The sequence below is a fragment of the Telopea speciosissima genome, chromosome 5 (genome assembly GCF_018873765.1).
Source record: "Telopea speciosissima isolate NSW1024214 ecotype Mountain lineage chromosome 5, Tspe_v1, whole genome shotgun sequence".
Taxonomy (NCBI): Eukaryota; Viridiplantae; Streptophyta; class Magnoliopsida; order Proteales; family Proteaceae; genus Telopea; species Telopea speciosissima.
Window position 1 is genome coordinate 44202274 of NC_057920.1, and position 72089 is coordinate 44274362.

The 72089-nt window shown below is 42.8% G+C and overlaps 1 protein-coding gene across 2 annotated transcripts; it reads left to right on the plus strand.

The window, feature by feature from the left end:
- Positions 1-20211: 20211 nt before the first annotated feature.
- Positions 20212-57100, plus strand: LOC122662230 (KH domain-containing protein HEN4). Of its 2 annotated transcripts, none has more exons than XM_043857807.1 (8): positions 20212-21000; positions 29797-30228; positions 30706-30957; positions 42110-42496; positions 42615-42691; positions 56091-56202; positions 56301-56478; positions 57005-57100. In XM_043857807.1, the coding sequence occupies exons 1-7, from the start codon at positions 20227-20229 to the stop codon at positions 56442-56444; spliced, it is 2178 nt and encodes a 725-aa protein (XP_043713742.1). In that variant the 5' UTR covers positions 20212-20226; the 3' UTR covers positions 56445-56478; positions 57005-57100. The 2 variants fall into 2 exon arrangements, with proteins under 2 accessions (XP_043713742.1, XP_043713741.1); XM_043857806.1 differs by lacking the exon at positions 57005-57100 and adding an exon at positions 56662-56963.
- Positions 57101-72089: the final 14989 nt, after the last annotated feature.

Consider the following 72089-nt stretch of genomic DNA (forward strand, 5'->3'; position numbering starts at 1 on the left):
GGTGATAATAAAATAATCATAACTGCTTTAGTTGAAATATGTTGGTTTTTTTTTGGTAATAGTTCATATTGATATATGTTGGTTATAACCTGTGGAAAAAAATTAAGATATACAGAAATTTTAAAAACAATTATATTACGTTTTATTTATTATCATTCCAAGTGTTACCAGTCAAAACAAGATTTCATAGTATAACTCAAAAAAAATTAAAAATTAAAAATTAAAATATACATAAAATTTTAAAACAATGTTACAATTCGAAATTTATTTATTTGAACTACCAGTATATAGTGTTTCAAATATCTTCTTTTTGGATATCTCTCTTTTTCCTTATCTCTCTTGGTAACTCTCTCTCTCTCTCTCCCACGATATTGGAAGAATGGGAAAGTCTTTTTTTTTTTTTTCTTAACTTATTAAATAATTTAAATATACTTACCTAAAAACAAGGGAAAAGTCTTCTATTTTCTCAATTTATGAACCCTATTTTTTTGGGAGAGCGAGATGTACAACGTAGCAATGTGCATAGACTCGTTTCATTTTTTTTTTTTTTTTGAAGAATGGAAAAATCTTAGGAAATGAAGATAAGATTGGTACAAAGCATGTCAATTTACATACATCCATTTCTATTTTTTTTTTATAATTTGAATATACTTACCTAAAAACAAGGGAAAAGCCTTTTATTTTCTCACTTAATGAACCCTATTTTTTTGGGAGTCGGTTCTTTCTTTCTTTTTTATTTTTTTTGAAGAATGAAAAAACTTAGGAAATGAAGATAGGATCGGTACAAAGCATTGCAATTTACATACCAAAAAACAAGGGAAAAGTATTTTATTTTCTCAATTTATGAACCCTATTTTTTTGGGAGTCGTTTCTTTTTTTTTTTTTTTTTTTGTTTTTTTTTTAAGAATGAAAAAATCTGAGGAAATGAAGATAAGATTGGTACAAAGTATGGCAATTTACATACACGCGTTTCTATTTTTTTTTATAATTTAAATATACTTACCTAAAAACAAAGGAAAAGTCTTTTATTTTCTCAATTTATGAACCCTATTTTTTAGGAAGTCGTTTCTTTTTTTTTTTTTAAGAATGGAAAAATCTTAGGAAATGAAGATAAGTTTGGTACAAAGCATGGCAATTTACCCCTATTTTTTTGGGAGTCGTTTCTTCTTCTTTTTCTTTTTTTTTTTAAGAATGGAAAAATCTTAGGAAATGAAGATAAGATTGGTACAAAGCATGGCAATTTACATACCTAAAAACAAGGGAAAAGTCTTTTATTTTCTCAATTTATGAACCCTAGTCGTTTCTTTCTTCTTCTTCTTTTTTTTTTTTTTTTTTGAAGAATGGAAAATTTTGAGGTAATGAAGATAAGATTGGTACAAAGCATGGCAATTTATATACACGCGTTTCTATATTTTTTTTTATTTTTTTTTTAACAATGGGAAAGTTTTTTTTGAAGATAAGATTGATACAAAGTATGACAATTTACATACATGCATTTCTATTTGTTTTTTATAATTTAAATATACTTACCTAAAAACAAGGGAAAAGTCTTTTATTTTCTCAATTTATGAACCTTATTTTTTTGGGAGTCGTTTCTTTCTTCTTCTTTTTTATTTTTTTAAGAATGGAAAAATCTTAGGAAATGAAGATAAGATTGGTACAAAGCATGGTAATTTACATATCTAAAAACAAGGGAAAAGTTTTTTATTTTCTCAATTTATGAACCTTATTTTTTTGGGAGTCGTTTCTTGTTTTTTTTTTTTTTTTTTTTTTTAAGAATGGAAAAGTCTGAGGAAATGAAGATAAGATTGGTATAAAGCATGGCAGTTTAAATACATGCATTTTTTTTGTTTTTTTTTTAACAATGGGAAAGTTTTTTTTGAAGATAAGATTGGTACAAAGTATGGCAATTTATGTACATGCGTTTCTATTTTTTTTTATAATTTAAATATACTTACCTGAAAACAAGGGAAAATGTTTTTATTTTCTCAATTTATGAACCCTATTTTTTTGGGAGTCGTTTCTTTTTTTCTTTTTTTTTTGAAGAATGGAAAAATCTTAGGAAATGAAGATAAGATTGGTACAAAGCATGGCAATTTACCCCTATTTTTTTGGGAGTCGTTTCTTTCTTTCTTTCTTTCTTTTTTTTTTTTGTAAGAATGGAAAAATCTTAGGAAATGAAGATAAGATTGGTACAAAGCATGGCAATTTACATACCTAAAACCAAAGGAAAAGTCTTTTATTTTCTCAATTTATGAACACTATTTTATGGGAGTCGTTTTTTTTTTTTTTTTTCTTAAAGAATGGAAAAATATTAGGAAATGAAGATAAGATTGGTACAAAGCATGGCAATTTACATACACGCGTTTCTATTTTTTTTCTTTTTTTTGAAGAATGGAAAAGTCTTAGGAAATGAAGATTGATACAGAGCATGGCAATGTACATACACACGTTTCTATGTTTTTTGTTTTGGAAGAATGGGAAAGTCTTTTTTTTTTTTTTTTTAACTTCTTAAATAATTTAAATATACTTACCTAAAAACAAGGGAAATTTTATTGTAAATTACTCAAGATTAATGAATGCTATTTTTTGGGAGAGAATGAGGGACAATTTTTTTGGGTTTATTGATATTGTTGAAGGGTATTTGTGGTATGAAAAGATTTGCCATGACTTTCGAGTTCCTACTTTTATAATATAGTGTAATATAGTATAATATATATATCATATAATATGCGTGCATCCATTATGAACATGCTGCATCCTTGCATATGAACTATATTGGTTACGAATGGATGTGATATGGATGTGTTTACCTTAGATTATTGTATCGGGTTACGGTGCCGGGCATGCCGGTGCCGGAACCCCAGAAATGATTATGAGAATTATTAATTGTCATCCTACCCTGTATGTGTCATGCCGTGCTGGTACCCAGATACTAGATGGAACGGGATGTTGATGCACCAGGAATACCTCTCGGGATGATAGGACTTGCATGCAGTATATTTGTGGCTAATATTCACTTCCCCATGCTACAACCCTTACCAATAGGGGTTTAGGTGTTGGGTGATTGGGGCTCCTTGTTTTCTATCAGGCCAGGTCAGGGATGACCACTGATCATCGAGATCCGTCATTGGGTGGCCTTGGAGGCTTCGACCGGCGTAGGCTCCTTGGTGATAATAAAAGTTTCATTGTGGCAATAAGTTAAGTGACCTACAGTGTCTCTCGAGTTACCATAGTAGCATATACCCCCGACTTAGACTGTTTGTTAGGTGAAAAATCTATTTAACATTTCATTCATCATGGACTATGTGTGATTGTGTGTTTGTGTATTTTCCTTCCCCTCATTGGCCCAATGGAGCTAATCCCCTGTGTACACACTCTTTTAGATTTTGATGCAGAAGGTGGATACTTGGCTGGCCTTGAGGCCCAGCCAGCGGACTACGATGGTATTGGCATAGCGGAACCTGAGCTGTGTCGGAGGAACATGGCGATGGATGCCCCTGTCATGATTGTGCCTACGGGCTGTGATGTTGTTGGGGATAATCCCCTCTTTTGATTCTTTTGGGGTTTTTGTGCCCATTATGAACATTTGTCTGTAATACTTATTATTCTTTTGAGTAGTTATGTCCTAGTCAGTCGGCGAACAATGTTAAACTGTTATTATATCATCTAGCCAATTGAACATATAGTAACTGCTATTTATGTCACTTCCGCTTATATTTACTCTATTTTGAATAGAATATTCTTTCTTCTTCTATAAATTGTAATCATTATGCTTGTCCTTGACTGTTGACTATGGACTGGGAAACTATGTCATTGATCATGTAAGAAAGAGGATGATGCGTGTCATCCTAGTCACCCATTGACTGTGTTTTATTCCTTGAGTGGAGTGGGGGTGTGACAGAATGGTATCAGAGCGCAATGTTCTGCACTAGACATAGTCTAGTAAAGACCTTTGATTTACTCTACACAATACGGTCTAAATTAAGAACTTTCAATGAAAATAATTGCAATGTGTGTAACACATAGAACGAAGACTAGCTAGGGTGGAATCCATGAACCATAGCAAGTTAATAGGGACAACAGTAGAATTAAAGAGCTGTATATATATATATGTTCAACCTACATCCAACTGTTCTTGTTTACTCAACCTCCCTTCGAGGTGAGCACACTACTTATAACCTAAAAACAAAAGAACTCCAAAATTTCAACTGGGTACCATAACTTCTTACAAAAAAAAAGGGGGGAAGAAAGAAAAGCTAAATTAAAATTATTGTTCTGAAGCAACCACTTAAGACAACACAAAAGAAAAGAAAATGCATACTAGCTCCTGCAGTCCTGGGGCCTAGTCCCCCATCTCCTCATCACTGTCTTCATCCTCTTCATCGTTGCCTTCATAGTTGTTGTACCAAGAAATCGCCTAGCGGTCCCTTCGACTGTTGTAACCTACAAAAGGACCTGGGTGACAAAGAAGAACCGGTGTGGTTCCGGCCTAGGACTCTCCGATGCCAAAGTTAGATCTCTCTGAGCAAACAGATGAATAGTTATATTTTCTTTAAAGTTTCTGAACATGAAACCATTTTAGATTTCAGATGTTATTGATGTTTAGCTTAATTAAAATGTCAGCTCATGCTCCCTAAATCTGAATCTCATAGATTAGACCCAAACCCCCATGCATGCAAACCCAAACCCCTCTTTGATTGCTTTCTTTAAATTTGCAGAAGTTAAACTTATCATGTATGCTAAGTTACAACCATGAAAATGTCTAATTAAACATGTAATTAATGAGTTTAAACCATGGGTTTGTAAAATAGAACTAATTCCTATGCATGCATGTTCAATCTTTTCATTTGAATATGTAAATTGTCATAGATGATAAACTAGGAGCATGGATCTCTACATGTGTCATGCCCCCATCCCGATAAATGATATTTTACAAGAAAAGTGGTGAATGGGACAACAAGTGTCATCCCAATACTACCAGGATCACAGATACAGTGTCACAAGCCACAATCTACCCAATTATCAATGCATGATAATGTCAGAGGATGTATCCAAATGGAATAAATCGTTCCAATTTCAGAGTTAGCGGAAGCGTAAATCATTTAATCATATAAATATAGAGGTTATCTAATGATAACACATAATATAGTTACAATACCTCGTATCCATCCAGTACATTCTGTACATTATATATAAAGTTTATACATGAATGAAGATGAATACAGAAATAAATATTTAAATCACGTCACTAGGGCACCATTCTTGGGTGTACATCGACATCCAAGTCCGAGCCACCTGCTCCACTTGATTCGCATCTATAGATGTTCATTAAGAGATTACCTGCATATCAACTAAAAGAGGTTGTGCAACAAGGTTAGCTCCACAAGCTAGTAAGAGAGCAAAGGAGAATACACATACACACAAACATACAATTTAGAACAATTCATTATGTATGTAAATGTTAGATTCATTTTCCACCTAGCACACAAATTCTAAGTCAAGTGTATGCTACTGTGATAACTCGGGAGACACTGTGGGTCAATTAACTTATCGCCACAATAAAACCTCAGTTATCACGAGGGAGCCTATGCTGGTAGAAACCATCAGACCACCTAGTGGCGGACCCCGATAACCATCACTATCCCTGACCTGGCCTCTCTCCCCCATAGGCAATAGGTGCTCAAACTATCCAACACATAAACCCCTATTGGTAAGGGTTGTAGCATAAGGGAGCAAGAATCCTAACCACAAATATACTACATGCAAGTCCTATCGTCCCGAGAGGTATTCTGAGTGCATCAACGTCCCATTCCATCTAGTACTCAGGTACTAGCACGGCATGGTACATATAGATCAGGATGATAATTAACAAGTTTCATAATTAATTTTGGGGTTCCGATATCGGTATACCTAACACGGTAACCCTATACAATAGTGAGAACATTATCACATCACATTCATAGCAATTCACAATTAAGATAAATAATGCAATGCACAAGATGCTTATAATTCATATAATAGCATGATAATGATTGTTTCATAGGTATTCAAGCCCAAACAAATCACCTCAAACCCACTCACAGAACTCGGGTATCACCTGGCGTGGTTGGTATGAATCTCACCGGTGCACCTTCTATCCATCGAGTTGGGTAGCCTAAGAATGTAAGAGCAAACGTCAAAAGATGTATAGAGGGGTCCCATGTTATGCTCCTAAAACTAAAATTGAGTTTCAACCACGACAACACGGACAGATTCATGGACAGAAGCAACAGGGTTCCGTCCCTGACTCCGTTCAAGCCAAAAGGTCAAAACATGAGGGACGGATCATTTGCCCACTTAATAACATTTTTTATCACAAACATTGGGTCTGCCTTGGCAGCCTGCATAGTCACATTGTTTCTTACATACCATATAAAATAACATGTAATAATAAAAATAGAAAAAAAACCAAATGAGGGATTGCTTTTCGATATCCAATGATGCAAGAAGGGAAGTGCACAGATTGATGAAGGAAGAGCCAGAGAGATGCTCAATTCTTAGTTTAAGCGGACCAAAAGCCCTAACACGTTTAGACCAAGCACATGAAAGGAATAAGTGCCAAATTAATTCATCACTATTGCCACAAAGAACACATGAAGGGTTGATTGTGAGCCATTTTGAAATGGTAGCCCTAATAGGGAGTCCTTGGAATAAAACACCATCGGTGAGCTTTGCAGCCAAGAGAGAACCAACCCAAACAATAGAAAGGATTAGCATAAAAAAACACACCAAGATAAACAAAAATCAGCGTAAGCAAGGAGGAAATCACTTACCTGGACTGAGCCTGACGCAGTAGTGGTGTTAGCAGGGAGATCTGAGTAATGTGGCCCATGAACATGAAAAATCCCTGTACCCTCGGAGGAAGGAGGGGAGAGCTCATCAAGTCAATCACGAAGTAGTCGAATTAGGGCTCTTGGATCGGAAGAGGAGAGCAAGGACTGAGACAACGAATCCTTAATATTTGAGAAATCTGACAGGATGGAATGATTCCAGGTGGGGAGGGAGAGCTTCCTTTTCTTCGACGTAGGGAGATAACTAGAGCTGCCAATGAAATCCATAGAGCAGAAAGTGCCAGTTGCAAAAGACTGAGAGATCATACCAATACCAAGTCCAGGTGCACCCTGGGAACCAGAGAAGTGGACACCAACCGGGTCAGCGGGCTGAGAGGAACCAAAATTCAAATCCGAGGTCGTACCAATCATCAATTAAGGGGAGGAATCATTGAAAGGCAAAGTGGATCTAAAAACAAATTCCTAAGAGAGAGGGGCTGCAGGGAGTGACTAGTTCAGTTCATCGGCGATCGAGAAGAGAGAAGGGGTCACGCTACTGTAATTGCCTCCAAAAGGAGAGAGCACAACAGAGTCAAAAGTAGAAGGACTGTCGATACATGCAGCAGGCTTAGGTAGCGGCCCAGAGGTATGCGGTGTAGGCAGAGGAGGTGGCTGATCAGTCACCGGGGCTGCAGTAGAGAAGGATATATCCATGTCCGAGGAAGAATGCGACACCAAGGTGGATGGAGCTGTAGGTCGGATGAGACCCGCCGTGGCATTGGGTAGGAGTGGTTGTGCCACAGTGTTATTGAAATACACAAGAGGAGGCAGGTGAGGGACCAAACGTCCTCTGATGTACAGACAACGGGACATGTTGTGATAAATTCGGCCACAGCAGGAGCATAAGAGGTGTAACTCATAAGTAACAGGCGCCAAGACCGTGCTGCCATCAGCCAACTTGAAAGAAGCAGAGATAATAATGGGCTTCCGTTTGTCGAACACAATTCGAACTCTAGATGTGAAAGGTGGGAGTCCCAGCCCCCAGGTCACCATAGTTGAGCATAAAATCAAGTGGCTTTCCAATTTTCGAAACCACCAGTCATACCCCATGTAGGTTGAACCATTCACCCGGAACATTAGAAATCTGAATCCAAATAGGAATCAGGTCCCGCTCAAAAGTATAGTGGGGATTGATACATCCAAGATTCATCGAACCAGTCAGTGGCTACCACGTGTCACAAAGCGACCCGCTCCAGAACCAAGGAGAACCAATCGGGGGTCCCACCCGGGCGCGGCCTGCACCCAGGTGCGGCCTCACCAAGGCGTGGCCTGCACCCAGGTGCGGCCTCACCAAGGCGTGGCCTGTACCTAGGCGCGGCCTCACCCAGGCGCAGCCTCACCCAGATGCGGCCTCACCCAGGCGCGGCCTCTCACCCTGGCGTGGTCTCACACCCAAGTGCGGCATCATGGATGTAGACGTGATGTACACAGACACCGAGGCGGCTCGTCTATGACCCAAACGTGTCACTGCAGACTTATGCCACCACCAGGACTCTGGGCCACTGCTTAGAAGTCACGTCACCCAGACGGATTCAAGCACCAATGACGTTATCACCACACGCGAGTATCTATTCGCCAAGGATCTTGATACCACCACGACACTCCCTCCCGCAGGGAGATGGCCAATCAGGATAGAGCCCTACTACCCAGGACCTCTATCCACTCAATGGCACACTCGCCATCAAACTGGGACTCTCCACTTTGCCACAGACCACTATAAAAGAAGAGGTATCTCACACCCTCAATCTATCTTGAGTAATCACTATTCATCTATTTGCTCAGGAGATCTGACTTTGGCATCGGAGAGCCCTAGGCCGGAACCACATCGGTTCTCTCTGGTGACTTCTTGGTCCTCTTGTAGGTTGCGACACTCGCAGGACCGATTGACGATTTCTTAATGCAACAGATTGGCGCCGTCTCTGGGAACGATGCTAGCCATTACATCTAATAGCTCCCTTCCATATTCATTCCATGGCATGAAGGAAGACTACCACCATCAACAACGTAGCGAGGAATGGATCACCACCCTCCAGAGTACTCTCGCCGCAGAGCCAATGACCAGGACCATGTCCCTCTGGAGGAAGAGATCCCCCTTAATGACCAGTTTATGGTCGATGAGCCCAACAATGACGAAGCAGATGATGTGGTGGTGGAGGTGATACCTGACCCCAATGCACCAGCAACTGTGGGTCAGATCAACGACCTGCATCGATAGATCCTTGAAGAACGGCAACTCTTTCGTGACTACTTGACACAGCATGCGATGTCTCACCCCCGAAGGACGTCGCCGTCAGCAAGGGCAGAGTCCGTACCTCGACAAGAGCCAAACCCTAGGATATCATCTCCCAGGGGCATGGGATCAGAGAGACTTGTGCGATGGGAAACCCCCACTCCACAGCGGGGAGAGTCTTCCCAGCGACCCAGGAGAACAAGAGATCTCCCTCCACGGTCAGAGCGTGGGAGGACACCAACACCCAGGGCGAGGGTGCCTAGCCCAGAGAGATCGGTCCAGAGGTCTGTGTTCGACGGACGACTTGAGGAAGGTCACACACCACGACGAAGTCGGACCTACAGAGAGGAAAGCCCCTCACCTTCGCGACAGGGTTCATCACGGCGTGACCATTCACCATCCCGCCAACACTCAAGGAAGGAGGGGACCTCCAGGAGAAAGCGTGAATGAGGTCGCAGTGAACGTCCTGCCAGGCGTGAGGGATGGACACGGGATGAGGAGCTCGATCGAAGACTCTGCGACCTGGATGAGAAGCTGGAAGGGTTGAAGAAGCAGACCAAAGGCGAGACACAGTCCATACTTGGACAACACCCATTCTGGACAGAGATCATGTCAGCCACACTCCCTTCCAGGTTCTGACTGCCTACCTTGAACTCTATAGTGGTACCACGGACCCTAATGGCCACATCAACTACTTCAATGGCATGATGACACTGTATGGTGGGTCGGACGTGGTCTCCTATCGGGCATTCCCGGCATCCCTCAAGGGAGCAGCTACATCATGGTTCTCCAGGCTACGATCGAGATCTATAGGCTCGTTCGCGGAGCTATGCGAATAGTTCGTCACCCACTTCCTTAGCAATGTCAAGCAGAAGAAGACCACCGTCAACCTACTGAACGTGGTACATAACCCTGGGGAATCTCTCAGGGAGTATGTTAGCAGGTTCACCAAGGAGTCCCTGGAGGTTCGAGACTTGGATGACCAGACCCAGCATGTAGCCTTGGCAGGAGGTATCAGAGACCTGGACCTGATCAAGGACCTGGCACGTCATGAGACCAGGACTATGAAAGAGCTCCTGGAGCAGTGCAACGAGTTTGTAAATATGACCGAGGTACTACAAGCTAGAATGAAGATAATTGAGGCCAAGCTGTAGGATAACAAGAGGTCAGCACCTGATGACCGCAAAGAAAGTAAGATGTCGAGGACAGAGCGTCGACAAGAAAAGGGCGACCACCCATCTGGGAGGACTGACCATCACCCAGAAAGAAGTGAGAAGGAAAGCAGCCATGAGTTCACCCCACTGAACACCACTAGGTCCTAGATCCTCATGCAGATCCAAGACCGTGGCCTACTCCATTGGCCACGACCTATGCTAGCAGGACCAGAGAAGCGAAACCCTAACAAGTACTATCCCTTCCACAAAGAGAATGGGCATGACACAGAGGAGTTCTATCAATTGAAGAAAGAGATAGAACAACTTGTAAGAACAGGAAGCTTGAACAAGTATGTGAAGGGGAGACGTGACAACTGCTCAGGCCAATGAGAGAGAGGTTGTGACAGAGACAGAATAGAACCGAGAAGGGAAGAAAGAAGAACAGATTGAGAGAGAGACCGCCCAGAAGAGTGGAGAGATGCAACAGAACCTAGTGGCACTAAGGGACCTCCTATCTTCACCATACTTGGAGGACCGGGGCAAGAGTCTACGAGATAGGCTAAAGCCCATGCCAGGTTCATGGGAGTGGCAGAGAAGCCAAGTAAGATAGCCAAGACCGAGACGGTGATCTCCTTCTCGGATGAAGACCTGGAAGGACTAAGCTTCCCACATGAGGATGCCCTGGTAGTAAAGGTGGAGGTAGCTAACCGACCTGTACACAGGGTACTGATAGACACAGGGGCATCTGTAGACGTACTCTCCTTGGATTCCTATCGACAGTTCGGGTTCGGGGACGATCAGCTCAAACCAGAGCCCACTTACCTCCATGGATTCTCAGGTGCCACCGCCTCCATCATAGGTACCATAGAACTACCCGTCACCTTTGGGGTACACCCTCGACAAGTGACTATCATGGTGAATTTCATGGTTGTCAAGTCCGTGGTGTCCTTCAACGGCCTCCTAGGGCGACCATCTCTGATAGCCCATAGAGGAGTCATATCGCCACTCCACCTGAAGATGAAGTTCCCCACCGAAAATGGGGTAGGCGAAGTCCAAGGAGATCAGAAGAAAGTAAGGGAGTGCTACGCCACCTTCATGAAGAAGAATAATGGTAACACCCGCGGAATGGCACTGTGCCTAGAGAACATGGTCAGTGACTAGAGAGATGAACTGACAGAGAGAAGAGGAAGACCAGTGGAAGACCTCATCCCATGGCCCCTCAGCAGGGACGACCCCTCCAAGGTCGTACAGGTTGGCTCGCTACTAAGCAAGGAACAGAAAGAAGGACTTGGACACCTCCTCCAAGCGAACATGGATGTCTTTGCTTGGTCGACCTCTAGCATGCCTAGAATACCATGTTCCATAGCAGAGCACCGACTACATGTCAACCCAACCAGGAAGCCCATCCAACAGAAGCGGCGTAACTTCACCCTCAACCGATAAGCAGCAATCAAGGAAGAGGTCGAGAAGTTGAGCCAGTCAGGGTTCATCAGAAAGGAGAAGTTTCCAACCTGGCTCGCAAACGTGGTCATGGCACCAAAACCCAATGGGAAGTGGAGGATGTGTGTCGACTACACCGACCTGAACAAGGCATGTCCAAAAGATGAGTACCCACTGCCCAGGATCGACCTACTGATCGATGCCACCGCTGGCCATTAGATGCTGAGTTTCATGGATGCCTACTCCGGGTACAACCAGATCCTCATGCATGAGGGTGATGAGTCCTACACCGCATTTCGGACAAACAAGGAGAACTACTGCTACCATGTCATGCCGTTCGGGTTGAAGAATGCAGGGGCCACCTATCAGAGGATGGTCAACAAGATGTTCGAGAAACAGATCGGGCGCAACATGGAGGTATATGTGGATGACATGCTCATGAAAAGCATCCACGATAGCCAACACCTGACCGACCTAGAGGAAGCATTCACAGTACTGAGGAGGAACCAGATGAAGATAAACCCTGCAAAGTGCACCTTCGGTGTAACGTCAGGAAAATTCCTGGGGTTCATGGTTTCAGTACGTGGAATAGAAGCCAACCCATCCAAGATCAAGGCCATCCAAGAGATGGCACCTCCTCGAACGGTCAGGAAGTACAGAGGTTGAATGGAAGGGTCGCCGCCCTTTCAAGGTTCGTGTCACGGGCAAGTAATAAGTGCCTACCATTCTTCAAAACATTAAAGAACCTCTGAAGCCCTAAAGACTTCACATGGATAGAAGAGTGCCAGAAGGCGTTTGAAGAATTGAAGGAGTACCTAGAGAGCCCACCACTGCTTAGGCGACCAGAACCTAACGAAGAATTGCAGCTCTACCTAGCCGCCACCCCTGTTGCGGTCAGCGCAGTACTGCTGAAGGAAGAGGATAAAGTCCAGAGGCCCATCTACTATGTCTGTTATGTTCTGATCGATGTAGAGACCAGGTACATCAGGATCGAGAAGGTAGCCTCTGCATTGGTAATCGCGGCTAGGAAGCTATGACCATACTTCCAAGCCCATACCATCACAGTCCTCACCGACCTACCTCTGAAGAAGGTACTCCACAAGCCAGACATCTCTGGACGATTGATAGCATCGGCAGTGGAGTTAAGTGAGCATGATATCAGGTTCCAACCTAGGACAGCCATCAAAGGTCAAGCCCTGGCTGATTTCATTGCAGAGTGTACCCTATCTGAGATCGAGCCAGAGATAGGGGAACCAGAGGAGAAGGATCGCGGATCGTGGGACATATTCGTGGATGGGTCGAGTAACGCGGCAAGAAGCGGCGCTGGCTTCATATTAACCAGCCCCGAAGGATTTCGGATCCAATATGCTCTCGGATTCACCTTCTAGGCATCCAACAATGAAGCAGAATACGAAGCACTACTAACTGGACTCCGGGTGGCCAAGGCCATCCAAGTCACACACCTATCCACCCGGAGTGACTCCCAGCTTGTGGTGAACCAAGTGAATGGAGAGTACGAAGTGAAAGGTGATAGGATGGCATCATATCTAGCACGTGCTCAAGCATTGATCGAGAGTTTCATGAAGTTCGAGATGGTTCGAGTTCCCAGGGATGAGAACGCCGCCACCGACACCTTATCCAGGCTAGCCAATGATAAACTCTAAAATTTAGCTAGTGCAGTCTATGTTGAGATCCTACATAAACCAACATATAAGGAAAAGCAGGTTAACGAAATCGAGGAGGGACCTAGCTGGATGCATCCCATACTCAACTACCTCCTAAACGACATCTTATCAGAAGACAAGGCCGAGGCAAGGAAGATCAGGATGAGAGCTGCAAAGTACACCGTCCTAGACGGGGTACTGTATAAGCGGGGGGCAACAACACCACTACTCCGGTGCGTAGGACCCAAGGGGGCAGAGTACGTCCTAGCAGAAGTACATGAGGGGATATATGGAAGCCACATGGGGGGACGAGCCCTAGCCTACAAAATCCTTCGCCAGGGACTGTACTGGCCACGAATGCAAGAGGAGACCATACAATATGCCAAGAAATGCGAGCAATGTCAGTTGTTCACCCCAGTACCCCATCTACCTGCCACCAAGCTGACATCAATCCTCAACCCCATACCCTTTGCCATGTGGGGGATGGACATCTTAGGAAACTTCACCGCAGACCGGGAAACAGAAAGTACTTGGTCGTCGCGATTGATTACTTCACCAAGTGGGTCGAAGCTAAACCCTTGGCCAAGATAACAGAGCCAGAGATGGAGAAGTTCGTCCGTGATGACGTCATCTATAGGTTTGGGGTACCATAGATCCTAGTCTCAGACAACGGTAAAAAATTCAACAACCCCAAATTCCAAGCATTCTGTCAAAGCTACAACATCGACTATCGGCCTGTATCGGTAGCATACCCACAGGCCAATGGTCAGGTGGAGGTCACCAACAGAACACTATTGGAAGGAGTCAAGAAAAGGCTAGAGGGAGCCAAAGGAAAATGGGTCGAAGAGTTACCAAGCGTTCTGTGGGGGTACCGAACTATAGTACGGACACCCATAGGAGAGAGCCCATTCCGCCTAGCATATGGCACTGAAGCATTGGTACCAGTAGAGGTCTGCGCCATGTCCCATAGGGTTCTGCACTTCAATGAACGTACCTATATCGACGGACTACGGGTGAACCTAGACTTTATAGATGAGGTCCGTGAGAGAGCACTCCTAAGGAACGTCGCCTACCAACAACGTACTGCCAGGTATTATAACGCCAGGGTTAAGGAAAGGCTATTCCACCAAGGAGATCTAGTACTAAGGAGGGCAAGTGCATCACAGCCATAGAAGGTAGGGAAGTTGTTAGCCAACTGGGAAGGGCCTTACATAGTCTCCAAGCAGATACGTCCAGCGACCTACCACTTGAAGACTCCGGGGGGCAAGAAGGTAGACCGCACCTGGAACTCAGAACACCTGAAGAAATACTATCAGTAAGGGTAGTAGTAGCAGTGGAAGCATTGAAACAACACTGCCAGTAAAAGTGATAGTAGTAGTAGCAGTAACAGAGTTGGCTGTCAGCCATGATATACAGAAGGTTTCCAATTTTCAAGGATAATTCGAAAGATTTTCATCTGAAGTAAATAGCTGATTTCGGATACTTGTCTACTTCTCCTACTCGATCGGGTCACCTCTACTACACCAAGGTCCGATGACCACCAAGGCGCAATGCCACCAAGGTCCGATGACCACCAAGGCGCAATGCTACCAAGGTTCGATGACCACCAAGGCGCAATGTCACCAAGGTCTAATGACCACCAAGGCGCAACGCCACCAAGGTCCGATGACCACCAAGGCGCAATGCCACCAAGGTTCGATGACCATTAAGGCGCAATGCCACCAAGGTCCGATGACCACCAAGGTGCAATGCCACCAAGGTCCGATGACCACTAAGGATCAATGCCACCAAGGTCCGATGACCACCAAGGCGCAATGCTACTAAGGTCCGATGACCACCAAGGCGCAATGCCACCAAGGTCCGATGAGGCGCACGCCACCAAGGTCGATCAAGGCGCAATGCCACCAAGGTCCGATGACCACGCCAACCAAGGTCCGCCACCAGGTCGATGACCACCAAGGCGCAATGCCACCAAGGTCCGATGACCACCAAGGCACAATGCCACCAAGGTCCGATGACCACCAAGGCGCAACGCCACCAAGGTCCGATGACCATGAAGGTGCAATGCCACCAAGGTCCGATGACCACCAAGGCACAATGCCACCAAGGTTCGATGACCACCAAAGAGCAACGCCACCAAGGTCCGATGACCACTAAGGCGCAATGCCACCAAGGTCCGATGACCACCAAGGCACAATGCCACCAAGGTCCGATGACCACCCAGGTGCAAGGCCACTAAGGTTCGACGACCACCAAGGCGCAATGCCACCAAGGTCCGATGACCACCAAGGCACAATGCCACCAAGGTCCGATGACCACCAAGGCGCAATGCCACCAAGGTCCAATGACCACCAAGGTGCAATGCCACCAAGGTCCGATGACCACCAAGGCGCAATGCCACCATGACCTGATGACCACCAAGGTGCAATGCCACCAAGGTCCGATGACCACCCAGGCGTAAGGCCACCAAGGTCTAACGACCACCAAGGTGCATTACCACCAAGGTCCGATGACCCCTAGGGCGCAACGCCACTACCAAAGTCCCATGAATATTAAGGTTCATAGGGCAAGTGACAGTGCAATCAAAGAAAAGCAACAACGATCACATAAAGAAGTCATAATAGTTACAACTCAAGTTCAAAAAGAAAAGGTTCAAGACGTCTATAAGTTCAATACGGCCATAGGGTCAAGGGACCATAGAGGGGTGGGTCACCTCCGACCCAGTAGGAGACATTAGGTCTACCTCGAGAAGGCACGCAACAGTACCCCCCTCAGGCAGGATAGTCTCCACCTTTGGCACTAGAATGCTCGCCACCACCGCAACACCAGGATGCACCATAGCAGACTCAGAAAACCCCAGGATGGAGAAGTCATAACTGGGGGTCACCTCCAGGACACAAGCGGCTAAGTCCCGGATCCCTCCCTCATACGCCGGCTGAAGCTGCGCTTACAACGCCGAGAATGTCGGGAACACTTGGAACTCAGCCACAGCTCGCTCGCCTGTAGATGCCAGCTCCGCCTCATGATTCCCCCTCAACGCATAAAGCTCCTCCTCCAAGGCAAGAACCCTGGCAGAACTCTCAGCTGCACCGGCAGAGATCACTCGAAGCTCCTCAGATGCCTCCAGGAGCTTCTCGGACGCCACCGCAGGCTCCTCCGCCGCTCTCTGCGCGTGGGCCTCGGCCCTCTCACAGGCATCGATATGTCCTTGGAGCTCCCTCTCCACATCACATAGGGTGTGCTGTATCTGCACCTCGCGAGAGGCGTGACCCTCTAGTTGAAGCACCACCTTAGCAAAACGGTGATGGACCTACAATCAGCATGACAAGCGGTAAACACTCTAAGTATAAGAGGAGCAGCGAATGTGACAAAACCAAAAGGAATAACTCACCGAAGCCATAACATGGTAGAGAGTCTAGGCCAAACATGCGTTACTAAGCCTCTGCAAGGCTACTCTTGCGGTAGGAAGCCTCCCCTTGTCCACCCATTCCCGTGACACGCCAGACTCAACCAAGGTCAAACCCTCCAGCATGCCCAAGGTGATCACCAGGGACTCATCCATAGCAGGAAGATCAGTGGCAGTACCACTGGAGGAACTCACCCCTTTCCCCTTGGAGAGGGACAATGCAGAAGACCCGAAGGGGGCGACAGTAGGAGGCGGAGGCACAGAGCCCGAAACACCATCATTATCAGGAGAAGTACGGGGAAGGAGGACACACACACCATAGCTCATCACATGTGCATGTCCTGGACCACCCTTCCGCTTTACCCCAACGGCCACAGGCGCTGAAGAACCACCAACATCTGTTACTCCAGCAGATGAACCACCTTGAGAAGCGGCCTTCTTCCGTAGATTACCACGGAGCAAACTAAAATCCGGATGCATATCCACTGCATGACAACATCAAGCCAAGACCGCCCAACTAGTCAGATGACATACATATTAAAATACAAGCATGCCAATCAAATACAAAAGACAGTGCTCTTACCAGGACTCAGCTTCCAAAGGGACAGGAAGGCCTCCGAGTCCAACTCCTGGACGTGGAATGGATCACAACCCAGGCACTGCTTGAGGGAGTCACCCTCAAAATCACTCAGCCCAAGCCCCCGATTGACCCTCTTGAGGTCAATGACTTCCCTAACAGTCCGTAGTGGACAAAGGGGGACCATGGCAAAGAAGTGATCCCTCCAATACTTCATGTTGCTAGTGATCCCTGTGAGAAGCTCCAAAGAGGCATAGGGCCCCTTGAGCACGCGGCGAGCAAAGTGATAACAACCATGATTCCCCTTCTTCAGGAGATAAAAGTAGGAGAACAGGGGAACAGTGGCAGCACGCCCCATGCAGGCGAAAAATACATAGAAACCCAGGATCACCCTCCAAGAATTGGGCAACACCTGCCCAGGGGTGAGGTACCAATGCTCTAGCACCAACTCGACAAAGCGAGGGATAGGAAGGCGAAGGCCTTGGAGGAAAAAGGTACGGTAGAGACAGATCTCGTCTGCACAGTGAGAGAAGGCATACTCACCAAGTCCGGGAATACGTAACATGACCTCAATGGGAATGTGAAACTCCTCACGAAGGGAGACCAAGTTGGAAGGGGACAAGATACTAGCAACATGACCCAACATATCAGCAGGACCGGTGACTGACGACGTCGCCCCAGAAGGCCTACGATCCCTACTAGGACCAGAGACACTAGAAGGTCCCACACCCCCATCACTAGCACTGGGGGAAGGTACAGAGGATGGAGTACACACAGAAGAAGGCGATCCTAGGGAACGCTCCTCTGAAGATCCAACCCTGACCGAAGCAGGGCCAGGGTCATTAGGAGACGACATGAATGACAAGAGAAGAATAGACTACTTACTCGAGAAAACGATCTCCCTCAAAGACAAGAAGCTAACAAGAAAAATGAAATAAAGACCACCTGCAAAGTATAAATAGCAGATCCATCACAGACAAGAAGAAGGAAAGTGGAGAAGCATGAGGGTCCATCGCACCCACGAGCGCGACCTCACACCCATAGGCGGGCCTCACGCCCGCAAGCGTGACCACCCCAGGAGAGGCCTTCAGGGCGCAACCACCCTAGGCGCGGCCACACCCGCGGGCGCCGCGTCACCTAGGTGCGGCCCTGCACAAAAAAAAAAAAAAAAGGGGTTGAACTTACCTTAGGGGGAGGGCGATCAAACGGGGAAGTAGACACACAACGACGCGACCACACCACGGGCACGATCAAGTGACAGAGACCACCAAATGCAAGGCACTCAAGCCAAGCACCACTCAAGCCCTCCAAGTAAGCAAGGCACTAAGTGAGCACAAGGCATGCACAGGGACCCAAAACCAAAGGAAGGAAAACCAAAAAGTTGACACTAGTCTAGGTGACCCAAGGACAAGGACAAGCACATGGTGGACACCAAAAAGATGGCAAAAGACAAAAATGCAATGCAAAGGAGAAATTCAAAAAAAAAAAAAGAAGCCAAAAGTGGAAGACAAAAAGTAAGAAAGAGAAATGATGAGGAAAAATGAGAAGTGAAAAACGAGAAAGTGAAGAAGAGGGACATATATCTACAAAAAACAAAGCAAAAAAGAAGAAGGAAAAGTGTAGGAGGAGAGGTTTGAACCTCCAACCTCTCCTGCCTCACTAACAGATTTACAGGCAAGCCCCACAAAAGAAGTTTATTTGCAGCGGACCCCTCACTATATAAAGGCATCTACTCTCTTGGACATCCTATCTCAAGAGAGTGGGGGGCAAATGATACATCCAAGATTCACCGAACCAGTCAGCGGCTGCCACGTGTCACAAAGTGACCAGCTCCTGAATCAAGGAGAACCAATCGGGGGTCCCACCCGGGTGCGGCCTACACCCAGGCGGGGCCTCACCCAGGCGCGGCCTCACCCAGGCGGGGCCTTACCCAGGCGTGGTCTCACACCCAGGCGCGGCATCATGGACGCGGACGTGATGTACACGGACACCGATGCCGCTCGTCTATGACCCAATCGTGTCACTGCAGACTTATGCCACCACCAGGACTTTGGGCCACCGCTTAGAAGTCACGTCACCCAGACGGATTCAAGCACTAATGACGTTATCACCACACACGAGTATCTATTCGCCAAGGATCTTGATACCACCAGGACACTCCCTCCCGCGGGGAGATGGCCAATCAGGATAGAGCCCTACTACCTAGGACCTCTATCCACTCAACGGCACACTCGTCATCAAACTTGGACTCTCCTCTTTGCCATAGACCACTATAAAAGAAGAGATATCTCACACTCTCAACCTATCTTGAATAATCACTATTCATCTTTTTACTCAGGAGATCTGACTTTGGCATCGGAGAGTCCTAGGCCGGAACCACACTGGTTCTCTCTGGTGACTTCTAGGTCCTCTTGCAGGTGATGGCACTCGTAGGACCGCCCGACGATTTTTTGACACAACAGAGATCATCGAAAGAATGCTTAACAAGGTGGAGGAGACATTTATTGAACCACCACGGAGAGGAGTCCATAATAGTCTGTTTGTGGGAGGGGAGAGCACATAATAGAAAAACTTCCTTTGTCAAAACATTTAACAGACAACGCTCCAAAGGAATCCCAAAGTTTGCCTAAAAATGAACAGAACTCCTTAATAGGTTTTGAAAACCCAATAACGTATCCATGAAAGGTATGGTCCCAAATAAGATCAGGGGACATGTGCTTGGTAAGGGCATGCTTAGAACGAGATTGCGAGAGAGAAGAGTGGGGACATGTGCTTGGTAACCCAATAACCCTTTTTTTTTGGGTCATACAGAAAAGCGGTAAAAAGGATGAAAGAACGAAAAATTTGTGAGAGGGAAAATAAGTTGGGGCTGCCGCTGCCATCATGGAGGGCTCACTCGTCCCCAAACGCCACTTCGATGCTTGCACCGTCGATCGATTGGAACCCAATGGCGGCGGCGTTGCCTCTTCCACCAAGCGTCGCCACCCGTCTTCATCCTCTACCGCCTCATCTATCTCCTTCAAGCCACCCCCTCCACCTCTCAAGCTCTCGGCCGGCGAAACCCTCTTCCGGATCCTCTGCCCTGCAGTGAAGACCGGTGGAGTCATTGGCAAGGGTGGCGCAATCATTCGCCAGTTCCGTGAACAAACTGGCGCCAAGATTCGCATCGACGAGTCCGTCCTTGGATGTGATGAGCGCGTCATTCTCATCGTTGCCGAAACCATGAAAAAGAAGAAAGAGAACAACAATGTCGATGGCAATAGCAATAACAATGGTGGTGGAGAGAGCGATGGCGAGGAATTGGGGAATTCAAATAATTCAAATTTGGGCGAAGAAGATGCGTCGCCCGCCCAGTTGGCACTGGTTAGGGTTTTTGAGAGGATGATGAAAGTGGATGAGGAAAGGTTGGGAGTTTTAGGGGAGAGCGAAGATGGAGAGGAGAAGGAGAAGGAGAAGGAAGAGAAGACAGCGAATGCAGGGCCCACTCAGAGCTCAGTGGTGTGTCGGTTGTTAGCGCCAAGTAATCAGGTAGGATGTGTGCTTGGAAGAGGGGGAAAGATTGTGGAGAAGATCAGACAGAACAGTGGAGCTCAAGTTAGAATCCTTCCTAAAGATCATATCCCAGCTTGTGCTTCTCCTGGAGATGAGTTGATCCAGGCAAAAGCCTCGGCCTTTTAATTATTTCAAACTATCCTTATCACTGCATTACTTTTTATTGTTATTATTCTGATTGAGATTGGAAAACCAAACATTGAGCTTATGATAATGGACAGAAGAATTTTTCATATAATTCCCTTTCCATCTAGTGTTTGAAATTGGTTCTTTTCCTATATGGGCAATGCAGGATGTTAGTAAAAGGTAGTTTAATCTGAGTTCATCTCTGTGTAAGACTTGGGCTGATTTTCCACTCATAACACCATGGCTTTTGATTGTAGTTTCTATACTTTTTGTCCTTGGAACTTTGAACTGTCACTTTGTATTTTTTATTTCTTTTATATATATATATATATTAACTATATGAGTTAGATTCACTATTATTTCTGTTGTCCTACTAAGTGTGCTACGTTGGTTGGAGTGGAAGGGTAATTTTTGCAAATTCAGTTTAAAGGAATCATGTGGAGATAAGATGTCAGCAGAGGTAAAATAGGAAAAAACAAAACTATTGCAGAACCTCGAGAAAAGTGACAAGTAAAGACGCAACAGTCTTTAATCTTTATTGGGAAAGAAGACTGAACCTGCAGAGGCATGAAGAGGAAATGGTTTGCAGCCTTCTTCTCATTGGTGGCAAAAATGTGGAAATAAGTAATTTGGTTTGGATTGCAGCCTTGCAGGGTCATTCAATCCAAAAGTTCATAACCCCTTTCAATCTTTCTCGCTTGCAAAGCAGTTCATAACCCCTTTCAAACGACCCCGAATTGCCTCATCTTCCCAAAACCCTGATCATGAACCCGTACAATTCATAGCTCGGTTTGTACCCAGGTTGTTTTAAAGCCTAAGAGAAGAACCTGTACCTGAGGTTCCCAGCATCCCCGCCACAGTTCTAAAACTCGTCTCGACCTGGCGAGATCTCTGCGAGTTTCTCGATTTTTTGAGAAACCAAGACGAGATGGCATACGGTACATAAAAGTGCAATGTCTCGCCGAGGTCACGGGTTGAGATCTCGGGTTGACCCATGGAAATGACCCTTCTACTATGTATTTACTTACCTAACTCGACAGAGCTCGGCATATCTGGTCGAGATCTCGGGTTGACCCATGGAAATGACCCATCTACTATGTATTTACTTACCTAACTCGACAGAACTCTTATATTCTTGCTGTGGAGCACTATATGCAACATTACAACAACACTATGTCATGGGAAGACTATGTGATACTAGCGGGGATTGAATACTTGATTCAAAGTCATTTTATGTGATGATAGTTGTAACACTGTTAAACAGTTTGATGTATCACTTTAACATTTCTAATTCTTATTTAAGTTGTTTAGCTATTAATTGAATGTTTTGCTTGCTTTCTATTACTAAATTATGTGTAGAATAGGGTATTTTAGTACGTCATCGCCTACCAACCTATGGTCCGAATTGAAACTTATATTTGGATTTTGATTTTGCAAAATCAGATAGTGCCATTGTGTTTAAATGACCTAAAATAGGTTGAATATCAAGTTTCAGACCTAAACTAGGTCTAAAACCCACCGAGTTGAGGCTTCGAGTTGGAAAAAAACATGCACCAACTCGGCGAGATCTCGACTCGACTCGGTTTTTCCAAGGGCCGAGTTGGTACCGAGACCCGAGTTTTAGTACCTTGATCCCCGCATCGGTTCGACATGTGTTCGCCTAACCCCGACCCTACGATATCACCAAATTCTTCAAGTGCAAGTTCTTACTTTGAAATCCTAAAATGAAACTTCCGCAGAATTATGTAAACTTTTTTGAAAAATTTTGCCATTGGGGTAGGAGGAGTATTTGGATAGCAAAGACCAACCAGGGGCTCTGAAGGAGAGGGTTTTTTGGGAGTTTGGTTCTTTGATATGGGTTTCTAGATGGCAACAAAAACAGGAGTGAGAGGAGCGGATACGGGAGCAAACAACGACTTGTTTCGAGGCAGAATTCAGCCTTCGAGAATTCCAAATGGAACCGATAATCATGAGGGAAGACGAAGCAGGGGCATTGATGACTTAAGGAGTCGAGACAGAACTGAGCGAGATCTAGTTTCACTGTGGTGGTGACATCTATAGGATTTGCCGAGGGGGGAGACAGATGTGAAAGGGGGAGGATGAGTTTTTCGGGGTTGCCGTGAAGGGCGTGGAAATGGAGATGACCGGCGAAGGGGATGAAGAAATAGTAGGGTTAGGAAGAATACCCGACCCAGACCTAGCAAAGGAGGGAAAAGTGAAATGGGTAATACCAAAAGGACCCGTCAACGGAAGAGGGGGTTCCACAAGAGGATTGGAAGAAACAGGAAGGGTGCTAGCATGTAAAGTGGAGGGGCCTATTGAGACAACGTCAGCAGGCTCGAGAGGCGAAGCAGGCATAAAGGTCCCTTTGGCAGCAGAGGCCAAAACCGAGATCGAGTCGCAGGCACTAGAGGCCAAAGGGAGATTACCAAAAGTAAGGGTCTCTATCATGGGGTAGGAAGGCTCGACGACTCTTCCAGAGCTTGGAATGGAAGGAACAGCTGATGCAGCTTGTGTCATCCTTGACCTACTCCGAGGAATAACCTAAAAAAGAGGCTTTTCAGGGCAAGAGATCTCCAAATCGTCACAGTTCTCCAGCAAACTGAATCGGTTCTGACTGTTTTGTACAGACTGGGGTTCGACAGTGACGGGGCCTTGGAGCTCTGATTGGGAGGATTCTTAATGTGAAGAAAGTTCCGGCGCCGTGCCTGGTTCTCGGCCTGCCGCGAGAGAGAGATCTATGCCCAGGAAGATGATGAACAGTCTCCGCGGCGACATCTTCAGTAGCAGGGTCAGCACCATCGTGGGCGATTAGAACATTCGAAGGTTTTCTTACAGCAGCGCCCTCTTCAGCATCCACTCCAGGACCTGGGATTTCAGTGGCGGAGGGAACAACAACAGCGCAATCCTTTCCTGCCGGAGTACAGTGAAGGGAGTCGTGGCCGAATACATTGCAGACTAAGCACTGGGGGGCTTCCATTTGTAATGAATTTCTTGTTCAAAAGAGTAGTCGTCTCCTTCATGAACAGTGATGAAGGCAGGGAGGGGCTCATGCGCAGAGACTTCAACATAGATTCTCGCATAAGCCAATCGATCCTTGCATTTGGTTCTCACATCGAAAAACAAAGGTTTGCCAAGAACGGATCCAACATGGTTGAGCCCATTGGTACACCAGAAATGGAGTGGCAAGCCTGGTAACGAAATCCACAGAGGAATAGTGGACAGGTCCAATCTCCTAAGCTACAACTGTCGATGCCTTTGATGAAGGAAGATCGACTTCTTCCCTAGAAGCCAGGGACCTCCTTCAAGGGCGCGGGTCTTGTCCAAAGGAGAGGAGAATTTGAAAATGAAAAAACTGTTGTCAAGTAGGAAGGTGTCCAAGGTCCCCTGTGGACGCCATTGCTTGGAGAGGGAGGATTTGACAAGAAGGAAGGGAGGACGAGATCCCAAGAAGTTTCCAACCGGGCAATTCTCCCAGAGCAGAGCCTCATTAACAAGCAAGTCAGTAGGGCACAAAGCCACTTTCGAGGCTCACCGAAGCAGGGGCCACAATACGCAGGGGGAGAACATCGGAGCCAGCAGAGGAGGTATTGGAAAACAGGGAGGACCAGGGGCTGGCTAGGAAGCAGACAGAGAAGCAGGTGATGGAGAATGAGAAAGGGGAGGGGGGAGAAAAAGGTGGGGAAACAGCAAGGGAAGGAGCCTGCATGCTTCAAGGGAAGGAGGGACAAACCAGGGGGAATGGGGTTAGGCCTGCCGGGAGCTCCGGCAGGGAGAAAGGGAGGGAAGCATCCGGCAGGGAGAGAGACGATTCATGATTGTTTCGAGAATTGTCATGTTTATAACCACTAATTTCTACTTCACAGAGTTCCTTGTTAGGATCAATAAAATTGATGATCCTCACCGAGACCCGAGTTTTAGTACCTTGCATGCAGTAAGAACAACATCAGCCCAAAAAATCTGTGGTACCTTCCGTTAAAAAAGAATGGAACAAGTAACTTTTCTATTCTTCCGTTCAACCACCCCATTTTGTTATGGAGTGTCTGAACAGGAAGATTGGTGAATCATACCATGGCTAACCATAAAAGAATTGAAGGGTGCTGAAAAATACTCTTTTGCATTGTCACTGTGTAAAATACCAATGCTCTTATTAAATTGAGTTTGTATTTCAATAACAAATGCACAAAAATTAGAAAACAATTCTAAATGATTTTTTCATTAGATAAAGCCAAGTGACCCTGGAATGGTCATCAACAAAAGTAACAAAATACTGAAATCCTAACTTAGACGCAACAGGACAAGGACCCCACATATCGGAGTGATCTAAATAAAAAGGTGCGCAGACCGTTTATTGACTCTAGGGGAATAACTCACACGGTGGAGCTTTCCAAACTGACACGACTCACCATCTAGACTGAAAACTAGAATCAAGCTTCTTCAAGCTCTGTAACGATTGATGTCCCAACCGGCAATGAACTTCACGAGGAGATAAAATACTGGAGCATACAACTGGTGGAGAGTCCTCAAGAAAATACAACCCCCTTTTTTCACGCTCCCTACCAATCGTCTTCTTCAACTTAAGATCCTAAAAAACACAAGATGCATGGTAGAAAGTTATGGAACAATTATAAGTATTTGTTAACTTACTCACAAACAATAAATTGAAAGGGAAACCAGGTAAGTAAAGAACATCTAAAAGGGACAAATTCGTACTAGGATGAACAATTCCAGTGCCATTAACCTTGGTTAATGAACCATTGGCTAATGTAACACTAGACTCAGAAGGACAAAGAGATGAAAAATTACCTGAAAATCCAGACATATGATCAGATGCACTTGAATCAATAATCCAGGGACGAGAAGAAGAGAGACACGCAGTGGCATTACCTGTCTTGACAAAAGTAGCAGTGGAGGAAGAAGTAGGCTGAGAAATCTGAAATTGAGTGAAACTTGCATAATTCTCAGCAGACATAGTCACCACCTTTTCCTCAGTGCAGTAGAAGACTCTGTATTAGCTGCAGAGTTGGCAAACTGTTGTAGTGAAGGTTTGCAATACAAGCACTGAATATGACCCGGTTTGCCACAGTGGTGATACATCCCAGGACCACCATCAACAGGAACAAAACCAGGAGCTTTCCCTGGAACATTAGCGCTCCCACGACCAAGTCCTACTCCATTCCCACGGCCAGAAGCTGCCAGGGCTGAACTGTCACCTGTAACTGATGTGGGATCATGAGACTTCTCACGAGAAACACGAAGAACCCGGGAGAAGGTATCAGCAAGAGAGGGCATCTTATCACCACCTAAAATATTGGAGCGAATTGAATCATACTCCTTTCCAAGACTGCCAAATAACTTATAATTGCGAGTTGCTCCCGCTGGGTCTGCATCTGATTTACATCAGAACTGATAGGGAGTATCACATTCAACTCCTCATACATCTTGTAATCAGCACAATATTGGGTCAATTGACGACCCTTCTGATCAGCACGATAAAAATCCTGTGACAGTTCATAAATACGGGACAAATTATACACACATGAATATAAAACATTCAGGTACTCCCACAGTTCCTTCACAGTACGGATATGGGTGACCAAATCAACTTTGTTGATCCATACAATTCAAAAGCTGTACTAAAATACGTGCATCCATGACATCCACGCTGCATCAACAGCCGGCTTTGTTTCTGTTAAGTGCTTCAGCTGATCACGACCAGTCAATACCAACATAACTATGTGCTTCCAGTGTTGAAAGTTGCTAGCACCTTCTAATTTCTTTTCCATAATACGATGTGAAGAAGACATCACTTCTGTCACCACATTCTAATTATTATCCATCGAAAGAGATTAAAAAAATAATCACCACAAAATCGATCCAAAAATCTGTCCAGAAATCGTGAATTATTCTGCCCAGAAAATTGATCCAAAAATCTATCCAAAAATCTGTCCAGAAATCGTGAACTATTCTGCCCAGAAAATCGATACTAGTCTGATCCAGAAAATCGATCAAAGGTTGATTGATATGAAGCAAACACTCTATCCAGAAAATCGATCCAAAGCTGATCGATATAAATCTCCAAACAACTAACAATTCATACCTGACATGAAGTCGCAATTATCAGTCCTATACCGATCACCAATCACCACAAGAAAGACTAGTTCTCAATAAGAAACATGAACTAGTCTCTTGAAAATCCCATAAAGCAGCATAGGGTGCTGCACCCCCTTCAAACGAATAGGAAAGGAAACCGCAAACCAATCAAAGATCAATCACCCAAGAATAAAGTGAAGAAAGATGAAAAGAGAACAAGAACAAAATATTAGAGCGATGTAGCAGCCCTAAGGATCTAGCTCTGATGCCATGTAAAATAATAAAGAGAAAAGAGAAGAAGTAACGAGAGAAGAAAGAATAACGTAGGCTGTAACCTTTGGGAGTTCAACCGATAGGTTAGAACTCCCTATTCCACTTAATTAAATAGCATCACAAGAGTAACCCACAAGAAATAAGCAAAAGACAAAAGGGCCCCCAGAAGGATCCATCTCGAGATCCTCTGGGATCCCGATAATTCTAACAGGCCTCTTTGTCTTCATGTTTTGTCCTACATTAACTCTCCCTCTCTTAAAAAAATGTTGACCTTGAATTTTGAAGAGGGTAGGACTGATCTCTTGTTGTGCACGTCTGTCTTCAAATCATAATACTACTTAGACAGCTCGTGGATGTTAGGAATGTAGTCTTCAAGGTCTGGAACTTTCTCTTCAAAGAACTCTGGTAGCATGACGAACTCTATGTGCTTGACTTCGAAATCAGCAATCATTTCCATGTGGTCTTCTACAATTGTGTCTTCAACATTCTCTGCTTCAAACTCTTCAATGTACGCTTCGATATTCGACACATCAGGGACTGACTCTTCCATGACGATAGAAATTGCTGGAACTTCAACATTAACCTCATAGATATCATTGTTATCATTCAAGGTGTCTTCACACTCTTCCCCTTCAAGGGCAACATTAACAGCCCAATCATCATCAAACTGTGTTTCACACACCAACATCTCCAGAATGGATTCAATGGCTGTGATAATTGAGTCTGCCTTCTCTTGTTGCTCTTCTATCTTCGAAACTTCAACGACTTCCATGGTGGCATTTGTTGGAGGTGAAGGGCGATGGGAACCAAACTTGGCTATAAATGTTTGTTTCACACTCTCTTCAAGTGTAAGTGTCTTTTGGTGGTAATCTTGTCGAAGGGAGAGCTTTCTTCGCATATGTTCCGGTAGGTGCTTGTTGAAGCTTCCACTCCTCTATTAGGCTGTACCAATCAAAATATTCCTCTAGAGAATCCAACCAATCAAAGAAGAAGACTAGATCCCTCTGCCCAGCAAAGGAAGGAACTTCTGACTTCATCTTCCTTGTATTAACATCAACCCTAAAGGTGTTAGGCTTTGTTACCAAATAATGTAGAAGGGGTTCAAGTATGAACTACTCTACAGTAGGATCAATGATAGGTTGCAGCAGAACATCAAAATAGCAACAAAATCAGAATTAGTAACTTGGAGAAATAAAACCAAATCAGCCAGCAGTTTTGTTCCAGATTTGGATCGAGTCGAGGATATGAGGAGAGAGCCTTGTGCTCCAAATTTCAACCTATTATGATGGCTGGTTGCTGAGATATGAACTGGAATCAAAATTAGAAAGTTTGTTGAAATCTTGCAAACCAGCAGCAACTTGGACTCCAAACGGGGATCGAGTGTAGTTCTCCTTGACAGGGTTCAGCCCTCCAAAGCCCTACTGAAACAAGGCTTAGGTTACAAAGAAGTGTAGGCTTGAAGTTGTTGAAGAATTTTGGGCAGACAACTGATCTGCAGAGGTGACACGATCCTTTTGTGGTTGTGATCAGCAGCAACAGCAGTTTCTAGTTGAATATGGGGATGTATTCTGGTCCGTCACTTATGCAGCAGCACCACTCGATTGTGGTCTCAAACAACAGAGAATGTGGAGTTCGAGTAGGGGAAGAAGAGAAGGGGGTAGGGTTATGGCTCTCTCAGCTTGGGGCTCTCACCCACAGCTATCCCAGCTGTTGAAACAAAGAGGTTCTCCCATAATTCGATGGCAAGCTTGGCCAGCAATTTTCTATTCTCAAAATTCTGTTCCTTCAGTACAATAGGGGGTGGGGGGCTATTAATAGCTTATGCAAGCTTACAATTAAAAGAGAAACTAACTGAAAATAGAAAGTAGGGAAATAGAAACTACTAAAACCTAACTAAAATAGAAGGTTACTAAAATTAGAAACTACTTGGCTTTGTAGTTCAGCCACATGCAAGAATAACTAAAATAGAAACTAATAGATTTAGTGACCAAGTACTACTAAGAGAATAATAACAAAATAAAATCAGATCTTCACGTCTTCTTGCAGCCGATCCTCTTTCTTGTCAATACTTGGATTCTCATGTGATCCCCATCAAGGATCTGCTAATAATATTCTCACCAAGGGAAAATAAGGGGCTGTGACACTGTTCACGTGAACAGTGTTTTGGCCTCTTTGTTTTTATGATTTGTCTTTCATCACATCCATCTCAACAACCTCAGCTCCGCTACAGAGTTTATCTATACGATGCTTCTTAACTGCTCAACATTCTGCACCATACATCATAACCAGTCGTATGACTCTCCTATAAAGTTGTTTAACTTCAAATTGTTTATATATTTAGTTTTTTGTTCATTCAGCAATATTTTATGTGTGTAAAGTTTTATTGATTCTGGTGTTTCTGCTCATCAGATAACAGGGATCTTTTCAGCTGTAAAAAAAGCACTATTATCAGTTTCAAGCTGTCTCCAGGACAACCCTAGGACAGATGCTGCCAACACTAATTCTGCTAAACCATTAGGGGCAGTGTTGCGAGGAACCAGCATGTCTACTCAGGTAGACCAATTCTCTCAGAGGGGTTATGTATCTGGACTCCATGCTGTGGATTATCATTCCAGGGGTTCTTCAGTTCCAGGACCAGAAAACATTGTTGCCGGCCACAGGAAGGTACTGGAGGAGGAAATCATGTTTCGGTTGTTATGCCAAATTGACAAAGTTGGCAGTTTGATAGGTAAAGGTGGCTGTATTATACGGGCTTTACAAGGTGAAACCGGGGCATCAATCAAAATAGCTGATGCTGCACCTGATTCCGATGAGCGGGTTGTTGTCATATCTGCACGAGAGGCATGTGTACTCCTTTTCAATTATAGTTCCTTTATTTGTATAGGTACACTTTTCAGTTATAAATTGTGGTTGGTCTACCAATTGCGGTACTTTAATCACCACATAGTGGGTCTCATAGGGAATCTCATTTTTCTGATTGTTCATCAACTTGGATAATATACCTGTCAATGCTAATGACTTGGTTAGTAGTGTACGTGGATTTGCCTTTTTTTTTCTTGTATCTCTGGCTAAGGAATTGCAGTAGATTGATCTGCTGTGTTATGATCATCCAATTGGATTACCTTTGAAACTAATGCCTCTCTGAACGGTACCAACAGGATTTGAGATCCTATTGTGCTCTTTTGCCACATGTTTTCAATTGTGTCATGGAAAAGTCTGTAAGATAATTCACTAGGTTGAATTTCATTGGAAGTATGGAACCATTTTTGTTATCATTTGATTTCCTCCCCCCTGTTTTTGTGGTTTTTTATTTTGCAGTCTCCGGAACAAAAGCATTCTCCTGCACAGGATGCTGTACTTCGTGTCCATTCTAGAATTGCTGAGATTGGATTTGAGCCAGGTGCGGCAGTTGTTGCTAGGCTTCTTGTACAGTCCCAGCAGGTTGGTTGTTTATTAGGCAAAGGAGGGACCATTGTGGTCGAAATGAGAAGAGCAACTGGTGCTAGCATACGTGTTTTTGGAAAGGAACAAGGTCCAAAATGTGGCGGACAAACTGATGATGTCGTGCAGGTATATTATTAAATGCTTTTTCTATTCTTGTTAACATGTTGTGCACGCTTATTCATAAAACCTCTCTACTTTAAATGATGTTGCTTGTCTGAATTGAGTGAACCTATGTATAGTATGTGGAAGGGAGGAACTCTTTGTTTCCCAGTCAAATCAGTAATGAATCTCTTATCCTGTTTACTGCCTGCATGCTTTTCTTCCCTGGGACCTAAGAGCGAGTTTGAGGGGGGAAGTATTGGTAGTTGAAATCAAAGTTAGCACGCCATTCTACTATACATTAAATTTTTTTTTTCATCTTCCTGAAGAACACCAGAAGAATTTTTTGGTTTTGGGAATGGATGCCCATCAAAATATGCATATTTTGATTTAATATTTATAAAAATTTATATTTATAAATATAAAAAATATATTTATATAATATATAATAAATAATATATATATATATATATATATAACCTTAATGCACTGTCACAAAACCCTAGAACACCTTCCTCTCTCTCCTCTCGTTTTTTTGCGCCGTCAACCACTACCAGCCTTCCGTCGTCACCCTAGCTCTCTCTCTCGGTCTCGCCTCTAGGGTCGCTAGACACCACCGCCGCCATCACTGCCTTCTCTTTCTCTTGGTCGTGACTCCACCTTACGCCTCTACCTCCTCTTCTTCACCCTTGGTGGTGAGTTACCTACCAGCAAGGGTCTTTATCATTGCCTTGTTTTAAATCCCTCTTCTATTAGAATTTCTTGATGTTCTTTGTTGGATCCATTGCACAATATTTATGTTTTGTTGAGTTCTTGAGATATTCCTAGAACAACAACAATGACCGACTCTGAGATCTCCACCGCATCTACTAGACGCGAAGGAGCTTATCAACGTGACTTTCTTCCGTTCCCTGCTAGCTGCATTAAATTGAATGGGAGCAATTATTTGATGTGGTTGTGGTCTTGTATTCTTGCCATTGGTTCTCGTAGTCTTTCTGGTTACAGTATAGGGACAACTGTTAAGTAGATTGATGCTGGTCCTCCTCAAGATAAATGAGTGACATCCAACTTTCTTGTGACGTCATCATAGTTGTCATGGCGTCATATCATTGGAATAGTGGGCATATCGACCAACGATATGGGATATGTAAGATATCGACCGATATGGCCTCCATGGTGCCGACATGGATGCCATACCACGATATATGGCCATATCGGCTGATATTCATGTTCAAGTGTATAAAACTTAAGTTTTAAATAATTATTAATTTTTGTAACCTTTTAAAAGATAATGCTTTTATCTTAATCAAGGTTTAAAGTATCGGTATCGGGTATCGTATCGGTCGGGTGATTTTAAGAGACGTATCGTATCGTATCGTATCGTTTTGGAGATACGTATCGAACAATACAAATACGCATAGAAATGTTCTAGATACACATGGAAATACACTTTTGGAACAAAAAACAATATAAATAAGCAATATATAATAAGTGTCATGCATAAAACCTAAAATGGTGAATAATGTATAACCAAACAAGTGCATTAAATTGAAATTGTTATAAAAGATAAAGTTTCTCACATGTTGTAATCGTCTATAGCCATGAAGAGTATTGGATAATGCAAAGGATGATGTTGTAGCACTCCTTGATTCGTTTTTTAATTTAAAAGTGTGAAAAACCAAGATTAAATTCAAGATTTTAGACTCGTAGTTGAGAGTTTTCCTTCATTTTTTCGTTAGATTAGGAATTGTATAGAGTCTGTGAGTGAAAATGGCTTTTTTATAGAATGTATCGGTATGTATCGGTGCGTATCGGTATGTATCGGTACGTATCGGTGATGTATCGAGCCGTATCGGCCGATACGTATTAAACCACCCACTAAACCCTTTACTGGACGTATCGATGGTATCGATACGTATCGGTCGTAGCGTATCGTATCGGCCCGTATCAGTCGATACATATCGATACAATTCGAGACAATTCATTTTTTTTAAAAAAGGAGACGTATCGGTATGTATCGTATCGGTATCGACCGATACCGATACGTATTGGTCCGTATTGTATCGTATCGGTCGATACTTTAAACCTTTTTAAGTTACACTTGCAATACGCATTAACATAAAAAAAGTTAAAAAACTTAAAACAATAAACTATGCCCTAACTCTCGTCTCTTGGGAGAAATAGAAATTGAAAAAGAGAACAGAGGAGAGAGTCGTGAGATAGAGAGACGCAGTTCTTTTTCACTTCTTCGAATGGCTGTCGGCCAACCTCTTCAAGCAGGTAAGTAATTGCTGTAATTGATTATTTTTTTTATTTGGTGGTTCTTCTTCTTCTTCTTCTCCTCCCAGTCCTCCGACAACTCTGTCCTTCAGTTCTTCTGTTCAGTTCTTCTTCTTCAGTTCTTCTTCAATTCTTCTTTTCACTCATTCACACACAGTCGCGACTCCAGCGAGACTGCGGGAGACAGAGAGGGGGTTTCTCACTCCTTCAGTTCTTCTTCTTCTCCTCCCATTGCTTTTTCAGTTCTTCTTTTCACTTCTTTGTCTTCTTCACTTCCGGAGACTCCTCTTCTCCTTTTTTTTTATAGATAATATTCAGTCATAGAGGGGTTTTTTCATTTGATAGTGACAGCGAAATACACATGGCTGTTGTATTTTCTTTTGATTGGTAAAGCACTATAGCAACACCAAGTCACCAACAGTTTTTTTTTTGTTCTTTCTTTCTACTTCCCTTGCACACAACAACACACACACAGAGGGAGAGTGTCGAGAGACAGAGAGGGAGGGTATTGGTAATTTTTTCATGTGACACACACAGCCAAATATAGCATACTAAATGACATTAAAAATAGAGAAAATAAAAAATAAAACATGGTCGACGTTGCCATGGCGCTCGATATATCGATTAGACACCCATCCACCGACGTGGATCGCCGTGACAACATGACAACTATGGATGTCATATGTCATCAACTCATGGATCTTGAAATTGCTAGGGATTATCTTCTCGATACTACTGCCAAAATTTGGAAGACTGCTAATGACTCTTATTCACAAATCGGTAATGCTGCCCAATGTTACGAACTCCGCCAAACATGCTGCCAAACAACAAGAGTTCTCTTTCCCAGTATTATTCCAACCTACGTTGTATGTGGCGAAAATTGGATTTTAATGGGCCCTTTATCATTACCTGTGATGCTGATGTTGCCTTTAAAAAATAAGATGGTCTTCTTGTCTTCGATTTCCTTGCTCAATATTGAGTTTGATCGGATTAGGGCTCATGTCCTGAATCGTGATCCCTTTTTCTACACTTGAGCAGACTTATGCCATGGTGCAATTTGAGGATAGTCGTTGCAATGCTATGATTCACCCAGTTACCCAGGACTAATCTGCCCTGTTCTCTAGTCCACAAAGTTCATCTTGTGGGGGCCCTTTCTCGTGGTACTGGTGATCGTTCCACTCCTAATTACGTTCCGGTGAAGTGCGATTCTTGTGGAAAGGAAAGACATACGAAAGACATGTGTTGGAAATTACATGAGCATCCCAGTGATACTCGAGGATGGGTACAACGTCGTTCTTCTTGAACCAAAGCTAATTAGACTTCATCTGAGGACACTACTTTAGACCATTCTCTTTCTCAAGAGGAACTTCAGCACCTATGTCTTCTAATGACCCAGCTAGACACCTCTTCTTCATCAGCACCTTCTACAGCCTCTGCTACCTCCTTGCCAGGGACTTCTGCTCCATCTTCATATGCCCTGTCAGGTATTCCTTTTGGTAGTCCACCTCTTAGATAATTGTCTTAGGTGCCACTGAACACATGATAGGTTTCCTACTCAATTCTTTCAATACTTTCCTTTGTCAGGTAAAATTAAAGTCTGTGTGACTGATAGTTCCCTTTCCATTGTTTCTAGGAAGGGCATCATTAAGTGCATTCCATCATTGTCCCTTTGTTCTATTTTGCATGTTCCCTAATTTTCTACTAATTTACTCTCTATTAGTAGTCTTACGCAGGATTTGAATTGCAAAGTAATTTTCTTCCCTATTCATTGTCTTTTCTAGGACTTGGAGGCGGGTCGTACGATTGGCATTGGTAAAGTGGTTGGTGGTCTCTACATGCTTGATAACTCCACATTAGCTTTGGTTTCCCAGGCTACTCTTCCTGACTCGTCGACGTCTGCGTTGGCTGAACTGGATAGGTAGCGTCGTCGTTTAGGCCATCCTCGTCTAGGAGTTTTATCTACTTCATTTCCCAGTTTAGTAAAGAATTGTAACCCGAATAATTTTTCTTATGGTGTTTTCATTTTTGCAAAGCAGACTAGAGCTGTTTACCCGGTTTTAGATAGTGGAAGTTTAATTCATTCTGATGTTTGGGGCCTTGTCCGTTGTGTATCTACATTTGGTTACCGGTGGTTTGTCACCTTTATTGATTGTTTTAGCTGTACTACTTGGCTTTACCTTTTGCATCAGAAGAGTGATGTTTTGTCCTGCTTTCAACTGTTCCATAAAATGATTTAGACTCAGTTTGATGTCAAGGTAAATATTCTTCGGACTGACAATGTGATGAAATACATGGACGGATCTCTTGAGACCTATCTGTCTACTCATGGAATAATACACCAGACATCTTGTGTGGGCCCTCCAGCCTAGAATGGTGTGGCTGAACGGAAGAATTGTCACCTCTCGGAAGTGGCCAGATCTCTTATGTTTACAATGTCTGTCCCTCCTTGTTTTTGTGGTGATGCAATACTTTCCGCAGCCTATCTTATAAATTGGCTGCCTACACGGGTGAAAGCAGCTCGCTATCCTCTTGATGTCCTATTGGGATCTTCTTCCTTTGTGGTGCCTCCTAAGGTATTTGGCTGTGTAGTATTTGCTCAAATTCATCACGTCGGTGGGAAATTTGATCCCAAGAGACTTCGATGCATTTTTTTGGGATACTCCGCTACCCTGAAGGAGTATAAGTACTATCATCCTCCTACCTGAAAGTTATTTGTCACTATGGATGCAATTTTTCGGGAATTTGAGGCCTAATTCTCTACCCATAGACCTCTTCAGGGGGAGTTTGTAAGTGAAGAGGTGCCCTCATTGCGCCATTGGTAGATTTGCATGTGCCTATTGTTGAGATATGTTGCTATAGGGGCAAAACAGTCCTTGGTTTTGTGTTTATTTCCGTTCTCTGTTTAGTCATTTATGTAAGGGCATAATTGTCCTTTTGTTATTTTTATTGATTCTAATATAATTATATAGGGAGCAGACCTGTGGCAGTCTATTCAATTTTGTCCGCAGGTCCTGTCCTCTCTTTAGACTTGCGTGGCTCTTCTCTCCTTTCTTCTTCTTTGTCTTTGTTCTCTGATCTGATTACAAGATTCTGATTTACTAACATCGTATCAGAGCACTTTTAATCAGATTAGAGTGCTCCCCACGATCTTCTTCTGATTCCCCTTTCTCAAGTTTTCCTTGTGGTGTGCAGCTACCCATTAGCTGCTCTTCTTATGGTTTAAAAACATTCCTTCCTGCAGATTAATGGAGTGATTTCTACTAAGTTATACCTATTATTTATGGCTGATTGAAGATCTACACTACTTGCCTTCGAAGACTGCTAAATCGATGTCAGGACAAAAACCCTGACAATAATTGATTTTTTTTTCTGGGAGATTTTTTCTTGAGTTCTTCGATTCAACCTTATTTCTACTCTACGTTTGCTGCTTTTGGTGATCTCTACAACCTGGATTGATTGAGTTTACTGCTTCATCGAAGGCCTCTTCTACTTTGCTGCAACTCTGCTATCGTTTTCTCCTAGAAACCCTTAGATTGATTTTTTTTGGTGGGCTTCTTCACTTGTGATTCTGCTGCTGTTTGGTACTTTACTTCCTACTGCCGAGTATAGTTTTTATGATCAATTATTGCTGGGTTTGGTTGCTGCTATCTACTTCTTTACTTCAGCTTTGGTTGCTGCCCTGGGTGCTTGTCCTACTCGATTTTTGAAGACTGTCTGCTATGGCTGATTCGAAGACACCTCATGACAATGTCAATGTTCAGATTACTTCTATCAAGTTGAGGGGAATTCCAATTATTTATTGTGGGCACAAGCTGTCCGTGTTTACATTATAGCTAAGAACAAGCTTAGCTACATTACCTCTCCTCCTCTAGAACCTGATTCCAAGGATTACAACAACTGGAATAAGGAGAATGCTATCATACTTATTTGGTTATGGAACAACATGGAGCCGGATATGGCTGCCAATGTAATGTTTCACACCATGCTATGGGATTGTGGGATGACCTAAAGGAAACATACTCTCAAGAGAAGAGTACCCGGATTTTCGAGCTCTAAGAGAAGTTAATTCAGTTTCAACAGTCAGACAAATCCCTCCAGGATTACTACAGTGCCTTTAAGGGCATGGTTGAAGAACTCAATGTTTTCTAGCCACTTACCATTAATATTTAGAAGTTGAAGGCCCAAAGGAATGAGTTTGTTGTCTCTAAATTTTTGGCTGGGTTGAATCTTAGTCTCAAAGCTATAAAGGGACATCTACTTGCTGGTGAATCTGTCCCCACCTTGAATGATACCTTCTCTCAACTCCAACGCATCGTATCTCCTAGTTCCAAGCCTGAAACCAACTCTAAGAAGAATTCAGCTTTTACTACTACTACTACTAGAGGCTGTGGTAGAGGCTGTGGTTCAGGGGGAGGACGTGGTTTTGGTGGTTGAAATTATGGTGGGCAGCATGTTGATAAAGCAGCTCGTTTATGCTCTTATTGTGGGAAGACAAATCACACTGTTGATAGTTGCTGGTCCAAGCATGGGAAACCTGAATGGGCTCAAAACTTTGCCAATTATGCAGCTCCAGAAGATGGTTCTGATTTTGTTACTCCTAATGATGCTAAGGCTGGTTCGACGGTGGGACATTCTTATACCAACCTCCGTGATGAGGTGCCACACCTCATGCGTTGTATCAAGAGTCTAGAGTCATCCACTTCCACTACTGGGGCATCCACTACCGCTGCCACATTGGCTCATGCAGGTACTCCTGCTGCTTATTTTTCCATTTCCACACCCTAGATCATTGATTCAGGGGCTTACGCTCATATGACTGGTAAGTCATCAATTTTTAGTTCTATTTCATCTGATTCTCATACCCCTCCTAGGATTGTGACCAACGGTTCCTCTACACCTATTACCGGTCATGTTACTGTTTGCCTTAATTCTAATATTTCCCTTTCTTCCGTTTTACATGTTCCTCAATTTCCTTCAAGCCTTCTTTCTGTGAGTCAACTTACAAAGAATTTGCATTGTTCTGTGACCTTTTTCCCTTCTTACTGTGTTTTTCATGATCTTCACATAGAGGAAGACGATTGGTGGAGGGTGTGAAAAAGATGGGCTATATTATCTGATGGTGCTGCCCCTTCTGCTTCGGCTGCACCTACTACTGTTGGTGGAGAGTCCCCTTTTCGATGGTATTGTAGGCTAGGCCATTTATCTTTATCTAGGGTACAGATAGTTTTTCCTCAGTTTAAGTCTTTTTATAAATTAGAGTCTGAGGGCTGCTAGTTGGGTAAGCATCATCGTGATACTTATCCCTCTCACCCTTTGCCAGTAGTATTTCTTTATTTTCTTTAGTGCATTTAGATGTGTGGGGTCCTTGTCGGGCAAGTAATAGACTGGTTTTCGGTATTTTGTGGCTTTTGTGGATGATTATTCCAGAACTACTTGGCTATACCTTTTAAAGGATAGATTAAAATTTTAACCGCGTTCCCAAATTTTTGCAATGAAATAAAAAATCAGTTTAATGCTTCTATAAAATTTTTTCGGTCCGATAATGCTTTGGAATTTGTTTAATCTGAGATATCCTCTTTTTATGTTACTAATGGAATAATTCATCAAACTAGTTGATCCTATAGTCAACAAAATGGGGTTGCGGAGCGGAAAAATAGGCATTTACTTGAAGTTGATCGGGCCCTCATGTTGCATATGCAGGTACCCAAACACTTTTGGTGTGATGTAGTTCTTACTGCTTGTTTTTTAATTAATCGAATGCCATTATCTTTTCTTGGTGACAAGTCTCCCTTCTTTGTTTTGTTTCCGGACGTTTCAAGTTTTACCTTGCCACCTCATGTGTTTGGTTGTGTTTGTTTTATTCATAATCACCATCTCCATGGTGATAAATTGGACCCTCGATCAACCAAGTGTATCTTCTTGGGTTACTGTAGGACCTAGAAGGGATATAGGTGTTATGACCTTCTTACTAGAAGACAGTTTGGCAGTGCTGATGTCACCTTCGTTGGAGGTATATCCTATTTTTCGGATCAGCCTACCGTGTCTAGTGACCCACTAGCTGTGTCTGACCCTCCTCCTGTTCCTGCCATTGTTCCTTTGTCTTCTCCTCCACTACAGGTGTACCGGCGCAAGAGGCACATTGGGCAGCTTCATTCATATCAGACTGACCCTTTTGCATCGCTTCCTGTACCTTCCTCAACCTTTGGTGGAGATCCGACCGTACCTACTCTTCCTGCCCTCCCAGCTCCCATATTTCTGCCTGGACGCCATGGCGTCGCCTTGATAACTATGGGACCTCATTTTGATCTTGATATTTCTATTCCTCATTATAAGGGTGTTCAGAGTTGTACCCAACACCCTATTTCTAACTTTGTTTCCTATGCTGGTTTGTCTTCTACTTTCAATTCTTGTCTGCATACTGTTGAAAATCATCCTATTCCTAAGTCTGTTTCAGAGGCTTTGTCTCATTCTGGTTGGAGGGCTGCTATGAACGAGGAATTGTTGGGGCATTGGAAGAAAATCAGACTTGGGATCTTGTTTCCTTACCCTCAGGTAAATCGGCTATTGGTTGTCGTTGGGTGTATGTGGTGAAGGTGAACCCTGATGGATCTTTGGCTCGTTTGAAGGCTCGCCTTGTGGAAAAGGTTATGCCCATGTATATGGTGTAGATTATCTGGATACTTTTTCTCCTGTCGTGGAGCTTACATCTGTTTGTATTTTAATTTCTCTTACTGCCACATATCATTGGCCCTTGTACTAGTTAGATGTGAAGAATGCTTTCTTACATTGGGACCTCTATGAGGAAGTTTATATGGAGCAATCTCCTAGGTTTGTTGCTCAGGGGGAGTCTGGTTTGGTGTGTAAATTGTAGAAGTCTCTGTATGGCCTGAAACAGTCCCCTCGGGCTTGGTTTGGACGGTTTATTAAGGTTGTGTTAGAGTTTGGATTGACATGTTGTGGTACTGATCATTCTGTGTCTTTCCGCGGGTCTAGAGCAGGAAAATATTTTTTGTGGTCTATGTAGATGATATAGTTATTATTGGAAATGATGTTTCTGGCATTGAAGATTTGAAAGTATACTTGCAGCAGAAATTTCAGCCCAAGGATCTGGGAAAGTTGAAGTACTTTTTGGGCGTGGAAGTGGCCCAGTCGAAGAAAGGAATTTTGCTTTCACAACGAAAGTATGTTCTTGATCTTCTTTCAGAGACAGGAATGTTGGGTTCTAAACCTCTAGATACTCTTATGGATCCCAATTTGAAGCTTACTAATGATGATGGTGATGTCTTGCCTAATCTTGAGAGGTATCAGAGGCTTGTTGGGAAGTTAAATTACCTAAGAGCGACTAGGCCTGATATAGCCTTTCTTGTTAATGTGGTAAGTCAGTTTCTATCTGCTCCCCGGACAACCCATTGGGAAGCTGTTTTGTACATTTTACGTTATCTTAAAAAGGCTCCTGGACGTAGTCTTCTCTACAGTGATCATGACCATGGGCGGATAGAGGGTTTTTTAAGATGCTGATTGGGCAGGATCTCCAGTCGACAGGAGGTCTACTACAGGTTATTGTATGTTTGTTGGAGGGAATTTGGAGTCCTGGAAGAGCATGAAACAGACAGTAGTTGCTCGTTCCAGTGTAGAGTCAGAGTACAGGGCTATGGCACATGCTACCTGTGAGTTGATGTGGGTGAAACAGTTATTGGCTGAGGCTTTATTGATGATTCTCCGATGAAACTGTGGTGTGACAACCAAGCTGCTGTCTATATTGCTTCAAATCTAGTGTTAAATGAAAGAACGAAACACATTGAGGTGGACTGTCATTTTGTTCGAGAAAAATTACAAGGATTGATTTCTCCTTGTCATGTCCGTACTGGAGAACAACTTGCAAATGTGTTTACAAAGTCTTTGGGGAGTGCAAGAGTGGATTCTAGTTGTAACAAGCTGGGCATGGTTAACATCTATGCTCCAGCTTGAGGGGGAGTGTTATTGTGAGTGGTGTAAGCTCGGTATTAGCTCCTTGCACTAATACCGAGATAGGTGAGTAAGGGTAGTTTGTTCTAGATGTATTTTTAATTCTTTATGCTGTTTTTCCTGTTTTGCCCTTATCACTTGTATATAATGAAGTCTTAGTGGGAGATTACACATCGTGTAACCCCTAAGTTGCACATCTTCCTCTCTTCTTCCTCTCTCTTTTCTCCTTGTTCTTCTTATTATTGACAAGAAACAATCGAGAGATGCAGGAGTGCTGTAGCAACAACGTGAGATTGCATGCAACAGTGCTTTCTAAGAAACGAGATAAAGCCTGGGTCGACCTCAAACCTAGAAATCCCAGCCCAGGCCCAGCCCGGGCTCAGTGCAGGCTCGGGTTCACTGGGCCAAACTTGCACCCCTAGTTCTTACCATTCAGATGATGCCCACTTTCCTCATATTCAGATTACTTTGGAGAGTGATTCTTGGTCCCATAATCACTGTACTAATACACTGTTTTGGAGGAAATTTTAGCCTCCCAACATGTTTTTGGCATGCCCAATAGAATAGTGGGTTCCATGTGGTGTTAGTACTGTGATGGGATCTCTTCCTGGAGGTCGTCGCCTCCTGCATAAGTGCAAAGTCCTTTTCTTGATTTCTATTTGCCCTAAAGTTTTTGTTCTTTCAGCTCCCTATTCAATTATCCTATCACAAACATACTGTAACCTATTGTGGTTTTTTCATTGTTGGCCATTTGCGGTCAACTTTTAGGTGCTTTCTAGGAAATTAAGTATCTGACATAATGATTTCGGGCTTCATACATTGCTCTGATTATATTAGGTTTGCTGCTGTTACACATCCTTAATTTGATCATGAAATTGACATCCTATCTTATGAAGGTTTAATAGGTAAATAATTTTTCATTTCTTGTTGGCAGGTTATTGGTAGCCTACAGTCTGTTCAGGATGCTTTATTTCATATTACGAGCAGGCTTCGGGAAACCATCTTCCCTATGAAACCTCCGGTTCCAAGTGTTGGTGCAGCATACTTTTCTGCTGCAATGGAGACACCTCCCGCAATGTTCAGATCTAGACATGACCTATCCTCACCGGGACATTACCCTTCTACAATTGTACTCTCTCATGCTCTAGACCGTCCTCCTGTTTCTTCCCAACCGATGGATCGTCAACCTACCCTATCACATGGTATGGATCATACTGGTATAGCCAATTTAGAACGAATTCCTTACCCTTACAGCAGTGAAAGGCCAGTACCTGGTCCCACTTATGATAGGCCATCTTCTCCAAGGTCATGGCCTTCTCAGGTATTTATATGCTATTTATGAACAAGAAATTATGGTTTTGGCATATAATTAACTTCAGATAGGATAAAAAAAGTTGCTAATGAAAGTTAGAGACCATTATCATTTCTCGTCTTTACAGTTAATAAGCAGTGGGAACCCTAGGGGTGTTGTGGATACTGGGACAGGTTTGGCTCCGAGAAATGGGCTTATTGGAAGGTATGATCTGTTTCTAATTTTGTGGACTATTTCACATCTATGATTTTGCTCAATTACATTAGCAATCCAATATGAAAACCAATTGAAATTGGTCTACATTCAGCATTAGTGGCTTATATCTTGAATATTTTATATACACATATATTTGAAGTATTGGGTATCGTATTGTATCATTTCGTATTGGAGATACGTATCGTACACTACAGATACACATGAAAATGGTCAAGATACACATGGAAAAACACTTTTGGAGCAAAAAACAATATAATAAGCAGTATATAATATGTATTATGCATAAACACTAAAATGGAGAACAACGTATAACGAGACAGGAGACTTTCATAGATTTGAGTACAAGTCCTTGCAAATGATCAAGTTTGATGCATCAACTAACTTAGTTTTAATTAAATCAATCGATTTATAGCAAAAAAATAGGATTAAAAACCATGATTTAAACACAAACATCAAGTTTTTCTGAAACCTATATTTTTCTGTGATGTCTCCTTCAATCTCTGATCTCAAAAACAAAATCATAGTCTAATAGACGAGCCTTTAATGACCGTATCGACATGTATTGGTTGGTATCGGCTGTATTGAGCCGTATCGGCCGATACATACCGATACGTATTGGTTCTCTCATATAACCCTTTAACGTACGTGTCGTAAGTATCGGCTCATATCGTATCTGATCGTATCATATCGGGCCGTATTGGCTAATACAATACGATACCAATCAAATCATACTGTTGTTTTTAAAAAAAAAAGGTACATATCGGTATGTATCGTATCGGTAACGACCGATACCGATATGTATCGGTCGATACAATAAGATACAGACCGATACTTTAAACCATGATTGTATGTTCATTTCATTGAACAAGAAGAGGATAATTACGATTAGTGGTATATTCAAAAGCACTCCCCACACAATCTGGATGAAATATACATGAAGATTAATCTGGCAACAAAAAGGCGAACACAAAAATTGTTATTCAATCGACAAGTACTTCCATCCTATTTACCCCAATAAATACTTGGCATTTTTTTTTTGGCTAAATATCAGCAGAGAAATAGATAAAATAAAAGAAAGATTACATGATTAACATCTGGGCATTGCCATACTAGATTTTGCTACAATAAAATCCAGCTATGATAGGGATATCACTTTCGGCATAGCCATCAGTGAGAAGACCCACCAAAGAGGAGCAATAGAGTGATAGACTATGGCAACGAAACCTTGATTTCTCAAATGCATCTGACATCACCTCATGACCCACAAAGTCTGGTGGTGGTTTTTAAGGAAGGAAGCTGAAGATTTGGTGGTCTTTTTTGCTAAAATTGTTTGTGATGCAGATTTATCACCAAACTAGGCTTCTTTGCTTAGGAATAAGTCTAGGGTTGGGTTATATATATGTTGGGCCCTTGATCCCATGGGTTTCCAATGTAATGGATCACTTTTATGGACCTATAGTATGGGTAATAGGGTTGCATACGGGATTAGTTGTTTTAATTTCTTACTTAGTTTTATTTTTATTTAATTAGTTGTCATGTGATCACTTAACTGATCATCTGACTTGGTTAAGTGGTCATGTGACTGTTTAATTGTTATGTAAGTTGGGCTGGATTAGGACTCTATAAGTCTAGCCATGTTTTGAGTCTAGTTCCTTTAGTATTTAAGTTTCCTAGTCAGTTTAGTTTACCTAATATAAATGGTTAAGGATTAGGTTAGACCTTTCCTTTTTAGTGTAGGAGTCTATTTTTGAGTCTTTTATATAAGATTGTAAGGGGAGCAAGCATTGAACACGAATTTTGATTAATAAAAAGTTTTTTGCTGCTCTTCTTCTCCATTAAAGATTTTTGTCTTGTGTTTGATCAAGGCTGGTGGGATTGGTGTTTGATCTAGTCGACACCTTGCGGTGTGAAGCCCGGGTGGTTCGTTCTAGCTATCTTTGTTCTTCAACATTATTTAAGCTCTGATTTTTCAAGGATCTCTCATCAAACAAGCTGCTGTCCAAGTACTACTTCAACAACAGTAAGTTTGAATCATCCCAAGCCCTAGCCATTCTTTTTCTAATCCTCTAAACATCCAAACCCTAGAATCCCCACTGTTATTTTACCCTTTTCCACAGTCCCTTCGCTGCCCAGAACAATCCAGCCACTGAAACGGCCCCACAATTGGATTGAACTCTCTTCTCACCCTATAGGAAACTCGATCCAAGTTGCAGCCCCGTCTGACCACTTTTTTTTTTTAAACCAAACTTAGCTGGGACCCGGGCAGCCCCTAGAGTTTTATTAGAATCCTCAAAAGAATAAATGAATACACGGGGGGGACATGCCACCTTACCCCAATTCCAAAGTGCAGAAGCACTCAAGAACTCTCAATAGATAATCCTGGAACCTGATAGGGAATTAATTCATGAGGACGGGCAGACCTGCCTTATCCTCACGTAGAATAGCCTGTCAGTCTGCCGCTCTATTACTCTCCCGGAATGCAAACGTTACAATAGCCTACAAAGCTGAAATCAAGGCCACAATCTCGCGGAACCAATACCAACCTTGCCATAAGTTATACTTCCTTTGACTAACCATTCTGACCGTGGAATCAGAATCTGAGTTAACCACAACATCAAGGATACCCATACCCTGGCACAAGAGTAAGCCATCCCTCAATGCTCGAAGCTCGGCAACCGAGTTAGTGCAAACACCATAAAAATTAGTGAAGGCCGCCAGAACCTCACCATTCGGGTTCTTATTTCCTAATGACTCTCTCACCCCCTCCATCCCCTGGATTTCCCCTACTCGCACCGTCCACATTCAGTTTAACAGAGGCAAGGGTGGGCACCAGTAAACAGGCAGAGGGTGTTTCAGAGGGGGCGTTGGAGGAATAGTGCCCAAGCACTGCAAATAAGCCCGTCCCTTAAGGATCCTGAACGCCCTGCCTTAGGGGGTAGATGGATTTCCCTCGCCCAAGCTTTTATTTTTTCCACTATTAACCCTGCAGTGCGCCTACTCTCCCCATGCCTTCTATTATTCCTCTCCTTCCAGAGCTCCCAAACAATCAGTGAAGGCAGGATACCTGCGATGTAAGCACTTAGGCTTTTATAGCTTGCCGAACTCTGCCACAAAGAGATTCGTCTCCTGACATTCTGGTAGGGAACATGAGTGATGTCAAAAAGCTTGGAGAAGTAACCCCATACTTTAGTAGCCGTACCACCATACAACAGACAATGGTTCGTCATCTCCAGTTGAGGGCTCCCACAGCAGTTGTATTTAGAAGCCAGGGGTTTGCCAATCGACACCAAAGCCTCGTCAGTGGGGATCTTTCCATTAAGGAGCTGCCAAGAAAAGAAAGCCACCTTCAATGGAATTGATTGGTTCCAAATCCACTTCTCGTAGGTAATCATGGGGGAAGTGCTCTGAATCTCATTCCAGACTGATTTACTGGAGAAGCAACCATCACTAGAGGGTGTCCACACCAGGACATCCTCACTACTCGATAGGGCAAAACCTCCCAGAGCAATGCGGTCTCTAACTGCAGCCGAATCAATGTGCTCTAAAATGTCCTGCCGCCAAACACCATTCTCCCCCAACACTTCCTTGACACACAACTCCGTGTCCACGTTAAGGCCATTGTCAACATAATCAATTAGTGGGCCAGCTCCCGTCCAGTTGTCAAGCCAGAAAGTGATCCTGCCAAAGCCGAGCAGCCACCGAGACCTCTCCAGCAAGAAACCCTTGAAAGCTAGAGTATTACGCCAAGTTTTCGAGCCCACACCATGTCGATCCACCAAAGATACATGGAAATTCCTGAAGAACTTGGCCCTGAAAAAAGCACTCCAAAGAGACTGATCAAAGAGAACCCTCCAAAGCCCTTTGATCCTGAGAGAGAGACCAACATCCTCAAGTAGCCTGATCCCCAACCCTCCTTCAGCCAGAGGCTTGCAAACCTTCTTCCAGCACTCCCAGTGTCTCCGGTTGCCCCACTCCGAACTTCCCCATAGGAAATCAACAAAGATCCTATATAACCTTCGAACAACTGCCTTCGGCGGGTCTAGCGTTGCAAGAACATGTATGGGAATAGAAGAAAGGACATGTTTTAGGAGTGTAACACGTCCCCAGATGATAAGAGCCTTCCCTTCCAGCCTGCCACTTTGGTCCTTATTTTTTCCACAAGCCCATCAAAGAAACAAATTTTAAGCCTTCTAGAGTGCAGAGGGGCCCCCAGGTAGGTGATTGGGAGCAATTTCCTAGTAAACCCAGTAACTACCCCAACCATTTGGGCCCTAGCCATGGAGACCCTGTCCCCAAGATAAAGCAGCTCTTCTCCTTATTGACCAGCTGCCTCGAGAAGCCTTCATACCTGCCAATAAATCCAATTACTTGCTTAAGCGAGCCCTTCTGGCCCCTTGTGAAGATAATGATGCCGTCTGCGAAAAGACAATGAGATATTCCTCGACACCCCCTTGGGAGCTTGTAGTAAGAAGCATGCCCCTCCTGAAAGAGATTCTTAATGCCCTTGCTCATCACCTCCTCCCCCAAGATGAAGAGTGCAGGAGACAAGGGGTCACCATGCCTGACACCCTTGGTAGAGTTGAAGAAACCGGACTGGCTGCCTCCCATCACTATAGAGAACCAGCAATTCTCCACTGTTTTCCGGATTAAGGCGATCCAGGCTTCACTAAAGCCGAACTTGGAGAGGACTAACCAAAGAAACTTCCACTCCAATTGGTCATAGGCTTTTGCCATATCCAGCTTGAGGATTACATTACCCCCGCGGGTCTTCCTATTCAAGTCCTGCATGACTTCCTGGACAATGGAGATATTATCATGTATACACCTGCTCTGCACAAAAGTGCTGTGCTCCTCTGCTACTAAAGAAGGAAGGATACCTGCCAGCCTGGAAACAATAATCTTGGCAATAACCTTGTAAGAGAAATTGCAAAGACTAATGGGACGGAGATCAGCCATTACCTCAGGGTTGTCCTTTTTGGGGATAAGCACTAGGTTGGCCGAGGTGAAGCTTTTAGGAAGTACCCCGCCTTCGAAAAAATCCACAATAGCAGCCCAAACATCCTTGCCAACCACCTCCCAGCACGCTATGTAAAAATACCCCGAGAAACCATCGGGGCTTGGAGCACTATCGCACGATAAGGTGAAAACAGCCCCCTTCACCTCTTCCAGAGAGGGAGGTAAAATAAGAGCTGAGTTCGCAGCATTCGACACCACCTTGGGAATAACTGCCAGCAACTCCTCATCAACCAAACATCCTTGAGAAGTAAAGATACTGGAGAAGTGACGTACAACCTCTACCTGTACTCCCTTTGAATCAGAAATCCACGCACCATCGCCCCCTTTTATTCTGTTCACACACGCTTGCCTTCTCCTGACATTAGCCAGAGTGAAAAAACTTCGTGTTGCTGTCCACCTCCTTTAACCATGTCACCCTGGACTTCTGTCTCCAGAAAATCTCCTCCTATAGTAGCACCCCCTCCAAGGTGCTTCTGGCCTCCACGAGGGCATCCCTGGCCTCTGTACTGCCATACCGATCTGCCTCAACGTCCACCCTGTTGACTGAATCCTCAGCATCCCTGACCCTTTGATGCACATTGCCAAAGACCTCTCTGTTCCATTTTCGAAGAGCATTGCGAAGAAATTTGAGCTTAAAAAACAGGACACTAACCATCACTAGTTTTGCCCACTGACCCTTAATAAAGTCCTGGAACGCTGGGTGCAACAACCACATCGGCTGAAATTTAAAAGCTTAGAACCCCTTGCTGCAGACCATAGAAAAAGAGAGCCAGATGGGCGCATGATCGGAGCAGGTCCGATTAAGGTGAGTGACCTCACACCTAGGAAAGACCCCCACCCAAGCAGTGTTCACAAGAAAGCGATCCAGACTGGCAAGAACCCTCCCTGCCCCTGTTTGGTTATTCGACCAAGTAAACATATTGCCACAATAGCCCGCATCAATAAGACCATCACTGCTCACAAAACTGCCAAACTCCTCCAGAGACAAGGAGCAAGCCAGTCTACCCTCTGCCTTTTGAAAAGGGGCCACAACAGCGTTGAAATCCCGACCCACCGACCATGGCAGAGAGTTTGACCTGGAAAAGAGTTCAAGCCTCTTCCACACCTCCCTCCTCTCCGCCGCCGAGCACATCCCCTGAATAAAGGTAATAGCAAAAGAAACTACACTGGTATCCACACATTCCAGTGTAACAAACTGGAGATGCTCCTCCACTACCCTAACTTGCAACTAAGTCTTCCAAAACATCCAAATCCGGTCCACCACGTGTATTGAATCCATCGTAATCCGTCTTATAACCTTATGCGTGTTGGAAACATGCTTTTTAGGTTCAGCAATAGCAACCATGTCAACCTTGTGTAGGATAATTAAGGTTTTTAAATGCCTAGAGGTAGGTTTGTTCCCGATACCCCAAGCATTCCAAAATAAGCAACTCATTTGGAACCGTTTGGGGCTGTTTCCAATGATCTCATCGATCTCGTGACACGACGAAGGGATACCTCTCTGACAGGCCTCCCCCTCTTGGATTTCATGAATTTCGTCCTGTTGTACACCTGGACAGCATTAAAGGAGCTAGCCCGAGGTGGAGTCCTCTTCCTTTCCCGAACACTTGCCGGCACCGGTGTCCCCACCATCCTTGTCAACAGTTCTTCGAATGCGCTCAGCAATGGAAGCATTGAACTCCTTAAGGTTCTCTACATCTCCTTGATCTGACACATGGAGGTCGTCCAAGGCTCTCAAAGGCTCATCACGGTTCTCAAAAAAAGGCTGGACATCATCTTCTAAGGACTGCGAACAGTCCACCAGAGCATTGCCAACAACGCCCATTGCGCCAACAGCTCCATTCACCTCCAATCCTGTCGCATCATGCGCCACCAACACAGCTGTCGTGGCGACAACTGATGCCTCCGACGTTGCAGTACCACCTCCCGTCTCCAAGCACAGGAGCTCACCTTCTTACGGAGAACGAGTGGCCACTCCATCCATTGTCCCCACTAGTGCACCACCTGCGTCATTAAGATGGGCGATACCCTCACCTGACAATCGGTACCCTGCCCTTCACGTGGCCTCGTCGATTGTTGCACCGCTGGTCTCCAGCGTCCCCCCATTCTTGCAAAGCCCTGTCGTCCTGCTGGTTGACGTTGTTGGGTCACACCGTTAACACCACCCCTCGAGGACCCCTCACCCCTGGGAATGAAGACCCCTCGCGATTCTTGCTGCCATCATCACCACCCTGCCCCGTGACACCCAAGCCAGCGTTAGCAAGGCCATCGCTCCCTGCCACTGCACCTCTAGGCACGATAGGCCTTTTCTGCAACTTTCTATAAACCTCCTGAGAATGACCCAGCTTCGAGCAAGCATCGCAGTAAGAGGGAAGCCCTTTGTAGACAACCCTTTAGTAAAAACCTTCTGAGCCACATCCAATCCACACCTTCGATGGCAGCACTGTTCTAAGGTCCACCTCCACTCAGAATTGAGCCTCAACAGTACGAGTGCAATTGGCTGTGGCGCCATGCATTTTCAGAAAGTTCTCTATCGTCCCTGCGATCGACACCAGAAAGTTCCCCTGATAGAAATTGACTGGCAGCCCTGGTAGAGCGACCCACACTGGTGCAAAGGGGGATTCCCACCTTGAGACAAATCCTGAGGTCCACTTCATGAATCTCAATAGGTAACCCTGGACATGAACCTGCGCTTTCATCCAAACCTTAACATAGTCTTCTACGGCTGTAAAACAAAGGAGGACGTGCCTGGGGTCCAAGGTAGAAACGAGTACATCCACTTGCAGAAACAGAGTCTTTCGAAGATGCTCCTTGATTTCAAACAGGGATGGCCGGCCATGACTGCACTTTGCAATCAGAGTAGTCGAGAAAGCAGTCTTCGATAACGATACCTCCTCCTTGGAGAACATTGCTGGTTGTCCAAAAAATGACGATGGCTTCTTGACTTCTATCGCGACTGGTGTAGCGCTTAACGACTTTGCCACGACAGCAGCAAACGAGGCCCTACCATCGTCAACCCCACATGAATTAGGGGGGGCACTCCTCCCGAGGTGGAGGAGCAGCCAAGACCTAACACCCATGTGAAGAGCAGATCCTAACGTGCGCCACCAGAGCTAATCGTGCGCCACGAATGATGATTATCAGCCCCATCTGACCACTCAAACCCTAAATATCCACATAATTCCCTTGTCAAAAACCTAACCCTAACCCAACCAAACTTGCTGCCAATTCCAGTTAACAAGCCGTCAGGCTTGGGCCCAATAAACTTTAACAAGATCTTCATTGGAAGACTTCCCTACATCAACTTACCTTAACCCTACGATCAAACCCTAGACCCTACTAAACCCTAACCCTAATTTAACCAAAATCACCTATTTTGACCTAACCGAATTACTATTCAGATTAGATCTGGGTTATTTGGCTTCTAGTTGGATCCCTTCCAATTAAGGACTACATTAGTTTGCCAGCACATTTTGTTGGAGATAGTTATGATTAATTTTCCATAATATTGATCCCATCTATGATTTGAGAGTTGACCATCTAGCCTGATAAAACCATGGAACCTTAGAAGAGATAACTACCATCACAAGAGCAGATGAGTCTGTCTCAACCCAAAGTCTTTTGATGTGCTTGCTCTTGGTCATTCCTATCCCACTGACAAAGGCTTCAAACTTTGCATGGTAGTTTGTTTGTACACCCAGAAAACTGGAAAAACACCATAATGGAACACCAATCGAGTTGCAAAAAATCCCACCAGAACTCGCTCTTCCTGGATTGCCTGGCGAGCATCCATCTATATTAAGCTTATACTATTGGATGGGTGGCTTGCATCCAATAACCTCAAGAATCCTGTAAGCGTTAGGGAGGCTATTTAGGAGACCAAAGAACCAAAGAATCTGCATATCCTCAAATGAACGGGAGGAAAGAGAATCCATGAGAATCGCTACCTCACGAATACCTTCCACTATAGTGTAGCAAAGATACTTGGCATTAGCAGCACAAATTCTCGGGAAAACTCTGCGATTATCGTCATTTATAAAACTTCTTTTTGTTTCTCTCTTTTCATGGATTCCACTTTGCTGCTCCAGTGCATATCACGGTAACTTACATAGGACGTGACCCTTCTCCCTTGAGGGACTGTTAGGCCATTGAGAAAACTGAGTCATCCATTTCCAGGCATGGAACTAAATTTTAGTCAAATTGACCGAAATCTCCGAGTTGACTTGGTTCTGTGCTTGGCTGAATCGAAACCTAGGGTTTCAACCTAGGGAGGCCCAAGGTCGAAGTCTAGAAACGAGATCCGGCACGACTCAGTCAGAAACCAGGTCCAAAACTGAGATATCGATCCTTGCTTCCAGGCCTAGTCATATGAACCCCATGTAGCTTGAGATTTTCCTGATTTCCTAAGCTATCCTCTTTCCTCGTACTTTCATTTTTCATTTTCCGATTCTCATTTTTCTCATCTCATTTCTTCTTTTTTATCCTTCATTCCCCTTACTTTTGTTTCCCTTTGCGAGGACCTCAATTTTCCCTACTTTATTTTGACAAGGATCCATGTAGCTGACCCTATAAGTAGAGAACACAAATCTAGTTGTAGGACAGTCTACGACCAGCTATGATGTATGGTGCGGAATGTTGGGCAGTTAAGAAGCATCATATGGATAAATTCAGTGTAGCGGAGATGAGGCTGTTACGATGGATGAGTGGCAAAACTACGAAGGATAAATTAAGGAATGGCCATATTAGAGCTGGTTTGAGAGTAGCTCCCGTTACATAAGCTATGAGAAAGTCATTTGAGGTGGCATGGCCATGTTCAATGGAATCAGGTCTCACCCATGGGGTGACCCAGATGTTTGAACCCAATTCAAGGTCATAAACCCTGAGGTGGTGCCACATGGCACCTAATACCCATCTCTAGCAAAGTACCTAAAACCAGAAGGGGAGGAGGGCTAAAAAAGGAAAGAAAAATTAAAACAGCACAAAACCCTAAACCTAAAAAAGAATATAAAAAGAAAAGAACCTCATCCAAAAGGGGGAGGTCGGTCATTCTCAGAAAAAGGGTTTTAAACAAAAAAGAAAGAGAGAAAAAGGGAAGTGGGGGCAGACATTCTCGCAGAAAAGAAGGGAAAAAGAGAGAGAGGGAGCACTCGGGAGGGGGTGGCTTTACTGGGAGGCTGGGACCTTGCCGAGCCAAGGGGAACTGCCGCACCGATTCCTTTCATCTCCTTCTTTATTTTGTTCTTTCTTTATCCTTTAACCCTAATCTGGATCTGCAATAGTCGAACCCATCTTCTTCCATTTTTTCCATCCGTTTCCTGTTTCCCATCTTCAAACCCCATAATCAACTCCCCACTTCCTCTCTATTTCAAAAACCATTTTCCAAAAGCCTCTTCCTACCTCCACCGAACACCCTTCTCCCATCTTATTCCCATAATCCGAAACCCATGTTCTTCCCACTTTCCAGAACCCACCAATTGAAACCTTCAACGTCACCTTCATTTCATAATCTAACCCACCATCTCCATTTTCCCTCATTTAACCCTCCTGAAACCACCGTTCCTGCCCCATTTGTAAACTATTCTTCTTCTGATTTCCTAAAGCCGACACCCAGATAACCTATTTCCTTATTCCCCTTCTCTCCTCGAATTCTCCTCTATCTGAAACCCCCAACTCCCAGTCTCGGTTCTGGAGTGCTGAAGTTATGAATTAATTGGATCAGAAGATCTTAGAGGAGGTTGTTGGTCGACTAAGGGAATTAATCAAGCTCAGTTTCAGTCCTCAATGTCAGAGCCAACAGGAGGAGTCAACGGTCATTCTGTGAATCGTTGCTGTTGCATTCTTTTACTCTATTGTCATTCCATTTTTTATTTGTTTATCTTTTTCATAAATGGTCTGTAATAATTCCCACCCCCTGTTACCTTGATCGGCTGTCCATCGAGCCGCCCAATTCGTGATCTCCCTTCACCAAAATTTGTCACATATTCGCCGGTCTTCTCAGGTGTGAAACTTCAACCTTTGCGGCCATTATCTCAGGTAACTGTCACCACTGCTATTGTTCTATTTCGTTTCTGTTCTACCCATTTCGTATCTGTTTGAGTGCTCATGTCTGCTGCTATGTCTGTCACATGATCCCATCCTTTGATTCTTGATATGTTTTGGTCAGAGTCTAATCATGTTTCCCTTTCCCTTTGATTTTTTTTTTAAGTATGTGATCCAATGCTTCTGTTCCATGATTGATTCTATTCGTCTTTATGTTATAGATGAGCATGAACAAGATTTCATATTATGTTGGATCATTTGAAAACCCAAATTTACTTGATACTCATTAATGATCATTTGATATTTTCGCCTGTATTAAGGTTTTGGATGGGGGAAAGAACATTTCCGATTGTTCGGTTTCTTTTGAATGGAACAAGTCCTTAGATATGGGTTTGCCGTGATCACTGGTTCATGAACAGTGTTGATTTTTTTGGGGCTGTGTATGATCTTTGGTTCATAGGATTGGGTTGATTGTGGTCTATGGTTTGATTCAACCTTTGGTTGCCATACATCTGTTATTGGGTCAATTTATTTGGACTCAAACTTGGCTTTAATTTATTTAAATTCGTTAACAATCGGTTTCGGTTTGAATGAGAGTATTGGGCCAAATCAGATTTGGTTGTTAACCCTTGGTCCACATCGGATTTGATTGTTCATCTTTGGCTCACATTAGGTCGGAACCTTAGAACAAAGGGAGGATGGATATGGTCGAACCATGAGTTGCTGCAGGGACCGATTCTGATCTTTGAGTTGTGTGAGGCCCATTATAATGAAAAATCACGGGCTAGGATTGTGGGGTTGGTCCAGTCTTGGATCCCCATGGTTGTTATGTCTTCAGGCTAGCCAAGTATATGGATGATGAGGTTTGTCCGTTAGCTGGATTTGACTTGTGTAGACTTGTTGGGTTTCTTTTCTTCTTTTACAAACTCAATTAATCAGATTTGAGAGTCTCTAAAGGGTCATGGGCGTGAATGAGCTTAATGTTTAGCTTTAGCCAATGTTAGGTTTGAGCAAGGCCTTGATATTAGGCTTTATTTGGTTTTGTAATTAAATCTGATTTGAGATTGGTTAACTATCAGCCCATGGGTAGATTGGACTCGGATTATTTAGATTTCATTTGGGCTTTAGACCATAATAGAATTATGGGATGTATTTTGGATTTAGAGATTCGGCCTAGTGGCTTCAATTCAGTTCGGGCATTGTCCATCGGTCAAGATTAGGTCGTGTGTGGAGAGGCCATAACCCACACTTGGGCTTGAGTGCATGTTACCGTCAAAAGTGGAACCCCGAGATTGCATCATTTGGTGCCTATTGGCTGGCCCTTTGGCCGATAGAGTTAGGACATGTGAGAGGGAGATCGCCCACCAACGGCCCGAGTTGAAATATGCTACTTATTGGGATCCTTTGGGACATAGATGCATGGTCTTTAGGACGGGATTTGGCTAGTCCGTCATCTAGCCCGTGGATGCTTAGGGTGTTGCTTTTCGTTCAAGATCATAATGTGATGCCAAGTATCATTAAATTTTCGATTGATATTGTAGAATGCAATGCTCCACGTTCCATACTCTATGCTCCATGATCCATGACCCATGCTTAATGTAATCTCATATGTTTAGCATAATTTGTTTGATTTCTCTAGTATAGATAATTACCTCCATGCCATGTTTAATTTGATGTTCCATGTTTTACACTTTAGATCAGGATAACTTAGACATATGGCTTAGGTTGCACACTTTGGTATATAGATGCCAAGTCCTAGGTGCTTAGTCTTAGGATGACTTAGATTTAGAAGAATTGGTTCAAGATTTTTTGCAAGTTTATTTTAACAATGGTCTAAAGAGGGATGACCGGTTTCAGCCGGGTGGACTGGGTACCTAACACCTTCCCAGTCCGTAACCTGACACTTATCCAATGACCTGGGTAGATCATGGCCTTTTCCATTGAGAGTCATTAGTCTCTCCCCTTCAGTGGGAGACATTTACGGGTGTGGCGGCTCCTATTTTACCTAGTTACCCTCTTATGAGGGGATCAGGGTACTGCTTTAGGGTTTACCTGCGAGATCCGGTTTGTACGAGAACAAACCCCCTTGCGGGGTGTGCCGGGTGAGATTTTCATCCATTGTACTTACAATAGCTTAGGCCTTGTATCAAATATGACCTCGAATAGAGCTGATTGGAAGGCAAGGATCCATGTGGCCGTCCCCATTTAGTCGGGATAAGGCTGAATAGTTGTTGTACAGATCTAACTACTCTTTGTATAAATACTGATGAGTATATTTGTATACTGATAAGAATTGCTACTGACTTGCTCATCACCATGTATGTCCGTACAGTGGAGTTCAATCAGCAGTTATGACCAGCACGACTGTTGAGGTCGTAGTTCCTCAGACATTGTTGAGCAACATTTATGGGAAGAATAATAGTAACTTGAATAAAATCAGACAGGTTGTGGATCATGGGACATTATTTGTGTCAAATTTTCAGTAATTTCTCTCTCTGGTTTTTATTTGATGTTTGATCTTGGTTCATTGGTATTTTTACAGATATCAGGTGCTAAGGTGGATGTCCAAGATCCCAGGCCTGGTGCTACTGAAGGAGTTGTAGTTGTATCTGGGACACCTGATCAGACTCGTGCAGTCCAGAGCCTTATCCAAGCTTTCATCTTTTATGGACAGGCCACTCCTTGATTATCTGTCTTCATAGCTGAAAAATCTTGTAAGGGTATGTGGCAAAGGAAAATGTGGGACTTGCATATTTCATCTTCTTCCTTTTCTGTCTTTCTTTAATTTATAATCTTAAGAAAAACAAGCCTCTGGAACTTGAAAGAATACATAACTCTTCTCAAAATCAACCTTCACGTACAAGTTGGTTTCTTGGTTGATGCCTTACCGATGATTTGTGCAGGTTCTGAAAGTAATTTTTGGTGTCACCTTCTGAATTGTCAGTTCTCATCTCATCGCATCGGTTCTTATCCCAGTTTTGGATGGTCAGTAATGTCCGTGATGTGTAGATTACAAGGAAACTCTCTCTTCCAAATCATCCCCTATTAGTATTGTAATGTTAAAATGTTCAGTTAATTTTGTTTTCTTCAAGATGTAAACAGCCCCAGGGGTGGCAAAATTTTTATTAGATACCCTTAATTTAGTTTCTTTGTGAAGTTCTTGGAGGGACAATTCAGAATCTGAATACAAATATTTTGTTCTGTTTTTCCTTTTTTCAACAGTAATTCTTTGTAATTGACTTGAAGGTGGAGATCTTGAGTCTGCTTTACATTGTTTAGATGTGTTGACCGGTGAAAGTTCTGGAGAGGATTGTGCCAGCCATTACTGGAGAATAATTCCAACCAGGTAATCTTTAGAGTATTGATTCATATTTATATCATCTTGTAGTGAATGTTTACTGTTGGCTCCTTGTGATAAAAAAAAAAAGGGCGTACACTGCACGAGGGTCCCACCACTGCGGGGTCTGGGGAGGGTCATAATGTACGCAGTCTTATCCCTGCTTCGTGTAGAGGCTGTTTTCCAACTTGAACCTGTGAACATTAGGCCGCAATGGAGCAGCCTTACCTGTTGGCTCCTTATGGTTAGGTGTAAAATGTTGTAATGTTAAATATTTTAATAAAAGACCAATACCATAACAGAACATACGTACATTTTTTGTTAGTAGTTCACTAGTAGTTGAAAAATGAAGTAAAATGTTTGCTTTGTCATACTTCTTAACGAGAATCTAAGTAATTTTCTTGAAAATTTTGTTACCATATTCAGTAATTTTTTATTTTGAGAATTATTGCTGGTATTACCTAGAGTTTGTTTTTGATAATAAAAACAAATATATATTAAGAAAGAGCACTATCTACAATGTCTCCATTTAAAACAAATTGTTGCCTTGTTCTGGCAAAATGAATCAAAAAGTTAGTGAGAGTCAGTTGGATAGTGTCCTAATTATATGATAGAGGAATTCCTTAGCTAGTATCAGAAATCTTCAAAAGTTGTGGAACTACATACCAAAGGCCAGGGAATTTTTAGAACAGGTACAAGATCTAGCAGTCCTTTATTCAAGCACCAAATCTCCTTAATCTTCATATTAAGATTTATAGTATGGTCAAGACCGTTTGATAAACTTATAATCATCGGCTCCAAAAACTGACCTGTGTCCAAAAAAGTTGCAGCGATCAAAACATATTCTAACAGAATATAGGAAGACCACCTTACTCTATCTAGGACTGAGTTAGAAGTTCCTGCGTAGATCAAGATAGGGTAATTTAATTTAAGTATTGATTTAAATACATCAGAAATATAATTTTCGAGATTAATCTGATCAGATACATCATTGGCAATAATTGGGGATTTGGGGGGGGGTGGGGGTTGGGTTGGGTTTGTTTTGGTTTTGGATATTGAAATCATTCAGCAGCCATTGGTAGTAGAAGTATTCCGTTCTCAGTCCCAAAGAAGGGTAGTAGAAGTGGTTTATTTTTCCTTTCAATTTACTATACTTTATATTGAGAAGGATGGAGCCATTTAATAAATGTCCATAGATAAGATGTTCATACATGGTTCTATTCAACAATATGGTAGTAAGCTGGCAGCGGCAGAGTTGATGTGTGCCATAACTAAGGGTGTCAAAACCTAGCCCGAACCGTTAAGCCTGATTGAAAAAACCTGGACCGAATCGATCCTTATTGGATTGGTTTTGGGCTAGGGTATTACAAGACCGGTTGAAAACCAGATCGCACTGGACCAACCGATAACAAATCAAACCGAATTAAACTGATAAAAAAAAAAATATTTGAGTATAAAATTATGAATAGGTGGTTTGATTATCCATTGATTTCAATATTAGTGAGCAATTTTCTGGTTGCAAGGAGAATTGTTACAAATCAATGAGCATGAGGTTATGACAAAAAGGAAATTGATTTGTAACCCTGTTTCTTCCATTGATCTCTTTGTTTACTAAACAAAATTAGTTGGCTATTAAAAAATGATTTGATAGTAGGGTTTTTTTTGTGATTTCAATATTAATTATCTTCTCAATGATTATTCATTGATTTCAATTTTAATTATCTTCCTTTTACAATTAATGATAAATAACTAAAGGGAAAATTATATTTATCACTCTTGTAGTTTGAATCTATTATGTCTACCACCCCTATAAATTAATTTATTACATCCGTACCTTTGAGTACTAGGTCTGTTAGTTTTGAAAATGAAATGGCAATTTTACCCTTTTTTTAATTTCTTATAAGAAATAAATCCACACTCCACCCCTCCCCTGTTAACGTCCATCAACCTTCAATTGCTACGCCGGCGACCACCTCTTGCTCCGGAAAGATACAGAGATTGTAAAACAAAACCTTGAAACTCAAATTAAACAAATGAAATATAAACTAAACCCACTACCCAACACAGAGAACCACTAAAAAAAGAAATAATTGCAGAGGGAAAGACCAATCCACCTTTCAGGTTAGAACATGAAAAAGCCAATAACCTGGCAGAAAGCCCCGGTGTCTGTTAGTGATAGCGGCAGGGATCCGGCGGGTTTTTGTTGGATTCGTTCATTTCTCGGCAGCGTTTTATGCTTCTGATCTCGAGTATCTTGCTGAAGTGAAACAAGTTGTGAAATCGGACGACTGACATGAAGGGATCCAGAGCTCTTGTTGCATCGGTCATTGCCGCCTCGACTGTCACTTTCTCTTACCCTAGCGACCACGACATAGGCGTTTCTCCCTATCGCGCCAATAAGGGTTCTTTCTCGAATGACCGAGGGAGTAATTGAGCAAGTCTTCAGATAAGGGGAAATTCTCTCCTAGGTTTGATGGCTTGACATTTATGAGACTTAGGTGACGGCGCATAGATAACAGAAAGCAGAAGAAGGGAGGAGAGGAGACTAAGGAGAGGGAGCAAGAGAACTTTATGAATCTTATTTCTGTTAACTTTTCTTGGATTTTTTAGCAAAAGAGATATCTATCAGGTCGAATTGACCTTTCAATTTCGATCTAAAGTTGATTCATTGTGGCGTGATTATTCTTTTTGATCCTTGTAGTTTTGATCCGAAATTTGATTTACTACCTCCACTGGTTTAGGAATACTTATTACACATCTTTAATAGAAAATGAGAAAAGTGAATCACATACGCACATTAAGTTCATCCTTCTCATTGAACAACAAAAAAAAAAAAATAAATTGCAGAGAGAAAGACCGAGCCACCTTTTAAAATTTCAGGACAAAATTCCCCTTCAATCCGCTTTCTCTCTTTCACCCTCCTCCCGTTGCAGAGGGTTTGCCTAATCTTTCCACCCTGCAATCAAGTATCAGTTAGGCTACGTTTGGTAAATGTCTGAACAAAAAAGGCATTCTTTGTTTAGAATATTTTTTTGCGTTCTTTGTTTAGAACGGTGTTCTGAGACAAAAAATGACTGTTTGGTAACGGTCTCAAGAACGCCGTTCAGAACGAAAATAGTGTTTGGTAAAACCTGTTCTTCCCTATTTGATATTAATTACAATAATACCATTTTTTTTGTCAATTATACCAAAAAAATACTTATAAAATCATTTTCTTTTATCAACCTTAGCATAAAATTAAAATATCTCATTAACATAACCAAAGTAAGTACAAAAATATTTCAAATTTCAAAGATACCATTAAAATTGAGTTCTTGAGTGGATTAATGCCATAACTGACTATGCTATGAACAGCTGAATAAAAAGGGCCTTGGTGGATTCGAACCACCATCCCCTTGGAACATGCTCATGTGCCAAGGGCTCTACCAATTTGAGCTAAAACCCATCAAGTAGAGATCCAAAACAGAAATATAACAAAAAAAATTAAAGTAGCACGAATCTCTACATGAGGAATGCAATGAGCAAAGGTCTAAAACAGAAATACATCATTCCTCCTCCCTTGGTTCGCAACTCATAACAGATCTTCTTCATCATATCCCTCACTGCTGATACACATTCATGCATCAGTCATTCTCTCTCTCTCTCTTTGATTCACACTTCACAGTGAGAACTGCTAATGGATGTCAAGAATGGAGAGGGCAGGGTAGGGCATAGTATGTAATATTGTAATAAAAGGGAGAATAAGTAGAGAGAATATTGGTTCCACAATGGTCTTACCAATACTACAGAAGAAGCAAATTAATCCAAGTATTAGACCCTAGTGAGAGAGAAAGAAAGAGAGAGTAAAGATGGGCTACCATATTCTCTAACTTAAATGTCAAAACCCAGAAAACTTAATTATCCCAACAGTTGGTCTACTAACTCAGATTTCTTCCAAATCCTTCTCCTATCTCTCCTAAATCAAAAGATAAGTAGCTTAAGAACCCAACAACAGTTCATACTACAGAAGAAGCAAATTAATCCAAGTATTAGACCCTAGTGAGAGAGAAAGAAAGAGAGAGTAAAGATGGGCTACAAATCAACAGTTCAATAATGGAAGGAAGGGAAAGAGAAAGAGGGGGGGGGGATAGTGATGTTTGCTACTTTATCAAGTCAACAGTTCAATAATGGGGCTGAGCAATGAGCATGCATGCACTGGAAATTTGAAACCCTAATCACAAATTCCCTCTTCAACCTTCACAGTTCATCACACACTCTCAAAAAAATAAAAACAGAGTTGAGAGGAATTAATTTGGATCTTGTAACTCTCATATATAAGTAGCAGTAACAATCTCAGGAATGAGCGAGAAATTAGATTTGGTCTTTCAATTCTCAGGAATGAGCGAGAAATTAAATTAATAATAAGCCTAGCTAACCATTGAGGCCTGTGCTATATATGCTTCAGCTTCACTGAAAATTAGTACTCACACATGCTGCTTGGAAGATAGTAAGAAAGATAGAAAGATTCACATCAATCCATCATCCTTAAATTATTGATCATTAGAATACTCATTTTAATCTTTGTTTGTGAATCTTCCTCAAAATAAGAGACAATCATGAATGAGAAGAACAACAGAACATGACCTAACCCCTGCAATAAGGACTACACATCAGATCAGACACAACAGAACTCAAGCTTCGAGAGCTTAACCATGAAATATCACTGTCTCCCTCAATCTCTCTCATTCTCTCCTTCCCTCTTATAGCAGCATTGTCTTTCCTGATATAGATTTAAATCATAGCCCATATCAACCTATGATATATTCCTTACTTGGTTAAAAACCAAATCAGAAAACCCATTTAAAATCTAGATCAGAATCTCACTCTTGCAATCTTACTTGACTAGAGCTTGAGATTGCTTTAATATAATTTAGCTTTGTGATAAATTGTCTCCTATTCATCCATTAGAAGAGTTTACAGAAAATGTAAGTATATAAACTTCATAAACTATCCATAAACATTTCCAAATATCAAAACATCTAGATTCATCACCCTTCAAGTCACTATTTATCACTGTACTGCCGGATTAACAAATCCCAGAAATAACTGTAGTAGAAACAATTACAAATGGACCCTAACATGCTATTCTAAGGTCAACCCATTAGCTACTTTTGTGTTAAACTACTAAGAAACCAGAAAACTATATCTTTCCTCCCCTCAGTCTTAACCAGTGCTTAGTTTAAGATATATGGACCCTACAAATTGCATGTGAAGCAGAGAATTTGGCTTCCCTGGTATTGAAGGGTCTTGACTTAATTAAAGAAATTGACAAATTGTGTTTATTAATATTCTCAAGGAAAGGATTTCTTTCTTTTGCTTCCCACTTGGGAAAAGAGAAGATGGAGGGGATGAAGGAAGGGAGGAACCTTCCATTAACCAATGCATTAACCAAACCAGAGAAGAAGATTCACCATCAAACAGGCAATCAATTAAGTAGAAAGCTTGGCCAGTAAAATGAGAATGAATAAATCAACAATGTCAGATGAGATTCTCTCCCTTTCTCTCTCTTTTCCTTTTCTGGCTAATAGGACCCATATTTATAAGAAAAGGATTCATATTGTGATCCTAACCAAACTCAACAGAGCCCTTGATACAAGTCTGTAAGGTTTTCCTCTTTCCAGTGGAACTGAATTTGAAAAAAAGCATTTTATGCAGATTATATAATTTCAAAAGCTGAGAACAAATAATACAAAGTAAATATAACAAATTACCTTTGCTACGTCTGAGTTCTCAGGGTGTAATGGTGGTTTATCTCCTCCACACAGTCCCAACTTTTCCTTAGAAGGAAACTCTGAAGATGAACCTATCTAAGATTCAGATGGAAGACTAGGTTCCAGCTCATTCTGCTCTGTGTTAACCATTAACCCCTGTTGTCTAGGTTCCCAACAGTTCTTCATGGTATTCTCATCCATAGACAGCATCTCTTGTGTTTCCCAGCTAGTTTCGAGTCCAATGACATCTTCTGGTGGGAAATGAAGCATCGAGGATAGAAGCCCATATTTTTGAGAGCTCTGCGGCAAAGGGACATCCTGAGTAACAATTTATTGTCTGAAGACGATGTCCACAACCTGAGCAGCAATTCCCGTCACTGCTGCAGCTCTGACATAGAAACAGTTTATCTTCAATTGTTAGGGTTGTTGCTCCAAATCCTGAGACAAAGGATAAAAATCCACAGTCAGATCTCCATCCCAACAAACGACCGAGAGAGAAAGATAGAGAACGAGACAGGGAGAGTGAAAGGTAGAGAGAGCAGAGAGAGGAAGCGAGAGAGAGAGAGAGAGATAGAGGAGATCGACCTGCAAGTTCGCCTTCTCCTCCTATTCCTTCCCCAGATCTGCCTTTTTCCTTCTCTTCATTTTTGGGTTTTTTTTGTTGTCTTCGAGGGTTGCTCACGGGTTTTGATCGTGAATCGCGAGATCGACCTGCAAGTTCGCCTTCTCCTCCTATTCCTTCCCCAGATCTGCCTTTTTCCTTCTCTTCATTTTTGGGGTTTTTTTGTTGTCTTCGAGGGTTGCTCACGGGTTTTCACGGGTTTTGATCGTGAATCGCGACTCTTGCGTTCTTTGTTCTTTGCAGAGCGTCTCCAAGTCGGTCTGTAAAGAACATTCTTTTAGTCAAGATTCCCTCTAGTTTATTCTTAAAAAACAAAAGAACGAATCGACAAGCCAAACATAAAATCCTAATTTTTTTGTTCTAAAAGAACAAAAAAGGCGTTCAGAACACCATTCAGACATTTACCAAACGCTGCCTTAGGTGATCAAAGCTCTGCCAAATTTGTAACAGAGTGAGGCGATTGGCGAAGATAGTCGTAGAGGGAGTAGCAGCGGAAGGGGTCTCGCTACTCCAGCAACAACAGGGGACTCTGGCAGCGAGAGGAAGGAGTGAGAGAGAGAGAGAAACCAACAGGTTAGGCTTCAAACAAATGAGAGTAAATATGTAAAACCACATTCATTAAGGGTATTATGGGCATTTAGTTAATATTTGGGTGATGACATCATCACTTAATTGTTCTAATCTAATGGTAAGGGTATGGTTGTAAGGTTTTTCCAAAATATAGGGGAGGTTGTTGAAATAGATTAATTTACAGGGGTAGTAGACGTAATAGATTCAAACCACAGGGGTGATAAACGTAATTTTCTCATAAGTAAATGATTTGTAACAATGATTTTGCTACAAACTCTATTTATCCATTGATTTGAATATTAATTATCTTTTATTCTTTTTCATATAATTTATTTTTCTTTGTTTGGATTACAACATGAACTGATGAACATATCAAATCAATTTTTTTATTTTTGGTTGCATTTTTTTTTGTACTTGGGAAGGTTAATTGAAGTATTTTTATCGAATCTTTCCTCACTACAAATTATGAACTTAAGATTTCATTATGGCTCAAACCCGAAAGCAAACCGATCTAAACCGATATTAACCCGATGCTGAAAACCCGAAATAAATCGAAATCGAAATTGACCGAAAATCGAAGTTTCTTAATGTTGAAAGACATAATTTAGTAAAATACTTGAATGATCGATGAGATCAGCCAAGCCTTATATTTATAATATGAGGAATTACAACCAAAAGACTATAATGACCCTAGTATAATCGACATAGCTATGAATACATGAAAACATAAAAATAAAGCTATCAAAGACCAGAGTGGTTTACCTTATTCAACACTCCCCCTCAAGTTGGAGCAAAAATGTCACTCATGCCCAACTTGACTAAACTAGGATGAAAGACCTTTTCAGGCAGTCCCTTGGTGAACATATTAGCAAGCTGATCAATAGACTTCCCGTAAGGAACACAAATAAGACATTCTTCTAACTTTTTTTTGATGAAATGCCTATACACCTCAACATGCTTAGTACGATCATGCTGTATCGGATTATGTGCAATGCTAATGACAGCCTTGTTGTCGCAGTACAACATCATAGGAAGACGAATAAGAACTCCAAGATCTTGTAGCAAACCTTTCAACCAGAGCAGCTCACAAATACTTTGTGCCATAGCACGAAATTCTGCCTCAGCACTTGAACGAGCTACCACATTCTGTTTCTTGCTACACCAGGTGACAAGATTGCCACCCACAAAGGAACAGTAACCAGAAATAGACTTACGGTCTGGGGAACTTGCCCAATCAGCATCAGTATATGCCTCTATCTGCAGGTGACTATGAGGAGACAAGAGAATTCCTTTCTCAAGAGCTGACTTCAAGTAGTGAAGAATCTGAAGAACAACCTCTATATGTGAAGTGTAGGGATCATGCATAAATTGACTGACAAGACTTACAGTAACAGCAACGTCAGGACGAGTATGGGAGAGATAAATCAACTTCCCCACTAGTCTTTGATATCTCCCTTTATCAACCGGTTCACCCTCCTTTTCCTTGAGACGAACATTGGCATCCATAGGAGTATCTGAAGGATGGCACCCTAACAAACCCGTCTCAGTCAGTAGGTCTAGGATATACTTTCATTGGGAAAGAAAGATGCCTTTCGAAGATCTGGCAACTTCAATCCCAAGAAAATTCCTTAGTTTCCCTAGATCCTTAATCTCAAACTCTTGTCCAAGAAATGTCTTCAATCTGCTGATCTCAACACAATCATTGTAAGTAACAACAATATCATCAACGTAGACTATCAAGATAGTGAGTTTTCCACCAGCCCTCTTTATAAAGAGAGTGTGATCTGCATTACTCTGCTTGTAGCCTACAGAAACCATTGCTTTGTGAAACCGGCCAAACTATGCTCGGGGGGACTATTTCAACCCATAAAGAGCACGCTTTAATCTACACACTTTGCCTCGATTGGTGTCACAAGAGAACCCTAATGGAATGTTCATATACACTTCCTCATCGAGTTCCCCATTGAGAAAAGCATTCTTCACATCGAGCTATTGCAAGTCCCATCCAAGATTGATTGCACAAGATAATAATACTTGGACTGTATTTAGCTTAGCGACATGGGCAAAGGTCTCCTGGTAATCGATACCATATGTCTGAGTAAATCCTTTGGCCATAAGGCGTGCCTTATACCTATCCATAGTGCCATCCACCTTCTGTTTCACTACAAATACCCATTTGCACCCAACAGTCCACTTCCCTGGTGGAAGAGTCATAAGCTCCCATGTGTTATTTTTTTTTCAAGGCTTCAATTTCTTCCATCATTGCTGCCTTCCACTTTCTATCTATAAAAGCTTTCTGCCAATTTTGAGGAATGTGAGCAGAAGAAAGAGAAGAAACAATGGCATGAAAAGATGGAGAGAGAGAATCATAAGAAACAACATGAGATAAAGGGTGTTGAGTGCAAGTCCTCAAACCTTTGCGAACAGCAATGGGGAGGTCCAAAGAAGAAGTATTACTAGGTGGAAAAGTAGGTTCCGGATCTAAAGTTGGCAACTGGATGGGAACTTGTGTCATAGTGGATTGAAGTTCCTTAGGTCTGGTTCTGCTCCTTGCAAAAACCTTCAAATTTGACGCATCAATTCTTCGCTGAAATTCACTAATGGTTTTTTAGATTGGGGTGACCTCTCCTTGAGCAGGAATTTCGGTAACCTCCCCCTGTGTAGGAACATCTCCCCTTGAAGGAGAATAGGGAACCTCCCCTTGTGTAGGAATATCTCCCCCTGAAGTAGAGGGAAGGATAGGGGTAGGCACACTAGGATCAACAGGGATAGCAGGGGGTAGACTCATCATATACATGCCTAAGAGGGGGGTCTACGGTCAACACATCTTCACTAAAACTCTCCCCCAGAAGAGGTGCGGACGAATAATAGGAGAGAGACTCATGGAGATAACATCCAAATTGACCATGGTACGACGGGTAGGAGGATAATAACACTTATACCCTTTCTGGGTAGCAGAGTACCTAAGAAAATGCATTGGAGACAACGGGGCTCAAGTTTGCCAGGAGATCTAGTATCCCTAGCATAGCACACACACCCAAAAACCTTAGGGTGAACAATATAAAAGGAAGAGCCATGTAAAAGCTCAATAGGGGTATTAGATGCAAGAACCCGAGTGGGCAGCCTATTAATCAAATAGGCCGCAGTAAGGACAGCATCCCCCCCCCCAATAAAAGGTGGTAACATGGCGAGAAAACAGAAGTGCCTGAGCCACCTCTAAGAGATGATGATTTTTTCTCTCAGCGACACCATTTTGAGCTGGAGTATCAACACAGCTAGTTTGATGCAAAATCACATGGGCAGCAAGGTATTGTTGGAACTGACCTTCCATATACTTTGTCCCATTGTCACTTCTCAAAATTTTGAGAGTGACATTAAACTGGGTCTGGACCATCTTATGAAAATGCTGAAAATAGGAGAAAACATCACTTTTGTTATGCATGAAGTATACCCAAGTGAAACGGGAATGACAGTCAATGAAAGTAACAAACCATTGATGTCCATTAAGAGAGGCTTTATGACTAGGTCCCCACACATCAGTATGAATCAATTGGAATAGAGAAGAACTTTGTTTATTAGATATTGGATAATTTGACCGTGTCTGTTTGGCAAAGTCATAGGCCTCACAAAAAAAAATTCTTCCTTATTACAATTCTTAAACAATGTTGGAAACAAATGTGATAAGGTGCCTAAAGGCGGGTGTCCTAATCTAGAATGCCATTGGTGCAGTTTAGATGAAAAAGAAGATGGTTGACATAATTGAGAAGGCAAAGCTTGTTGCCGTCCATCATAAAAAAGGTACAATCCACCATGCACTCTACCCGATCCAATCGTCTTCCCCGAGTCCAGTTCCTAAAAGACAGAATGAGTAGGGAAAAAAGTCACCTTGCAATTCAAATTTTTAGTAATACTACTGATAGATAGAAGATTAGTAGTAAAATTTGGAATGTGTAAAACAGAGGACAAGGAAAGTGAAGGGGAGCAATTGATGGACCCCTTTCCAGAAACAGAGGAGAGGAAACCATCAACCACTCTAACTTTAGCTTTGCTAGAAGCAGGGGAATAGGTATAAAAGAGGGTGGAAGAACCTGTCATGTGATCAGTGGCACCAGAGTCTATAATCCATGGAGTGGAGACAATCGATGCACAGTGACCAACAAATGAAATACCTGAGCAGGCAAAGTGGGAACCTGATGGAGTGTAATAACCGGTAGGAACAGATGTAGTAGATGCAGTGGAAGACTGTAACATACGCCGGAGAGCCTGGAACTCTCCTAGGAGAAACCATTGTCAACAGTTGGCCCTGTAGCTACACTTGCAGTGTGATTGGCTTTTTTGGGTTTAGCACGCCCACATTTAGCCTCAAAATCAGCAGGCTTCCCATGTAATTTCTAGCACTGAGCCTTAGTGTGGTAGAGTTTGTTGCAAGACTCATTGACAAATTCTAAAGTATGGAAGTTCGAGACTGCAAGAGAAAATCGTAAAGTTGCAAATACAGAAACGCATACATGCATGAACATGTGACACACATAATTGCAAGCTAGAAACAAACCTGTTCTATAGAAGAACTGTCCAACCAAAATGTGCTTTCTGCCTTCTGATTTCCAAACAGTTGACAGAAGATATTTTTGGTGCCACCAACTTGACTAGCCAGACCATTAAATTTCTTCCACTTCAATTTTAAGAATCTAGCCCCAATTCTTTCATGTGCAAGCATTACAGTACTGTACATAGTTAAAGGATTCCTGCCATTTGCTTTTTTCACTATCAGGTCAATTTTAGGCATTTTTTTGAACATTCGACTTCCATGAGACACCTGCATCCACACTTAAAGAAGTTTATTTCATGTAAGAAACAGAAAAAGTAGCACAACCATAAGAGAGGGGGAGAGGGGAAAGAAAAAGAGACAGAAGGTAATCACTGAGCTATCTTCTAGAGGGCTCTATTAATTGACCAAACTTTCCCAGCTTGAATGAGGCCTATTACCCAAAGGGTTTAGCTCAGATTTGGCTCATAATGAACTAATGGACCAGTTATAAAACTGGATCCATTCAAGCCCAAAATTACCAAGTCAAGAAGCTCATGTAATGCAGGGGCATAATCTCCACCCTTTGATGTGGCTTGATCCTCTTGGCAGACCGAAAAAGCTAGTTGACGACGAAATGAAATCCTTGGGTCGGTCGCCGATTTCACATATCGGCTCCCTCCCCTGTTTGCTTCACTCGCTAGGAAGGGAAAATGTCTTCTGTCTTTCCCTTCTCTCTCTTCTCTTAGCAAAGTAGTTTCAAGTCACACTTTTGGATTGAAAAAAGCTGGGCTCAAGGTCTAAAAGAGCTTCCCTATAGTCGTCAGCTCATTCTTGATAGATCCGATCGGGTGTTCATAATCTGGAGTAAAAGGATTCGAACCTTTGCGGAGCTGTTGGATGTTGCTCAGTGTTGCTATAACTTAACAACCAAAAAGCTTTGCGTCGAACTTCAGCCCCTTTGAGTTGGCCATGGGGCAACAACCTCTGACGCCCCACACCATTGTGATAGGAGGGGGCTTGCCCATCAGCCTACTTTGCCAAAAGGTGGTAGGAGCGCAATGACCTAGCCCAAAACCTACTTAGATGAAGCAGCAAGGCGTATGAAGGGAGCGACGATCCTTCTTGGAGATAACTCCAAAAGATCAACCAAACTTGGCCCAACCTACTTAAACAACCCACAGGCTTGGCCTGGTCTGAAGGAAAAAGTAGACCTTGTAGAGAAGCAGATAGGAAAGGTAGTGGTTTTCATAAATTTCACATAACATAAAAGCTCTTTTCATCATCAGAAACAACCTGATTTTCGACCTCTTGCATTGCATTACCATAACGAAAAGATAAAATCTATCATTCAAAAAAAAAAAAGATTGCTCTTGTGACTCGGAATGAACCTTTCTCGGTGAATCCCTTCTTCCTCCATGTGAAAGGAAGGAAGGTTTTTCAATTCCCCAATCTATAGGATGAAGTAGAGGACCTCTTTCCTTTTTGGGAAGGTTGAAGAGTGATCACGGTTCACACTTGAGAGGCTCCCTGGCAGGGGTACCAGCAGCAACAGTAGCAGTAGCACTAGTCTCAGATGGAGGAGCTTTAGGATAAGCAGCCTGTAGGGCTGATCTCTCAACTGTAGGACCCAACATCATTGCAGTCCGACGTGTTTCCTCAGTAAGAACATAAGAGAAGGCCTGCTCCAATGTAGGGAAAGGCACCCTACCAAGGAATTGCACACGGATGGGATCATAATCAACATTAAGACTAGACAAAAAATCATAGACATGAACCTTATCCACATAGGCTGAATAGGCAATAACATCAGCAGCTGTGGTGGGCTGAAAGGGAGCATAGTGGTCCAATTGTTGCCACAGACTTTTGAGGACAGCATAATACTTAGTAACTGACAGCTCCTTTTGGGTAGTGGAATAGAGTGTCTTCTGGATGTCATAAACCTATGCATCATTCCCCAATTGTCCATAAGTGCCATTAGCAGCAGCCCATATCTATGCGGCTGTGTCAAGGAGAAGGTACTGGCTGGAAAGTTCTTGTGGCATGGAGTTCAAGACAAAAGACATAACCATAGCATCATTGGCAACCCATCGAGTTTTGGCGGAGCCCTCTTCAATAGGCTGTTTAGAGATGCCAGTAAGATGCCCACTGAGTCCTCTACCTGCCATAGTCAAGGAGAGAGACCTGGCCCACATAAGATAATTGGTGCCATCGAGTTTAATGGAGGCAGCATAAGGGAGGAATTCTGTCCGGGGCTGCGAATCACCTCCAGAAGTAGCCGTGGTAACTTCAAAGTCTCCCATGGGGTAGATGGAGCCTTGGCAAGAAATAAAAAAAAAGGGACCTTGAATGGATGGTCGATTGATCCTCCTGGCAGCAAAAACCCTTAGAAGATAATGGCAGCAACAAGCAACCCTAACTCCCAAAAATCGATAAGAAGCAGGGTTTTGAAAAACCCCTGAAAGAGATGACTGATTGGGCTTAGGGGTCTTCAAAAACTTGGAAAAAAGCTGTCAAGTATTCCTTGAAGTGTTGTGAGGATGCTCTCCAAAAATCAGCCCAATCAGAGAACAGAAAGACCAAAATTGATAAGTGTCAAGGTTTTTCAAAAAACCCTGAAAGGAGATCGATATTGGGTAGATGCCTCAAATTTGTTGTAAAAACCTGTGATAGTTGCTGTCCAATATTGCTGTGTTGGATCTCAAATAGGAAAAGCAGCTTCGAATACAAAGGAGAGACTGATCTTCAAGAGGAGAGAACTCAAAAAAAAATCACAGAGAGAGTGGTAACAGCTATCGAACTTGAGAATGAGTTAAATCATCAATTGAAGAGGTGATATATAGGGCAGCATCTAGATCATAAGATCACCTCATTAGATCTGCCCTAGTGTAGGAAGAGAAACAAAGGAAAAAAAAAGGTGAGAAGATCGAGTAGGAGGGGGGGGGGGAAGAGGATCGAGTGGAAGGAGAAGAAAGAGGAGAACAATGGAAGGGGTGGGGTTTTAAAAAAAACTAGATCAGAGAATGTGGCTCTAATGCCATGTTGAAAGACAGAATTTAGGAAAATACTTGAATGATCGATGAGATCAGCCAAGCCTTACATTTATAATATGAGGAATTACAACCAAAAGACTATAATGACCCTAGCATAACCGACATAGCTAGGAATACATGAAAACATAAAAATAAAGCTATAAAAGACCAAAATACCCCCCACGGTATTCTAGTGTACCTTATTCAACACTTAATGGTTTGGTTTTGGTCTCACCATTCTGAGACTGAAACCCAATTCTGCCTGACAGAAACTGATCCGAACCGATCGTTTGATACCCCTAGCCATAACTCATCTGACAATGGGTGTTGAATACATGGGCTTGGGCTACTGAAGAAGTCCTTGGTCGAGAACCTGCATCAAGATTCTTGTTCGGGAAGTGTTCATCGGTGTATACTCAAGGCTTCTAGCCCTACTCCTGTCCTCCGATCGATCAAACCTTCTCTTCTTTTCTCCGCTTCTCCGATCATCCTTCT

Excerpts from the sequence above, each read along its gene's own strand:
- LOC122662230 (XM_043857807.1), top strand. The coding sequence starts at position 20,227 with ATGGAGGGCTCACTCGTCCCCAAACGCCACTTCGATGCTTGCACCGTC. Across the intron at positions 30,958-42,109 it reads AAACTGATGATGTCGTGCAG|GTTATTGGTAGCCTACAGTC; the intron begins GTATATTATTAA and ends TCTTGTTGGCAG. Across the intron at positions 42,692-56,090 it reads AGAAATGGGCTTATTGGAAG|TGGAGTTCAATCAGCAGTTA; the intron begins GTATGATCTGTT and ends ATGTCCGTACAG.